The 72,089-nt window shown below is 43.4% G+C and overlaps 7 non-coding genes across 7 annotated transcripts; 4 read left to right on the top strand and 3 right to left on the bottom strand.

Annotated features, from left to right (window-relative positions):
* Positions 1–13,579: 13,579 nt before the first annotated feature.
* trnal-cag (transfer RNA leucine (anticodon CAG)) lies at positions 13,580–13,662 on the top strand. Its single transcript has one exon. It is a non-coding gene; the product is annotated as a tRNA-Leu (tRNA).
* A 527-nt stretch (positions 13,663–14,189) lies between these two features.
* On the top strand, positions 14,190–14,262 carry trnak-cuu (transfer RNA lysine (anticodon CUU)). The gene has a single exon. It is a non-coding gene; the product is annotated as a tRNA-Lys (tRNA).
* Positions 14,263–31,525: 17,263 nt separating this feature from the next.
* Positions 31,526–31,597, bottom strand: trnaq-uug (transfer RNA glutamine (anticodon UUG)). The gene has a single exon. It is a non-coding gene; the product is annotated as a tRNA-Gln (tRNA).
* Positions 31,598–36,157: 4,560 nt separating this feature from the next.
* Positions 36,158–36,240, top strand: trnal-caa (transfer RNA leucine (anticodon CAA)). Its single transcript has one exon. It is a non-coding gene; the product is annotated as a tRNA-Leu (tRNA).
* Positions 36,241–46,363: 10,123 nt separating this feature from the next.
* On the top strand, positions 46,364–46,435 carry trnam-cau (transfer RNA methionine (anticodon CAU)). The gene has a single exon. It is a non-coding gene; the product is annotated as a tRNA-Met (tRNA).
* Positions 46,436–52,202: 5,767 nt separating this feature from the next.
* On the bottom strand, positions 52,203–52,274 carry trnaq-uug (transfer RNA glutamine (anticodon UUG)). Its single transcript has one exon. It is a non-coding gene; the product is annotated as a tRNA-Gln (tRNA).
* A 6,443-nt stretch (positions 52,275–58,717) lies between these two features.
* On the bottom strand, positions 58,718–58,800 carry trnal-cag (transfer RNA leucine (anticodon CAG)). Its single transcript has one exon. It is a non-coding gene; the product is annotated as a tRNA-Leu (tRNA).
* Positions 58,801–72,089: the final 13,289 nt, after the last annotated feature.

Here is a 72,089-nt window from a genome sequence, read left to right as displayed (position 1 = left end):
TTTAGGTTGTTCGAAACTCTTACTACATGACTGTCAGCATCACTGAGTTTCTTAGCAACTATCACTACATTACTGTTAGCATCATCTTGAGTTCAATAGCAATTCTTCCGACATCACTGTCGCAATATTTTGAGGTTCGAAGCAACTTTTCCTACATTACTGTCGCATTATATTGAGGTTCGTTTTGGGTTTATGAGCAATTCTCACGACATCACTGTAGCATTGAATTTCTGTTCATTAGCAACTCTTACTAAATGACTGTCAGCATCACTTTGAGGTTGTTTGAAACTCTGACTACATTACTGTAAGCATCACTGAGTTTCTTAGCAACTATCACTACATTATTGTTAGCATCATCTTTAGTTCATTAGCAATTCTTCCGACATCACTGTCGCAATATTTTGAGGTTCGTAGCAACACTTACTACATGACTGTCAGCATCACTTTGAGGTTATTCGAAAGTTTCACTCCATTACTGTTAGCATCATTTTGAGTTCATTAGCAATTCTTACTACATCACTGTCGCATCATTTTGAGATCATTAGCAATTCTTTTGACATCACTGTCACATCATTTTGAGGTTCGTAGCAACTCTTACTACATTATTGTTGCATTATTTTAAAGTTCCTAGCAACTCTTACTACATGACTGTCATCATCACTTTGAGTTTATTAGCAACTATCGCTACATTAATGTTAGCATCATCTTGAGTTCAATAGCAATTCTTCCGACATCACTGTTGAAATATTTTGAGGTTCGAAGCAACTTTTACTATATTACTGTCGCATGATATTGAGGTTCGTAGCAACTCTTACCACATGACTGTGAGCATCACTTTGAGGTTATTCGAAACACTTACTACATTACTGTAAGCATCACTGACTTGATTAGCAACTATCACTCCATTACTGTTTGCATCATTTTGATTTCATTAGCAATTCTTCCGACATCACTGTCGCAATATTTTTAGGTTCGTAGCAACTTTTACTACATTACTATCGCATTATTTTGAGGTTCGTAGCAACTCTTACTACATTACTGTCAGCATCACTTTGAGGTTATTCGAAACTTTCACTCCATTACTGTTAGCATCATTTTGAGTTCATTAGCAATTCTTACTACATCACTGTCGCATCATTTTGAGATCATTAGCAATTCTTCTGACATCACTGTCACATTATTTTGAGGTTCATAGCAACTCCTACTACATTACTGTCAGCATCACTTTGAGTTTTTTAGCAACTATCACTACATTACTGTTAGCATCATTTTGAGTTTATTAGCAATTCTTACTACATCACTGTCGCATCATTTTGAGATCAATAGCAATTCTTCTGACATCACTGTCACATTATTTTGAGGTTCGTAGCAACTCTTACTACATTACTGTCAGCATCACTTTGAGTTTTTTAGCAACTATCACTACATTACTCTTAGCATCATTTTGATTTCATTAGCAATTCTTCCGACATCACTGTCGCAATATTTTTAGGTTCGTAGCAACTTTTACTACATTACTGTCGCATTATTTTGAGGTTCGTAGCAACTCTTACTACATAACTGTTAGCATCATTTTGAGTTCATTAGCACTTCTTACTACATCTCTGTCGCATCATCTTGAGTTCATTAGCAATTCTTCCGACATCACTTTCGCAATATTTTGAGGTTCGTAGCAACTTTTACTACATTACTGTCGCATTATTTTGAGGTTCGTAGCAACACTTACTACATGACTGTCAGCATCACTTTGAGTTTATTAGCAACTATCACTACATTACTGTTAGCATCATTTTGAGGTTATTCGAAAGTTTCACTCCATTACTGTTAGCATCATCTTGAGTTCATGACCAATTCTTCCGACATCACTGTCGCAATATTTTGAGGTTCGCAGGAACTCTTACGACATTATTGTTGCATTATTTTAAGGTAAGTAGCAACTCTTACTACATGACTGTCAGCATCACTTTGAGTTCATTAGCAACTATCACTACATTACTGTTAGCATCATTTTGAGTTCATTCGCAATTCCTCCGACATCACTGTCGCAATATTTTGAGGTTCGTAGCAACTTTTACTGCATTACTTTCGCATTATTTTGAGGTTTGTAGCAACACTTACTACATGACTGTCAGCATCACTTTGAGGTTATTTGAAAGTTTCACTCCATTACTCCTAGCATCATTTGAGTTCATTAGCAATTCTTACTACATCACTGTCGCATCATTTTGAGATCATTAGCAATTCTTCCGACATCACTGCCGCAATATTTTGAGGTTCGTAGCAACTCTTACTACATTATTGTTGCATTATTTTAAGGTTCGTAGCAACTCTTACTACATTACTGTCAGCATCACTTTGAGTTTATTAGCACCTATCACTACATTACTGTTCGCATCATTTTGAGTTGTTGAGCAATTCTCACGACATCACTGTTGCATTAAATTGAGTTCATTAGCAACTCTTACTAAATGACTGTCAGCATCACTTTTAGGTTGTTCGAAACTCTTACTACATGACTGTCAGCATCACTGAGTTTCTTAGCAACTATCACTACATTACTGTTAGCATCATCTTGAGTTCAATAGCAATTCTTCCGACATCACTGTCGCAATATTTTGAGGTTCGAAGCAACTTTTCCTACATTACTGTCGCATTATATTGAGGTTCGTAGCAACTCTTACCACATGACTGTGAGCATCACTTTGAGGTTATTCGAAACACTTACTACATTACTGTAAGCATCACTGACTTGATTAGCAACTATCACTACATTTCTGTTAGCATCATTTTGATTTCATTAGCAATTCTTCCGACATCACTGTCGCAATATTTTTAGGTTCGTAGCAACTTTTACTACATTACTGTCGCATTATTTTGAGGTTCGTAGCAACTCTTACTACATTACTGTCAGCATCACTTTGAGGTTATTCGAAACTTTCACTCCATTACTGTTAGCATCATTTTGAGTTCATTAGCAATTCTTACTACATCACTGTCGCATCATTTTGAGATCATTAGCAATTCTTCTGACATCACTGTCACATTATTTTGAGGTTCATAGCAACTCTTACTACATTACTGTCAGCATCACTTTGAGTTTTTTTGCAACTATCACTACATTACTGTTAGCATCATTTTGAGTTTATTAGCAATTCTTACTACATCACTGTCGCATCATTTTGAGATCAATAGCAATTCTTCTGACATCACTGTCACATTATTTTGAGGTTCGTAGCAACTCTTACTACATTACTGTCAGCATCACTTTGAGTTTTTTAGCAACAATTTCTACATTACTCTTAGCATCATTTTGGGTTTATGAGCAATTCTCACGACATCACTGTAGCATTGAATTTCTGTTCATTAGCAACTCTTACTAAATGACTGTCAGCATCACTTTGAGGTTGTTTGAAACTCTGACTACATTACTGTAAGCATCACTGAGTTTCTTAGCAACTATCACTACATTATTGTTAGCATCATCTTTAGTTCATTAGCAATTCTTCCGACATCACTGTCGCAATATTTTGAGGTTCGTAGCAACACTTACTACATGACTGTCAGCATCACTTTGAGGTTATTCGAAAGTTTCACTCCATTACTGTTAGCATCATTTGAAGTTCATTATCAATTCTTCCGACATCACTGTTGAAATATTTTGAGGTTCGTAGCAAATTTTACGACATGACTGTCGCATTATTTTGAGGTTCGTAGCAACTCTTAGTATATGACTGTCAGCATCACTTTGAGGTTATTCGAAACGTTCACTCCATTACTGTTAGCATCATTTTGAGATCATTACCAATACTTCTGACATCACTGTCGCATCATTTTTACATCTTTAGCAATTCTTCTGACATCACTGTCGCATTATTTTGAGGTTCGTAGCAACTCTTACGACATGACTTTCAGCATCACTTTGAGGTTGTTCGAAACACTTACTACAACACTGTAAGCATCACTGAGTTGATTAGCAACTATCACTACATTACATTTAGCATCATTTTGAGTTCATTAGCAATTCTTCCGACATCACTGTCGCAATATTTTGAGGTTCGTAGCAACTTTTACTACATTACTGTCGCATTATTTTGAGGTTCGTAGCAACACTTACTACATGACTGTCAGCATCACTTTGAGGTTATTTTGAAAGTTTCACTCCATTACTCCTAGCATCATTTTGAATTCATAAGCAATTCTTACTACATCACTGTCGCATCATTTTGAGATCATTAGCAATTCTTTTGACATCACTGTCACATCATTTTGAGGTTCGTAGCAACTCTTACTACATTATTGTTGCATTATTTTAAAGTTCCTAGCAACTCTTACTACATGACTGTCATCATCACTTTGAGTTTATTAGCAACTATCGCTACATTAATGTTAGCATCATCTTGAGTTCAATAGCAATTCTTCCGACATCACTGTTGAAATATTTTGAGGTTCGAAGCAACTTTTACTATATTACTGTCGCATGATATTGAGGTTCGTAGCAACTCTTACCACATGACTGTGAGCATCACTTTGAGGTTATTCGAAACACTTACTACATTACTGTAAGCATCACTGACTTGATTAGCAACTATCACTCCATTACTGTTTGCATCATTTTGATTTCATTAGCAATTCTTCCGACATCACTGTCGCAATATTTTTAGGTTCGTAGCAACTTTTACTACATTACTATCGCATTATTTTGAGGTTCGTAGCAACTCTTACTACATTACTGTCAGCATCACTTTGAGGTTATTCGAAACTTTCACTCCATTACTGTTAGCATCATTTTGAGTTCATTAGCAATTCTTACTACATCACTGTCGCATCATTTTGAGATCATTAGCAATTCTTCTGACATCACTGTCACATTATTTTGAGGTTCATAGCAACTCCTACTACATTACTGTCAGCATCACTTTGAGTTTTTTAGCAACTATCACTACATTACTGTTAGCATCATTTTGAGTTTATTAGCAATTCTTACTACATCACTGTCGCATCATTTTGAGATCAATAGCAATTCTTCTGACATCACTGTCACATTATTTTGAGGTTCGTAGCAACTCTTACTACATTACTGTCAGCATCACTTTGAGTTTTTTAGCAACTATCACTACATTACTCTTAGCATCATTTTGATTTCATTAGCAATTCTTCCGACATCACTGTCGCAATATTTTTAGGTTCGTAGCAACTTTTACTACATTACTGTCGCATTATTTTGAGGTTCGTAGCAACTCTTACTACATAACTGTTAGCATCATTTTGAGTTCATTAGCACTTCTTACTACATCTCTGTCGCATCATCTTGAGTTCATTAGCAATTCTTCCGACATCACTTTCGCAATATTTTGAGGTTCGTAGCAACTTTTACTACATTACTGTCGCATTATTTTGAGGTTCGTAGCAACACTTACTACATGACTGTCAGCATCACTTTGAGTTTATTAGCAACTATCACTACATTACTGTTAGCATCATTTTGAGGTTATTCGAAAGTTTCACTCCATTACTGTTAGCATCATCTTGAGTTCATGACCAATTCTTCCGACATCACTGTCGCAATATTTTGAGGTTCGCAGGAACTCTTACGACATTATTGTTGCATTATTTTAAGGTAAGTAGCAACTCTTACTACATGACTGTCAGCATCACTTTGAGTTCATTAGCAACTATCACTACATTACTGTTAGCATCATTTTGAGTTCATTCGCAATTCCTCCGACATCACTGTCGCAATATTTTGAGGTTCGTAGCAACTTTTACTGCATTACTTTCGCATTATTTTGAGGTTTGTAGCAACACTTACTACATGACTGTCAGCATCACTTTGAGGTTATTCGAAAGTTGCACTCCATTATTGTTAGCATCATTTTTAGTTCATGAGCAATTCTTACTACATCACTGTCGCATCGTTTTGAGATCATTAGCAATTCTTCTGACATCACTGTCACATTATTTTGAGGTTTGTAGCAACTCTTACTACATTACTGTCAGCATCACTTTGAGTTTTTTAGCAACTATCACTACATTACTGTTAGCATCATTTTGAGGTTATTCGAAAGTTTCACTCCATTACTGTTAGCATCATTTGAAGTTCATTATCAATTCTTCCGACATCACTGTTGAAATATTTTGAGGTTCGTAGCAAATTTTACGACATGACTGTCGCATTATTTTGAGGTTCGTAGCAACTCTTAGTATATGACTGTCAGCATCACTTTGAGGTTATTCGAAACGTTCACTCCATTACTGTTAGCATCATTTTGAGATCATTACCAATACTTCTGACATCACTGTCGCATCATTTTTACATCTTTAGCAATTCTTCTGACATCACTGTCGCATTATTTTGAGGTTCGTAGCAACTCTTACGACATGACTTTCAGCATCACTTTGAGGTTGTTCGAAACACTTACTACAACACTGTAAGCATCACTGAGTTGATTAGCAACTATCACTACATTACATTTAGCATCATTTTGAGTTCATTAGCAATTCTTCCGACATCACTGTCGCAATATTTTGAGGTTCGTAGCAACTTTTACTACATTACTGTCGCATTATTTTGAGGTTCGTAGCAACACTTACTACATGACTGTCAGCATCACTTTGAGGTTATTTTGAAAGTTTCACTCCATTACTCCTAGCATCATTTTGAATTCATAAGCAATTCTTACTACATCACTGTCGCATCATTTTGAGATCATTAGCAATTCTTTTGACATCACTGTCACATCATTTTGAGGTTCGTAGCAACTCTTACTACATTATTGTTGCATTATTTTAAAGTTCCTAGCAACTCTTACTACATGACTGTCATCATCACTTTGAGTTTATTAGCAACTATCGCTACATTAATGTTAGCATCATCTTGAGTTCAATAGCAATTCTTCCGACATCACTGTTGAAATATTTTGAGGTTCGAAGCAACTTTTACTATATTACTGTCGCATGATATTGAGGTTCGTAGCAACTCTTACCACATGACTGTGAGCATCACTTTGAGGTTATTCGAAACACTTACTACATTACTGTAAGCATCACTGACTTGATTAGCAACTATCACTCCATTACTGTTTGCATCATTTTGATTTCATTAGCAATTCTTCCGACATCACTGTCGCAATATTTTTAGGTTCGTAGCAACTTTTACTACATTACTATCGCATTATTTTGAGGTTCGTAGCAACTCTTACTACATTACTGTCAGCATCACTTTGAGGTTATTCGAAACTTTCACTCCATTACTGTTAGCATCATTTTGAGTTCATTAGCAATTCTTACTACATCACTGTCGCATCATTTTGAGATCATTAGCAATTCTTCTGACATCACTGTCACATTATTTTGAGGTTCATAGCAACTCCTACTACATTACTGTCAGCATCACTTTGAGTTTTTTAGCAACTATCACTACATTACTGTTAGCATCATTTTGAGTTTATTAGCAATTCTTACTACATCACTGTCGCATCATTTTGAGATCAATAGCAATTCTTCTGACATCACTGTCACATTATTTTGAGGTTCGTAGCAACTCTTACTACATTACTGTCAGCATCACTTTGAGTTTTTTAGCAACTATCACTACATTACTCTTAGCATCATTTTGATTTCATTAGCAATTCTTCCGACATCACTGTCGCAATATTTTTAGGTTCGTAGCAACTTTTACTACATTACTGTCGCATTATTTTGAGGTTCGTAGCAACTCTTACTACATAACTGTTAGCATCATTTTGAGTTCATTAGCACTTCTTACTACATCTCTGTCGCATCATCTTGAGTTCATTAGCAATTCTTCCGACATCACTTTCGCAATATTTTGAGGTTCGTAGCAACTTTTACTACATTACTGTCGCATTATTTTGAGGTTCGTAGCAACACTTACTACATGACTGTCAGCATCACTTTGAGTTTATTAGCAACTATCACTACATTACTGTTAGCATCATTTTGAGGTTATTCGAAAGTTTCACTCCATTACTGTTAGCATCATCTTGAGTTCATGACCAATTCTTCCGACATCACTGTCGCAATATTTTGAGGTTCGCAGGAACTCTTACGACATTATTGTTGCATTATTTTAAGGTAAGTAGCAACTCTTACTACATGACTGTCAGCATCACTTTGAGTTCATTAGCAACTATCACTACATTACTGTTAGCATCATTTTGAGTTCATTCGCAATTCCTCCGACATCACTGTCGCAATATTTTGAGGTTCGTAGCAACTTTTACTGCATTACTTTCGCATTATTTTGAGGTTTGTAGCAACACTTACTACATGACTGTCAGCATCACTTTGAGGTTATTCGAAAGTTGCACTCCATTATTGTTAGCATCATTTTTAGTTCATGAGCAATTCTTACTACATCACTGTCGCATCGTTTTGAGATCATTAGCAATTCTTCTGACATCACTGTCACATTATTTTGAGGTTTGTAGCAACTCTTACTACATTACTGTCAGCATCACTTTGAGTTTTTTAGCAACTATCACTACATTACTGTTAGCATCATTTTGAGTTGTTGAGCAATTCTCACGACATCACTGTAGCATTAAATTGAGTTCATTAGCAACTCTTACTAAATGACTGTCAGCATCACTTCTAGGTTGTTCGAAACTCTTTCTACATTACTGTAAGCATCACTGAGTTTCTTAGCAACTATCACGACATTACTGTTAGCATCATCTTGAGTTCATTAGCAATTCTTTCGACATCACTGTCGCAATATTTTGAGGTTCGTAGCATCTTTTACTCCATTACTGTCGCATTATTTTGAGATTTGTAGCAACTCTTAGTACATGACTGTAAGCATCACTTTGAGGTTATTCGAAACGTTCACTCCATTACTGTTAGCATCATTTTGAGTTCATTAGCAATTCTTCCGACATCACTGTCGCATCATTTTGAGTTCATTAGCAACTATCACTACATTACTGTTAGCATCATTTTCAGTTCATTAGCAATTCTTCCGACATCACTGTTGCATCATTTTGAGATCATTAGCAATTCTTCTGACATCACTGTCGCATTATTTTGACGTTCGGAGCAACTCTGACTACATTACTGTTGCATTATTTAAATGTTTGTAGCAACTCTTACTACATGACTGTCAGCATCACTTTGAGTTTATTAGCAACTATCACTACATTACTGCTAGCATCATTTTGAGTTTATTAGCAATTCTTACGACATCACTGTAGCATTAAATTGAGGTTCGTAGCAACTCTTGCTACATGACTGTCAGCATCACTTTGAGGTTGTTCGAAACTCTGACTACATTACTGTAAGCATCACTGAGTTTATTAGCAACTATTACTACATTACTGTTGCATTATTTAAATGTTTGTAGCAACTCTTACTACATGACTGTCAGCATCACTTTGAGTTTATTAGCAACTATCACTACATTACTGCTAGCATCATTTTGAGTTTATTAGCAATTCTTACGACATCACTGTAGCATTAAATTGAGGTTCGTAGCAACTCTTACTACATGACTGTCAGCATCACTTTGAGGTTATTCGAAACTTTCACTACATTACTGTTAGCATCATTTTGAGTTCATTAGCAAGTCTTCCGACATCACTGTAGTATTATTTTGTGGTAAGTAGCAACTCTTACTACACGACTGTTAGCATCACTTTGAGGTTGTTCGAAACACTTAATACATTACTGTCAGCATCACTTTGAGATCATTAGCAACTATCACTACATTACTGTTAGTATCATTTTGAGTTCATTAGCAATTCTTACGACATCACTCTCGCATCATTTTGAGATCTTTAGCGATTCTTCCGACATCACTGTAGCATTATTTTGAGGGTCGTAGCAACTCTTACTACATGACTTTCAGCATCATTTAAAATTGTTCGAAACACTTACTACATTACTGTAAGCCTCACTGAGTTTATTAGCAACTATCACTACATTACTTTTAGCATTATTTTGTGTTCATTAGTAATTCTTACGACATCACTGTCACATCATTTTGAGATCATTAGCAATTCTTCCGACATCACTTTCGCATTATTTGGAGGTTCGTAGCAACTCTTACTACATTACTGTTGCATTGTTTTGAGGTTAGTAGCAACTCTTAGTACATGACTGTCAGCATCACTTTGAGGTTGTTCTAAACTTTCACTTCATTACTGAAAGCATCACTGAGTTTATAGCAACTATCACTCCATCACTGTCGCATCATTTTGAGATCATTGGCAATGTTTCCAACATCACTGTCGCATTATTTTGAGGTTCGAAGCAACTCTTACTACATCACTTTCAGCATTACTTTGAGGTTATTCGAAACTTTCACTCCATTACTGTTAGCATCATTTTGAGTTCATTAGCAATTCTTCCGACATCACTGTAGCATTATTTTGTGGTTTGTAGCAACTCTTACTACATTACTGTTAGCATCACTGAGTTTATTAGCAACTATCACTACATTACTGTTAGCATAATTTTGAGTTCATTAGCAATTCTTACGACATCATTGTCGCATCATTTTGAGATCATTAGTAATTTTTACAACATCATTGTAGCATTATTTTGAGGTTATTAGCAACTCTTCCTCCATTACTGTTAGCATCATTTTGAGTTCATTAGCAATTCTTCCGACATCACTGTAGCATTATTTTGAGGTTTTGAGGTACCTTTGTTTGTAACCGATCTGCTGACCAGCGAGACGCCACCACGCACGGCTGTCGGCTCCGTAAAGGAGGGAGAGGAAGTGGAAAGGACGGAGAAGGGTCGGACCAGGTCTATTTCTAGGTGACCACTCACTATCGTCTGCCACACTGTCCCTCATGGTGGGGAGTGTAGCGCCATCCTGCCACAGTACATTTGTTTCATTCTTTTGCTCTTGCACTTTCATTAAAATGGGCTTGACTTGAGAACGTTTTGTTTCAAAATATAGAAGAATTCCCAGATGTATAGGTAGCATGAGTATGAAGTTGCACTTGCACCCGGTGGGAAAATGTCCTCTGCATTTGACTCTAACTATGTAGGAGCAGTGTTAGCAGTGTCACCCTGGGGGCTTGGTCAAGATCAATGACAGGAGTAGCAGACAGGTAATATCCATAGCATGCTTGTTGTTTGAGAGGAGTAAGGGTACACTGTTGGTCTCTCACCTGATGCGCTGTCATCAGCACAAATGATCTGTTCCTAAACATCAAAATCTACCATCCCCCTGATTGTTTTTTACAACTGGAGTACTGGTTAACACTTTAGAAAGCCTTCATTCAGAGCTGTGAAGAACCTTGAACCTGATATCCCAGACATCAAAGTGGGCCACTAACTGGCCAGATGAAGCTATGCTAGGCTGCTGTATCCTGAAGAGCGAAAGTAGCAGCTTCTGAGAGGGATGCTAACCTGGATGTGTTCATCTCCTACTTTAATATCAGCCCCCAACTTGGAGCTCTGACAGCCTCCAGCTTGTTGTTCCTGTTTCTGCTTCAGTCAACAGGGAACTCCAACCTGCAGTAGAATCTTCAACAACAATGGAATAGAAAAGTGAGGAAGAAAAACTAGAATAAACTTACAAAGCTGAGAAATGTTCATGAAGAAGAAAGGCACACGTTATGATTGAGGCCAGAAACTAAAACTCCACACCAAATGTACTTTGACTTGTAGGATAATGAACTTGAATGTGTTGAAACAGCAGATCAGTGAATCCACTACCACACAACAAGATGATGACCCCCTACCACAAGATGGCGTCACAGATCCTGACGCTCTGAGCAGGAAACACAGAGCAAAACATTACAACAAAGCTCCTGTTGTTCCCTCCAGGAAAAACTGTGGCTCTGATGAGAAGAAGGATCCCAGCCTCTTCTGAGGATCCATGGCCGCACCATTGGGTAGCAGGACGATGGGGTCGGCACCAGGAGGAACCCTGGTGTCTCCGATGCAGGGAAGATGGAGCAGTGAAGAGACCACATTGTGGCGTCCTAAAGAGGACATTTGGTGGAGCCTGAGACAGCAAACATCACGCCCCCTTCATCAGAAGAACCACAGCACCAGAAGAAAGAATCCTGGCAGTGACGACAGGGAGGATCAGGGTGACCTCCTCACCTCCACCTTTGAACCTTCAAATGAACTTTAAAAAGCTTTAGAGTGGAGAAAGATTTTAAACATTTTATTGTTTTTTCCTTTCATTCTCATTTGTGTGATTGTCTGATTTATTAGAAATAAACACTGTCTGCTGGGTTTACATTGACTGTGATTCTCTTTTTGCATGCAAGTTGAAAGTTCTGCCAATAAAAACCACAAGTATTTGAAGACCAAAGGAAGAACCCCCAAAGTCAGGACCCTGAGATCAAAGTGAGCGCTCTGATCTCAGAGGTCTGGGATATTTCCCATCCCATGGCCCTTCAAATAAGAGCCCTGTGTCTCTGTCTCAAAGTTTTCAACCGTATTTGTTTGTTAAATTAAAACCAGACGACCACTGTGGTCCTTTTTACACGGTAAGTAAAGCACAGATGCCCTGGTGGACCTGTTGGCACCCTGGACTTTGAATCCAGTGACCTGAGTCCAAGTCTCCGTTCCAGCAGGTTTCCTGCAGCCTTCAGCAGAGCTGCCATGTTTCTCTGTAGAGAACTAAGTGATGCTCTCAGCAGGTTGAGGGCACCACCACCAAGTGAGGTATGAACCTCTGACTTCCTTCTTGTCAAACAGGAAACTCCTAATACCTCATTTGAGTAAAGTACCTCATATTCCTGACATCCAAGTAGTAGTGAAGTGGAGGAAGAAGGGAGGAGATCTCCAACAGGATCCTTCTTTCCTCTGTCCTCCTTGATCTCATGGATCACCACAGTCAAGGGGAGACCCAAGCTCCCGGATGGATCTGGCACTCAGGAACTGCTGAGTTTTCCAGTGGACTTTGTTCCATCCATGGTTCAGGAACAGGACTCCTCCTGGTTAACCTGGTATCTTTCCACCCAACTGTGGGTTCTTGGAGAATTTTTCATGTCATGTCAAGAAATCAGGCTGGTGGGTTTTTCAATGAGAGAAATTCTGGTAACTTAATTAAGTGGCATGTTTGTTGAAGCAGTAATTAACTGATAAATTAAGGAAGGCCTGGCCAGTCTTTGCTCCCAGGTCATACGATGGAGTTAGAAAGTCCTGAATAAATCTGGAGTTCCATGATTTCCTTGTGGTTCACGATCCTTTTGCCAATGTAGTCTGGAACAAGAGCAAGATGAACCTCTGAATAGCAACAGGTTGATTGCAGGTGATGTCAAGTGGTATTTAGAGGAACCTCCTCCTTGTGTTTGGTTACATGGTGGAAGGGTGAGAACTCTGGATCCAGTGATCCCAGTTCAAGTCTCAGAAGGACCTTCCTGTCTGGAATGTGTCCCATGTAACAAACTGATCAAGAGATGCAATGTGGTTCTAATGTTCTGGTTCATTTCTTGTCCTTTAGAAAAATGAAAATCATTTCTTACTGCCATGAACTCAGACTGTGTGTTTAATGTTAACAATAAATAAACCAACTCAGGAGCCAGTAGCGCCTGTGGAAAAAATTCTACTTTGTCAGTGAATTAATTCAGTCTGCATCTAAGTTTCTGTCAGGATGGCCGAGCGGTCTAAGGCGCTGCGTTCAGGTCGCAGTCTCTCCTGGAGGCGTGGGTTCAAATCCCACTTCTGACAAAGGACATTTTCTCCACATTCCTATGCATCCACAATGGTACATTCCAAACCCAGTTGAAGCTGCTCTCCACTGATGGGAGTGAGTGGTTGAACTGGCAGCAGAGGAGGCAAAGGAGCTTCCCTGTGACGTCCCAACATCGCCTGGTTTCCTCCAACATGGAGCAGCCACCAAAACTGAACTTCAAATGTTGGATCAAAGTCTACTGATCCACCTGTCTCATGTTGATGAGGTCATCCAGCCTGATGATCTCTAGGTTCTCCTTTGAGTGGTTCCCTCTGGGAGAGTTCTCTCTCTGTAACTTGTGTGTGTGTTTGCTCGTATCCTGTTTCTCCTTGACAGCACTTTAGTGTTTTTACCACTGGTGTCTCATCTGTGGTTCACCTTTTATTTTACTTCTTTGTCAAAGATGAAGGTGTTTGTGGTCATTCATCAATCATGTGATGGCTCATGTGACTGTGAGTCTGATGAAGAGCTTGTAGCGTCTCTCACTCTGATCACTTCAGGCTATTGAAGCTACTCAGGTGTAGCCTGACTAGCTCAGTCGGTAGAGCATGAGACTCTTAATCTCAGGGTCGTGGGTTCAAGCCCCACGTTGGGCGTTCATCTTGAACATCCCTGCTTGTCCTCTCACTTTCTGCAGCTGTGATTGGGAATTGTAAGAAAAATCACTGAATAAACAACACAAACACAGACTGTGTCTGAAGTTCCACACCTGCACCCGATTCAGAATGAAAAACCAGTGTGGACTCAATTGTATCCACTGTCAATTCTGATTCTGGAGAAATTTCTTTGTGTGTTTTGATGGACGCGAGCCAAGCAGAAATTTCCCACAATGCAATAGGGCGGCGTTTGGTCAGTGTTGAGCAGGCGTCAGTCTGACAATGATGTCATATTATTGTGTCATCACCTGACCAGACCCAAAAGTAGGCTCAGGTATCAGTTTCTTCTCAATGCTAATGTCTGCTAGCTTAGTCTGCTACTTTGATGGCTCTGCCTGCTCAAAGGTCCAGACCCAAAAGTAGGCTCAGGTATCAGTTTCTTCTCAATGCTAATGTCTGCTAGCTTAGTCTGCTACTTTGATGGCTCTGCCTGCTCAAAGGTCCAGACCCCTGGATGTGGTGGTTCCTACCTGAACGTAGATTCTGTCAGCTCATGTTGTTAAATCAACTCACCTGGAACACCAGTAGATTTCAATGGACTGACAATGAGTCTGATTGAATGGGTGTCTCGTCCAACGAGAAACAATCAGTCTCAGGTTGAAGCTCATCAATGAGGTCTTGTGGATCAGTGGCTTGCATGAATGAATGAGTTGGAAGACTTCTTGGAAATTAAAGAGGATTTAATACAATTAAGAAAACCCTTAAGACAGAGAGATAATTCCAGCAGAGTAATTAAGGCCCATATTGAGTAGCAGGTATGAATTAGCCTGGATTTATCTGAGCTTCAAGTAGACGGCTAAGAGGCAGGTGGAAAGGTGTGTAGGATGAACGATGGTGACCTCCAACCAAATGAAGAGGACTGAGTGGAGGCTGACCAGCTCTACGGAGTCAGGCGGAGTTTGGCAGCGAGACAGGAGTCCAGGCCTGAATCGGTGAAAACCAACGTAACCGGCTTACGTTCTCAGCTGGATTCTCCCATCGATGTACGACGCCTCTCCAACGAACTGGTGGGAGGACGGCCTCCAAAGCCTCCACCTCGTCGACCGTGGCTCCCGCTGAGATTCGCTCGATGAAGAAGGGAAGCGCGTTGATTGGCTACCCTCTGGTCTCAGGCTGCTGGCTGCCTGGACTAAGCTGCTCTTCTCCGACACAAAGGTGGCTTCTCTCTCTTCAAGGCTCACAGGAGGTCAAGAGTGTAGCGACCGTGAGCCGAGATCGATGATGAATTACAAAAACAGAAAATCAAAAAAATAAATTTGTGGAATAGAAAAGAAAAGGGGGGGGGAGCCGGACCAGCTGCTCTAGGAGCTCACACACAAAGGGCAGAAACAAGAAGCACTGAAGAGAGCGCCAGCAGTGGATGGTGCCACCACTGTTACAGTAAACTGGTCCACCTCAGAGCAGTGACCTTTGACCTGTGAGGGGTTGTTGGCCAATCAGCACACTTTGCTGTCTTTAGTCCTTCTCAGATATCAACAAATGAAGCTGGTTGAACAGACAGCAATCATCATCACTCAGAGACATCACCTGGAGAGGAAGACTGTTCCGAGTTCTGACAATGACAGTGAAGAGGCAAGGAGAGCTGGACAACCACAGACAGTGAAACATTCGGAACATCATGTTGATACACGCGTGTGTGTGTGTGTGTGTGTGTGTGTGTGTGTGTGTGTGTCAGAATCGGAATCAGAATCTTTTATTTTCGTTGTGGGGGGGGGGTACAGTGACAATAGTTAGATCGAGCGCTCTTCCAGAGCCACCGTGCACCACAGAATGCAGATACAAAGAAAAGATAAAAGCAAGATAAAAGACACTGTTAGAACAGAAAGATCCATCAACCCACCAACCAGAGGTGTGTCTGGTACAGATGTGGAATTATTGGCTCACACAATGTTGAGGACACTGGAAGAAGACAAACAAAAAAGGCTGGTGTGATCCAGACCTTCATCAAAAATGGTCCTGGAGAACTGTTCAATGTGTCAGGACTTCTGTCCATTGTCTTCTGCTTATCCTGTTCAGGGTCATGAGGGGGTGGAGCCTATCCCAGCAGCTTTTGGGCGACAGGCCGTGTTCACCCTGGACAGGTCACCAGTCCATCACAGGGCCAACACATCCACAGACAAACATTCCAAGCCAGACTCAGGAGGATCTCTCCACCCTACAGACTGTAAAGGAACCATCAAAGATGGCAGTTGGAGTTCTGTGGATCTGTGCTGGATTCCTCGTCCTCACGGACCAGAAGTCTGTCTGAAATACTGCACTGATTGATGATCTTTTCATGAATCTGGAAAAGCTTCTAAAATGAAAGGAAAACAATCCTATCTTCTTCATGCCTCAAGCCAAATCAAACCAAGAGTTCTTTTATCATATTTTTTTAACCGGACGTCTGCTTTGACTGGTTGGTTGTTGAAAGAGAGCAGGACAGGACAAACAGCAGAAGACAAATATAGAGAAGGAAAGACAAAAGACAGAGAGAAAGGAGGGAGAGAATGACAAAAAGATGGGAACAAGATGAGGGTGAAAGACAAGCAGAGAGAAAGACAGAGGGACAGGGGGATGGAAGACAGACACACAACCAACAACAGCAGCAATAATAGTTTAGTTTAGTTTATTTATATTTGTACAGCACTTTTCATCCAGAGACTGCAACACAAAGTGCTTCACAGAACTAAGAGAAAACGTTTAATAAAATATAAAACAATACATTAAATACATGTTAAGAACCCGGCCTTCCCAACCCACATGACCACATACATGCACACACCACCACCCCCCCCTCCCCACACACACACACGCATACACACAACCACACACTGACTGTCAGTAGGAACATGGCAGGGCACTGAAAATCCTAGTGAGGAAAGACCACCTATGGGAGCCATCCTCACCAGGAGGTGCCACAGCCCACAACCACAGGGAGCGCCGCCACCGAGACCCCCCGACCAGGACAGACCAGGTACACTCCACATATAATGCAGAGCCCCCCAGCTCTCCGGGCCTGGACGATCCCAAGGACGATGCCCCTGTGCCCCTGACCAGACACACCTCCCAGTGTGGAGGGCCCCCACCAGGACACACTGGAGCTAAAAACTAAAAGACTAAAAACTAAAAGACTAAAAGAAGGTAGAATAGGAAAGAACAGAAATTACAATGATATTAAAATATCAGAATGACATAAAATATAAATAAAATCTAAAAGTTTTAAGAGCTAATAAAAAAGTAGAATAACATAATTAAAAGACTAAAGTAACAATAAGATATTGTGATAAAATGAAAGGACAAGAGAGACTAAGTCAGTTAAAAGCTAAGCTAAAAAGGGGAGTCTTGAGCCTCCTTTTAAAAACATCAACAGTCTCGCGGTCCTCATGTTCTCTGGCAGGCTGTTCCAGAACTTTGGGCCATAATGGCTGGATGCAGCCTCCCCGTGGGTTTTAGTTCTGACTCTTGGAACGACAAAAAGGCCGGTGCCAGAGGACCTCAGGGTCCGCGAAGGTTGATATGATAAAAGCAGTTCAGATAAAGAAGGTGGGCCAAGACCATTAAGACACTTAAAAACTACTAAAAGAACCTAAAAATTGATCCTGAAGCACACGGGGAGCCGATGCAGCGACTTTAAAACCGGTGTAATGAGCTCCCGCCCTCTGGTCCTCGTCAGCACACGTGCTGCAGAATTCTGGAGTCATTGTAGATTGTAGATGGTTGTTTTGGGGAGACCAGAGAGCAGCAGGGCACTACAAGAATCTGAAGGACTGGAAATAAAAGCATGCATCAGCACCTCCGTGTTGGCCTGAGAGGAACGGGCGACTCTGGCTCTGTTCTTAAGATGATCAAAACCTCTCTTAGTTATGTTCTTGACGTGTGGAATGAAATTCAGCTCAGAGTCCAAAATGACACCCAGGTTCTTTACAGATTGTGAAGGTGATGTGATCCTTTGATGAGTTTAGGATCAGTCAGAGATCAAAGACTGAAGCAGGAGATCAATGAACAGAATTCAGACATCAAAGACAGAATTCAGACATCAAACACATCCCTGATGGAGGCTACACCCCCCCCCAGACAGTTTCCATTTAAGTCGTAAGTTTTATTTGTAAAGCGCCAAATCACAACAAATGTTATCTCATGACACTTCACAAGTAGAGCAGGTCCAGCGCCTCACTCCTTCAATGAGTTTCTTCTCCGCTTCGAGGACCCTGACACCCCCCCCCCCCCAGCACCAGACTCACACCACCACCTGACGACACGCCCCTCAGTGTGACCACAGCAGACATGAAGAAGACCTTTCAGGGAATCAACCCTCGCAAAGCTGCAGGCCCAGACTACTGCAACTCTCTCTTGTCAGGATGTCCTAAATACTCTCTAAACAGTCTCCAGCTGGTCCAGAACGCTGCAGCGAGGGTTTTGACTGGAGTTAAGAGGAGAGAACACATCTCTCCACTTTAGCTTCTCTCCACTGGCTTCCTGTAGGATCTAGAATCCACTTCAAAGTCCTTCTGCTAACTTATAAGGCTCTCAATGATAAAGCTCCATCCTATTTGAAAGAGCTCATTAGTCCCTACTGTCCCACCAGAGCACTCCGCTCCCAGAATGCAGGTCTTTTAGTGATTCCCAGTATCAATAAAAACAGACTGGGAGGTAGAGCCTTTAGTTACCGGGCTCCTCTACTGTGGAACCAGCATCTCTCCATGGGTCAGAGAGGCAGACACTTTAACTACGTTTAAGTCCAGGCTTAAGACTTTCCTCTATGACAGAGCCTTCAGTTAGGACTGGTTCAGGTAGCTCTGAACCATTGATAGCTATGCTGCTACAGGCTTAGACTGCTGGGGGACACATCAGGTTACATGGAGCCCTCCTCTCCTCTCCTCTCCCCTCCCCTCCTCTCCTCTCCTCTCCTCTCCCCCTCTCTCCTCCTCTCCTCCCTGCACATTTTTGGAACTGTCACTACCACTACTTGTTGCACTTTGTAGTTTGGCCTTGGTGTCTCGCAGTCTCTCTGTGTTTCCACAGATCCACCAGAGCCCCAACCGCCGCCTGCATCGCCCCCCCCCCCTCTTATTCCCTACTGTCACACTGGCCATCGCTCCCCTTCCATGAACCAGTCTGCCATCCAGTCCCCCATCAAGCTGGCTTGCTCTCCCTGCCTCCCCTTCCATGAACCAGTCTACCATCCAGTCTACCATCCAGTCCCCCATCAAGCTGGCTTACTCTCCCTGCCTCCCCTTCCAGAAGCTTCCTTCTTCAACTGTCATTAACATTTCCATGTTTCTCACATTTTGTATTGTAAACTGTTTTCTTGTCTGTAACAACATCTCCTGCACGTCTGTCCGTCCTGGGTGAGGGATCCTCCTCTGTTGCTCACCCTGAGGTTTCTCAGATTTTTCCCTGTTAAAAGGGTTTTCTATGGAGTTTTTCCTCAGTCGATGTGAGGGTCTAAGGGCAGAGGATGTTGTTATGATGCCATGTGAAGCCCTTTGAGACAAACTGTTGGTGAAAACGGGCTCTACAAAGAAAATTGCCTTGCCTTGCCTTGCCAGACAACATCCCAGGGTGAGGACTGAAGGACTGTGCACAACAGCTGTCCGAGGTGCTGGTGGACATCTTCAACACCTCACTGGCGCTGCCATCTGTCCCCACCTGCCTAAAGACTGCCACTATTGTCCCTGTCCCCAAGTGCTCCAGAGTGACAGGCCTAAATGACTACCGACCCATTGCACTCACCCCAGTAGTCATGAAGTACTTTGAGAGGCTGGTCAAGGCCCACATAGAGACCTCCATCGACGTCTCTGTGGACCCCCACCAGTATGCCTACAGGCAACACCGCTCCACTGATGACGCCATTTCACCAGTGGTCCACACAGCCCTCACCCATCTGGAGAGCAGGAACTCCTATGTCCACCTTCTCTTCCTGGACTTCTCCTCTGCCTTCAACGCCATCATCCCACATGGGGGACCTGTTCAGTGGACCTGAGGACTGGTGACCTGTTCAGAGTGAACCCTGCTCTCACCAAATGTCACCCCCCCCCCCCCCCATAACCTTTAACAAATCAGTGGTACAGAAAATGGATGGAGTGACTGATTCACTGCAGAGGCACAGCGATGTTATTAATGGAGGAGTCTTTTCATTAAAGACTGAAGCTCCATACAAGACAGAGTCTGTAGACAAGAACATCACAACCTGGGAAGCTTTCACTTCTTTGGACAGACAGCTTTGATTTCAGCTTCTACCTCTGTAAAATTGAAAGTAAAGTAAATGAAGCACCTGTGAAGGTAAAACTGATGATGTCATGACTTGTTCAGTCCTCCAACGTTAAAGTCCAACAAGTTTTGATTGTCTCTGATTCTCTGTGGCAAAATCCAACAAGAGGAAACAGAAAATCTTGAGGTTGTCTCACTTTTTTTAAAGAAAATCTGCATAGGACAGTGATAGGAGGCTTGTTTCCTTGATGAAAGAGACTGGTGCTCTCGTCTTCTTCAACATTGACTTGTTCTACCAGGACAAGAGAATCTGAGCTTGGATGTCATTTAGCAGTCAAAGGCTTGTTAAACTGGTCAACATCAGCTGGTGTTCACTCTGATGATGTAGCGATGGTCTGGATTCTTCCTTCTGGAGCACCAAGCTGCTGGGAAGAAGCCTGATGATGTCAGAGTTGTGTTCAGTGGCTCCTGCTGGGTCCATTTCTGACAAATGGGCTCCAAAGAGTTCAGCTGTTTAAAAGGCTCAGAGAAAGCAGCACATCATGGTGGTCAGGAGACGAGGTGGCCGAGTGGTTAAGGTGATGGACTGCTGATCCATTGAGCTCTGCAGGCGTGGGTTCCAATCCCATCCTCGTCGTAGGAGACTTTGGTTTCTGCTCCTAGATTACGGAATGACTGTGAGGCTTTTAACTGACACAGATACCAGTTGAGTCAACTTCCCTTTCACATCCTGACCAAAACAACTCTGACACCCAGAGCTCGCATGTGTCAATCACCTCTGGAGAAGGTCCCGCCCCCTTAGAGCCACAAATTCTCCCATCAGTGAAGAAAACTGAAGACACCTCTTGGATGAGAGCTGAAGTGTCTTCTAGAAACCTGAAATAGTCCACTTGGAACGTTTAAATAATTCTACAATCCTACAGTTTCACTGAGCTTTTGTCCAAAGCCACGTTCATGTATCACATGTATATAATATATATCTGACACTCTTTCATCTACTCATTGACCAAAAATACAGTCTAATACCAGTAAATTTGTGCAGAAGAAAACGTTGTTTGTGCTGCTTCTTTATTTATTTATTTAGTTTAGTTAGTATTTTTTAATGTATTTTCTTTCAAGTCACATTTTGTCCATGAACTTCATAATCAGAGTCACCATCTCATCACATGACTAAAGTCTGGGTTCTGTATTGGTGGTAAAATATCCTTCCATGCCCCTCACTAGTTTGCACACAGAAAAGCATATTTTACTGGTTTCAGATCTCTTAGCTTGTTCTCTCTCTTAAACCAGCTGTGGCAGCTTTCATTGTGTGATCGTTGTCATCGTCTTCCACTTATTCCTTACTAGTAAGGGTCGCGGGGGGGCTGGAGCCTATCCCAGCATCTACGGGCGAGAGGTGGGGTTCAACCTGGACAGGTCGCCAGTCCATCGCAGGGCCAACACACAGAGACGAACAACCATTCACACTCACATTCATACCTACGGTCAATTTAGAGTATCAATCAGCCTCGTCCCCAAATTGCATGTCTTCGGACGGTGGGAGGAAGCTGGAGTACCAGAGAGAACCCACACAGGAACAGGGAGAACATGGAGACTCACACAGAAAGGTACTGCGCCCGAGCCGGGACCAGATTGATGGAAATCAAGTGTCTAAGTTCTGTTAGCAGCCATGAAGTTGATCTGGTTGGCACTGGTATTTGTTCTTGCTGCAGCTCAGGAGTGATTCAGGAGAAGAGTTTCAGAACAGCCAAGGTTGGGGACTGGAATTTTAGAATTTCCCCTGGAACCAGACAACCTTGGGAGGTAAAACCTCCAATCATAGCCACTCAGATGCAGCAGCAGAAGAAGCTGTCATCCACCCTGACAGTCAGAGCATCAAGTCAAGAAAACATCACCATCTTGTAGTTCCAAACCTCCACCTGTCAGATTCAGCTACTTCTTATTGTGGGACTTTAAACTTGAACACAATGGAATTTGGACAAGGAGTTTTCCTTCCAGTCCAAACATCATCGTCCAGCCTCCAACCAGAGGTCCATCAGTTATCATGGAGCCACAGGTGGAGTCTGGATTCTTTTCTTGAATGAGACGGCAATGAGAGTCCTGCCAAGTGACATCACTGACATGAATGGATGGCTTCAGTCACGTGACTGGATGACTTCAGTCACGTGACTGGATGACTTCAGTCACGTGACTGGATGACTTCAGTCACGTGACTGGATGACTTCAGTCACGTGACTGGATGACTTCAGTCACGTGACTGGATGACTTCAGTCACGTGACTGGATGACTTCAGTCACGTGACTGGATGACAGTGTAGATGCCAATGTAGAGGTTGGGGAAATAGTCTCTGAGAATCCAGCTTGAACCCACAGCCTCCTTGTTTTCCAAAAACCCAAACAGCGACCATCTGTCTCCCTCCAATCCTGTTCTTGGGTAAACAACAAAAACAGAGTAAAAGTCTCTGGCAACATATTTGTTTCCTGTAGGGTTTCTTCATGTATGTGTGGTGTACCTGCTTTCCCAGAGGACTGCCATCTTTGTTCTGTGGGCTGACATGTTTTAGTGTCAGCACAGGTCATAGCGCTGAGACTGAACTCTCATTCTCCTCCAAGTATTATTTCCACCTCACACTCCTGCATATATTCAAGTGAACAGGGAACACAAATTTATGCTCAACTTCTTCTGTGTATTCATCCACAGTCACTAAACAACAACCAAACCAAACAAAAGAGGGTTTGCTAGAATGGCGATCAGCTGTAGTTCACCATCTTATCCAGGTCACATGACTCAGGAGTAGCGTGGCCGTCTGGCAACCAAAGGGTGGCTGGTTTGATCCTCACTTTCTCCAGTGACCATGTCAAAGTGTCCTTGAGTAAGACACTGAACCCCTAAATACTTCTGATGAGTAGGTTGGCTCCTTGCATGGCAGCCTTCAGCATCAGTGTGTGAGTGTGTGTGAATGAGAGGACATTGTTCAGCTCCTTGAGTGCTGCTGAGGTAGAAAGGCTCTGTACAAACTGAGTCCTTTTACCATTTCTTTCCTGCCTCTAGCGGCGCTGTCGTCACTTCCTGTGACCGTGGGAGGAAAGGGGTCCCCCTTCAGAATAAGTTTGATATCATTATGTTACTTCCTGTTCAACATGCCTTTAGCAGACCAACTCACAGAACAGCGCAGTGAGGTAGTGTAGCCGAGCGGTCTAAGGTGCTGGATTAAGGTTCCAGTCTCTGAAGAGGCGTGGGTTCAAATCCCACCACTGCCATCATGTCTCAGGTCACTGGAGAGGTGTGGCAGGTCTCTCACAGTCTCTCCTCTCTCTTCCACTTCAAACCTGTGACCAAAAGAAGAACCCTCCTCTGAGTCCACAGACCTGAGCATCGCTGCTCTTACTACCAGGTTACCTCCTGTGTATCAGTGTGAAGTCATGGGGAGGTAGTCAGTTGTTCATTTTGTTTTATGACAGAGGCTTCATTGTGAATTAAATAATTTTAATTCTTTACTTGAAGTTTCACGCTGTTTCGATTGAAAAAGGCGAGTTCCTGGAGAAGATCTTCTAGGGGTCCAGGTTAAAGCGGTGCCCAAGCTGGCACCAGGCGCTGACCGAGGTCCTGCATGGGAGATACTGTCAGTTCTGTTCTGCCCTGCTCTCAACCACAGGCTGGTGTTGAGGCCTGCAGCAACCAGGACCCCAGTCACCAAGAGTATAAAGGCTGGTCATTGTAGCAGTGGGAGGAGTCAAAATGAAGACAGACCAATGTGAGCAGGACGTTCCTGGAGAAGTCAGAAGAACTTGACCATGTTTCCTACAGTACCCAGGAGGCCTGGTAGTTGTTGAAGGAAGCTCCAAAAGCAAAGAGCAGACAGCAGGACATCAAAAGAAAAGATCCAGACACTAAAACTACAAGTAGAAACAAGAAGAAATACTAAAAGCTTTGGAAAGATACTACAAGGTTGGATATACATTATTATATACACTACTATTCTCATTGACTCCTAAAGAGGGACAGGAAACATTAGAATGTGGATCAGATCAGCTGATTTCAGTGTTGAGTCCATCCCTCCATCCACTTTCTGTTCTTATCCTTTAAGGGTCACGGAGGGGGGGGGGGGCGATCCCAGGTGACATTGTTCAAGAGGCAGGGTTCACCCTGGACAGGTCACCAGTCCATCAGGAGAAATGAGGTGGTCGGTATCATGCAACCTAAACTAAAACATTAGTCAGGTCAAATTCAGATTAAAGCAAGAGTCTCCAGATCAAAGTCAGAATTCCTGATGATGTCATCAGGGCTTTGACAGTAGCTAGAATTCTTTCTTTGATCTCAGGAGGACATGAAAGAAACCCAATTGAGGAAAGTAGAAGAGAGCACATTCAGCTTCATTAGAAACACTTGAACTGTTGAACAGTAGAATTTGTTTGAAACAGTTTACAACACTGAGTGACAGGATTGAAGAGGGGAGAGTTTTGTATTTTCAGTTTAATTCTAACTTAAAACTGTGGATGAACATTTTTAGTAGTTCATATTCTAACATAAAGAGGAAGTGATGTCATTCCCTTTTTAAAAAAACAAACAAACATGTGAAGCTCCTCCCCCCAGCTCCAGATGGACAGACAGACATGAGAGTGGCCAGGAAGCAAAGAAGTGTTGTGCTCCTCTCCAGTGCTCTGGTGTTGTTGTGTTCTTCTCAGCTCCATCATGAAGACTTGCTGGCACTGGGCGCTGGTGGAAGTTTGCAGCTCTCACTGGAAAGTCCTGAGGCTCCTCCCACTCTGAAGCAGGCAGTTGCTCCCAGCCAGCCCTCACTTTCACTCTCTGGTGTAGGAGTGAAGAACAAAATCAGAATCAAGAACCATCACTCTTTCATTGGGGCTCCTTTCTCCTTGTTCTGATCCAGAAATTCAACAGCTTCTATCATTGATTGACAGGAAATGTTGATGACACACTGGGATTTTTGTTCTCCTGCTGTCACTGTCAAGTGCAGCTTAACATGAGAGGTAGCAGGATCATTCATGTGTTCATGTTTCCAGCAGACAAGGAGGAAACCTGGGAGGACTTCAGTGACTCTGATCAGTGGTTCTCACTTCATCTTCTCAGTATAAAGTTTAAAGCGAGCTGGCCAGGAGTTGAACCTAAAATCTTCTGATCCGTAGTCAGACGCGTTATCCTTTGCGCCACCAGCCCTGTGAAGAAGCTGCTATGTTCATGTGTACTTGCTGTTACAGAAAATCCCAACAAGGTGGTGGCATTTTCAGGGGACACAATGGTGCAGTGGTCAGCACTGTGGCCTCCCAGCAAGAAGGTTCAGCTCTCCTCCTATTTGGTTGCTAGGAACCTGAATCAGGCCTCAGTGGAGCGGTGCTGCTGAGGCTGAGTGAGGCTGAGTGAGGGACTGAGCAGGAGCCAGCAGGTCCAAGCAGGTTCAGGCAAACTCCCCTCAGTCCACCAACATCAAAGCAGAGGAACAGAGTTCATCTAACAAAATGATTCATATCATCTCCTCTTGGAATGTTCTGGAACTACAAGTACACTTAAAATGGCTGACTTATGACCACAGAAGGAACTTTGAAGTAGATTTGATTCATTTAAGTCAGTGACAGTCTTTTTTTTTAAAGAACTTAGTTCAGGTAACTTGATTGTTTTACTAAGATGAGCTTTAATGTTATACCATTGAAACAAGACCTTCATATATTTATGATGACATCACCAATAGGAGCCTTCCCAGTCTGTCAGGTGGTAGAATTCAGTCACCACCAATGACATCAGAGTCAGAGTTAGAGATCAAAGACAGACATTAAAGTCTCACATTAAAGTCTCTCTTATTAAAAAAATTAAAGTGTTATATCTTTGAAAATATACTGCAATACATTAAATATTATATTTCCATGAATGGTAACCTCGTTCTTATATTCTTTAATATACTGCAATAGTAATGGACCCTCAATGACACTGTAGTGATGAATCTATCAAGGAGTACAAATGATTATAATCAGAGAATTTTGAAGTCAAGTTTGAGATCAGTTTGATCCTCTCTGTCTCCTCCCTCTCTCTCTCTGTCTCCCCCCTCTCTCCCTCTCTCTCTCTGTCTACCCCCCTCTCTCTCTGTCTCCCCCCTCTCCCTCTCTCTCTCTGTCTCCCCCCTCTCTCCCTCTCTCTCTCTGTCTCCCCCCCTCTCCCCCCCCCTCTCTGCCCCCCCCCTCTCTCTCTCAGGAGCTTTTAAATGAATATTTTAATAAAACAGAACAGGAGACTGAAGAGTGATCACTCAAACCCGGTTCCTGTCTCAAAGAGCTTCTCGGTGCAGCTCCCATCAGCTCCTAAAAACAGGAAACCAGCAGATTCACTGTTGAACGGTGGCATTAAAATGTCTCAAAAGCTGTCCTGTCCACCATTTGTTGGTGCAAAGACATTTAAAAACACCAGTTGAACATTTTCCAAAGCTGCTCTCACCGTCTTTCAAACACCTGGAATGATTTCCTTCCAAACCAAAAGAAACTGGTAAAAAAAACAACAACAAAAACCTCCTGGAGAATCAAACTCCACCCTCTGCTCCAACTGGACTTGGGACTTCAAATGACCCCCATTAAAAGTCTGCCTGCATCCCCATTCACTGACTGTTGTGTTGTGGGTCTCCTGGACAAACATGGCAGGGATCCTCTTGATCTCCAGGAGTTTAAAAGAGCAGCTCTTTTAAAATGGGTTCTGGCTCCGTTCAGGTTTAGAGAGCTGAGACTAAAATCACACATGAATGAAAGAGGGAACCCAAGAAAACAAGTCAGCGTGAAAGAGGAGCAGATTTTAAAACTCCTCATCATTTCCACCTCCAGGAGTGAAGCCTCCTGGGACCCAAGAGGCTCCAGCTGGCAGAGCTCTCACTGGTTTCTCCACCACCTCGCTAACCTGAGCTGGAGCATCTGAGAACCAAACCCCATTCATTCCAGAGCCGACTCCACAAACTCTGAGCCCCCACTTTACCCACAGCCAGCAGGTCTCCTCAACACTGCATGACACACGACGACTAAATTTAACACTGAAATGTCTCATCCAGAGATCTGTCACATGTGTCTGCTGTGGAGGGTCAATCTGTCCGTCCACATTCAGATCATTAACACAGCGACTCCTAAGCACCAGTAGAGCCTGTTCATCGTCCCTGGGTGGGCTCGAACCACCAGCCTCTCGGTTAACAGCCGAGCACGCTGACCGATTGCGCCACAGAAACTCTGAGTCTCCTGCTTTTCATGAAGAGTTTTCAGGCTAAATTCAGTGTGTGAGGTCCACACTGCACATTTGAGGGACCATGAAGGACAGAGGAGAGTCTGACTGTCATGGTGAAAGCCTTCAGCACTAGAACTGAAACAGCCCCACCATCTTAACCCCCCCAGACCAAACAGGCTTCATCAGAAACATACCCACCTCCTAGAACATCCAGAGATCATCAGTCTGATTAATAGAACATGGCAAACAAACAAGAACATGTTATTGTTTGATCAGAAGCTGAAACAATGTTTCTATGTTTGTCTGTTCTGGTCTGAATGAAAGAGGAGGTTTTCTTGGTCATGTGACGTGGATGAGCGTTCAACTAGAACTTCCTGATTCAACAGGATTTGAGTTTGTTGGGATTTTGTCAAAGACACCAACCAAACCTCTGAGTGGTGCAGATGTCTGCTGCCTCCTCAGAGCAGACTGGAGCTCAGCCTCACTCACCTGTGGGAGCCCCAGCAGAGCCACCGTGGGATGGAGTTTCATTTTAGGATCCAAGGTCCTGGATTGAATTGGTGTTTTGTGTGTTTTTAGGCCTCCTGGCACCGATGAATGAATGAACCATTGTTCCAGAGGGAGCTGGTGTCAGGTCAGTCTCTGTTTCTACAAGACCTCCTGCTGCAGAGCCAAACTGGGAAACATTTGAAACTCAAAATCCTGTTCTTGTCACAATCCTGCTCTCCTAAATCAAGGCCTGTTCAACAAATGGTAGAGCAGAGGAAGCGTGCTGGGCCCATAACCCAGAGGTTTATGGATCAAAACCATCCTCTGCTAAATGAAAAGAACAAAAAATAGCCTGATTATTAAATATAATGAGGTTTTTTTCTGATACAAAGGGGTGGAATTGAAAGTGAACTGATGGAAGCAAAAGTTGACTTCATAAGATTTTTTTGTGATTCAACATAGCAGATAAATTTTCATTTCTATACTGATTATCTGCAATGGTTCGTGGACTCTGGTCTGACCCCAGGAACCTCCGCTGGATCTCCGGCATCCTCCTCTACGTCCAAGTTATCAGAAACGACGAGGTAATCCAAACTGGACTTCCCTCCGTCATCGTCCTACAGGAGACACCGGGACTCCTTATCACCCACTGTAACCCGTACACCCAGAGAATCTACGTTCACTTAGACCCTTGGGCGTGTACCGTAAGCACAACCACCTCCCTCCACGGCTAACCGAAGGAAGACTGAGCCGTACACAGACCCAAGACGCAATCGAATTTACTAGGCACACCACTATTTACAAGCTCGAGCAGTTGCAAAAGTTTCTGGTTACAGAGAGACCTGGGTGGCCAGAAACGACCAAAACGATTTCTGGGTGGGCTGCTCACTGCCTCATCAGCTATCAGATCGCTGTTTTCTGTCGGGTTATCCGCAGCCAATACCGTTAGCATTCGCTCATTACAGAAACACATGGATGAACTTGATGGAGAGATGCCAGAGATTCAACAGAGGCTTCCCCAGCAACAACAACAACTTCAGGGAATTGGCAAAACCCTGCAGGGTACTATAGTCACCGTGAATTTGCACTCGATACTCCTAAATAACATGTTGCGTGCCTTATCGACGTTATTGCAGGTCGTCAAGGAGGACATCACCTCTGTGCGAATAGTCAGAGACTTAATGCAGGATCTTCTCAGAGAAGTTAGCTCCTCGGTTAATAGCCTGAGCGGTGGCATGATCCCCTCGTATCTGGTCTCCTCAGAACTGGTAGAAGAGATTCTCCAGTCCGCTACGACGACTGTGGTGCAATCCTCCCAACTCCACCTGGCGTATAGTCTTGGCAGCGCAATCCCTATTTTTGTAGATCCCCAGAATCTAGAAATAGGATTCATGCTCAGTGTACCCATCACAGAGCAACAAAACATTTATAGGCTGAAAACGGTCCTAAATGTTGGATTTTGGAGAGGCAACACTCGTGTACAACTTAAGACACCACCCACACTCGCAAACCATGATGACGACCCAACGCTCTGTCTCATTCCAAACCTGGACATGTGCACCCCAACAAAAGACATCCATTTTATATGCCCCGAATAATGAATATTAAATATAATTAGTAACTTATTTAATTATCAATAATTATATCCATAATTATCGATTATCATTAATTTTGACCAATGCGCTCATCAGCGCACAACATTGGTAAACTGGACAGTTTGTCTGGTGAAGCTCTCTCAGACACTCCTTTCTTCATCCTCCCTTCAGGCTCAGCAGCATCAGAGTCAATGTGTCTGACTAGAATGATCTCTTGTTTTTAAGATGGCGCTGTTCTTTTCTTCCTCAGTCTGATGAAGAGCTTGTGAACAGCAAACGTCTCTCCCTCTGATGACTTCATGCTGTAGAACATGGACGCCCTGGCCTGACGACCTCAGTCAGTAGAGCAGGAGACTCTTAATCTCAGGGTGGTGGGTTGAAGCCCCATGTTGGGCATTAATCTTAATCTCTTAGCGTGTTCTCTCTCTTAAAGCAGCTGTGGCAGCTTTCATCATGTGATTTATTTTAAAATATAAATATGGAACAGAACCATTGTAATCAGATGTCAGGACATTTGAAGGAATGTCAATCTCCTGTTGAAATGTTGCAGTGTGCAGCTGAGGCTCTCTGGCAGTGGCACCAGGAGCCCCAATGGCAGAACCTGGACCCTCCTGGAGGAGAACCACAGGTGAGGGCCTTCTTGGCTCCAGATTGATGGAAATCAAGTGTCTGAGGCTGTTAGCAGCCATGAAGTTGATCTGGTTGGCACTGGTATTTGTTCTTGCTGCAGCTCAGGAGTGATTCAGGAGAAGAGTTTCAGAACAGCCAAGGTTGGGGACTGGAATTTTAAAGTTTCACCTGGAACCAAACAACCTTGGAGGGTAAAACCTCCAATCATAGCCACTCAGATGCAGCAGCAGAAGAAGCTGTCATCTACCCTGACAGTCAGAGCATCAAGTCAAGGAAACATCACCATCTTGTAGTTCCAAACCTTCACCTGTCAGATTCAGCTACTTCTTATTGTGGGACTTTAAATTTGAACACAAACAGTGTCTAGACGCACGATGGCCCAAAAACGGCCCGCATCCCAATTGCAGATCAGCACCACACCAGACCCAGGATTGGTCCAGTTCTGATTTTACTTCAGTATTTGGCACCTTCGGATGTTCGGACCGAATCCGGTTAGTTCCACACATTTTCATTTCACCTTGGATTTTAGAGCTTTCGTTAAAACCTGTATTTCATTTGTGGGCCACAACTGTCATGTGTGCACCACAGGCGGATCAGGAAGCTTTCAAACGGATCTGGCCCAAAGACTCCTGCTATCTGGGCAGTGTAGATGCCAATGTAGTGATTGGGGAAATAGTCTCTGAGAATCCAACTTGACGGTCCTGCTAAGTGTTGTGATGCTCAAATGTTCTGTGAAATAGTTGGACCCTCAGCAGAGATGCTAGATTAGGAGTTGATGGGAGTTGTTGCAGATACCAGGGTCCAAAGTCCAGCTTGGACCAAGTTTGTGCAGTTCTTTGTCAAGCTAGCAGCAATTCTTTTCTTTTCACATCGCTGTCTCCTGATGACTCAGGACCAGTTGATGTCCATTTATCTGTCATGGTGACAGAGAACTTTCTCCAGCTCAAACAGGACAAAACTGAGGTCTTAATTGAAGGTGGTGGCAGCGTTGTTAGGGCCTGAGCCTCCTCCCAACCAGCCACAGCCAAGGAGCAGGAGTTGGCCATAGAAAAAAGCAATTCCTCTTTCAGAGTCCGTCAGAGACCTGCTGGAGGCTCCACCGAGATTTGAACTCGGATCACTGGATTCAAAGTCCAGAGTGCTAACCATTACACCATGGAACCAGTCCAAAAAAAAAAGACATGAGTGAGAAAAATTATGGCGCTTATCATGTAGGCGGGAGTACAGTGGTTGTCTGGTTTTAATTTTCACAAACACCCATCCATGCATTTATCCATTGTCTTCCGCTCATTCCTGTTAATGGTTGCAGTGGGGCTGGAGCCCAGCCCAGTGTCAACTGGCGAGAGGTACACCCCGGAAAGGTCACCAGTTCATCTCAGGGCCAACACCTTGAGACAAACAACCATTCACACTCACATTCATACCTACGGTCAATTTAGAGCATCCAATTAGCCTAGTCCCCAATTGCATGTCTTTGGATGGTGGGAAGAGGCCAGAGTACCTGGGGAGAACCCACACAGGCACGGGGAGAACATGCAAACTCCACACAGAAAGATCCTGTGCCAGAGCCTGGGCTCAAACCTGGAACCTTCTTGCTGTGAGAAAATTGTTTTTAGTTTATTTGACAGCTGATTGAAGACGTGGGTCAAAACTGACCGTTACCATAGAGATGGGAACAGAAAGCTGACACAAGAGGAAGGTTCCAGCTCTGAAAAAGGAGTTTGATCAAAATCTTGAACTGCCAGTAGAAATATCCTTTTGTATGTTGACCTTTGTTGACAGAAGTCACTTTAGCTTGGCAGTGACAAGAATGGCTGCTAGCTTGACAAAGAACAGCACAAACCAGGTTCAAGCTGGACTTTGGACCCTGGTATCTGCAACGACTCCATCAACTCCTGATCTAGCAGCTCTGCTGGGTCCAACTATTTTACAGAACATTTGACAGACCTGTGGAGCACTGAGGACACACATGAGTTGATCACATGATCCACTGAAGCGCCATTTTACCTGCCACTGAGGTCACCAACATGAGCTGGAGTTGGGAATCTTGAACTGAACCTGGTATCACAGCGACACCTGCTGCTGCAAAATGGAACAGCAACATTGAACCAAGTACAGGATTGGAGGGAGACTGATGGTCGCTGTTTGGGTTTTTGAAGAACAAGGAGGGCATGGGTTCAAGCTGGATTCTCAGAGACTATTTCCCCAACCTCTACATTGGAATCTACACTGTCATCCAGTCATGTGACTGAAGTCATCCAGTCACGTTACTGAAGTCATCAGTCATGTGACTGAAGTCATCAGTCATGTCAGTGATGTCACTCTGCAGGACTGTCATTGCCGTCTCATTCTAGAAAAGAATCCAGACTCCACATTTCTGGGGCAGTTTTGGTCTTTAAACACTTGACAGTTCCAGGAGATTTAGTCTGGCTCAAGATCTTCAGATCAACCCAGGACAGAAGGCTATGACTCCATTGGATTGTATAGTTGGAGCATTCAGAGATCTGGTGGATCTCAGTAGGAGCTGTATTTATCCACTGAATGATCCTGGTCAATGTGATCCTGCTCCTCCATCTCTAAGGCTGACAGAGCAGGAGGACCTGACTGAGAAGAAAGCTGCCCTTGAGCAGCTTCAGTCTCTGTGTGACAACACACAGGCAGAAAACCAGAATTTGAGGGAACAAGTTTCTACTCTTGAACGTGAGAATAAAAGAGCAATCCAGGAGCTCCAGAACCTCACTGCTGTGGTGGCCAACCTCCAAACAGTCCAGGACAAGAACCAGACTCAGATAGAAGATCTGAACGCAACAGTCCACAGTCTTCAGTGTGAGGGGAGGAAGGTTGATGGGGAGAACAATGAGCTCAGAAAAGAGCTGACCCACGTTCAGTCTCTGAGGGAGAGAGAACAGGTGGAGATGAAATGTCTTGAGGAAGACCTGACTGAGAAGAAAAGTGCTCTTGATCAGCTTCAGTCTCTGTGTGACAAGAGATGGACAGAAAACCAGAATTTGTGGGGACAGGTTTCTAGTCTTGGACAAGAGAAGATTATTGCATATCAGCTGGTAGAGAACATGTCTGCCATGGTGGGCAACCTTGAATCTGTGAGGGAGGAGAACCAGACTCAGATCAGAGACCTGAACACACAAGTCCACAATCTTCAGCTTGAGGTGAAGATGGTTTACAAGGAGAAATGTGACCTCAAGTGTGAGCTCAACTCCATCCAGGCAGAGAAGAACAAAATGAGAGAAGAACTCACTGAGAAGAAGACGACTCTTGAACAGCTGAGTGAGTGGGTGAGAGTGAGGAGAGAGAGGCAGAAAATGGATGTTTGAGGAGACGAGTTTCTACTGCATCTCAGGAGACAGAGACCTTCACTGCTGAGTTGGCCCACCTTGAATCAAGGAAGGACCAGGACCCCACAAAGACTGGCAGTCTGAACGGTGAAGTTCAGAGTCTTCTATGTGCAGTGAGAACACAAAAGAAGAAAAGGAGCAGTGCTCAGGGGGAAATCCTGGGAAATCTTCATGATTTAAAAAGCTGTTTGAAAGAGGAAAATCAAGGCCTTCAAGCGAAGGTCCAGCAAACTTCTGAAGAGCAAGCAGACTCTCCCCTACGTCCAGCCAGAGAAGAGCAAACAGACTCTCCCCTACATCCAGCCAGAGAAGAGCAAGCAGACTCTCCCCTACGTCCAGCCAGAGAAGAGCAAGCAGACTCTCCCCTACGTCCAGCCAGAGAAGAGCAAACAGACTCTCCCCTACGTCCAGCCAGAGAAGAGCAAGCAGACTCTCCCCTACGTCCAGCCAGAGAAGAGCAAACAGACTCTCCCCTACGTCCAGCCAGAGAAGAGCAAGCAGACTCTCCCCTACGTCCAGCCAGAGAAGAGCAAACAGACTCTCCCCTACGTCCAGCAAGAGAAGAGCAAACAGACTCTCCCCTATGTCCAGCCAGAGAAGAGCAAACAGACTCTCCCCTATGTCCAGCCAGAGAAGAGCAAGCAGACTCTCCCCTACGTCCTGCCAGAGAAGAGCAAGCAGACTCTCCCCTACGTCCAGCCAGAGAAGAGCAAGCAGACTCTCCCCTACGTCCTGCCAGAGAAGAGCAAGCAGACGCTCTCATATGTTCTTCTGCAGAGGAGCGATGGGATTCTGCTGCATGTCCTGTGACTGAAGAGCAGAATGATGGGGGCACCCTGGAGACTGGACCTGCTGCGGGTCAGACCAGAGGTCTACTGAGCCGTGTGACATCTGGTGTAGAAGATGCTCTGTTTATGTTCATAGTTTTTTCTTTGTGTGCTTTTCCTCAACTTTGTTTTCTTTGTTTGTTATATATGATGATACCTTGATCACCACAGCAGTTGATCCCAGCTTGATTAGCTGAGTGCTTTGCAGTCTAAAGCACTTTAGTGATACCTGTGGGGTCCCTTATCCTCCCTGACCACAGGGATTCAGCCTCACTGAAGGAGAGGGAACCTTCCAGGTTGCAACTCCTAGAATACCTAGAATTCTGTCTTTGATCTCAGGAGGACATGAAAGAAACCCAATAGAGGAAAGTATAAGAGAGCACATTCAGCTTCATTCACTGTTACACTGTTTATACTGTTTACATTGTCTGCACTTTATTCACTCACTCCAGTCACCTTACTCTTCATTTTACATTGTGTACATACTGTATGTAGTATATTTATTGTATTTTATCTTTAATCTTATTTTTATTCTCTTATTTATTCCCACTGTCATGTCCCTCTTTTTTTCTATTGTTTTTTAATGTCATGCTGCTCAGTTGTACCGTACTTTAATTGCCCCTCGGGGATAAATAAAGACATCTGAATCTGAATCTGAATCTGAATTAGAAACACTTGAACTGTTCAACAGTAGAATTTGTTTGAAACAGTTTACAACACTGAGATTTTTGTATTTTCAATTCAATTCTAACTTAAAACTGGGCATGAACATTTTTAGTCGTTCATATTCTAACATACAGAGGAAGTCATGACATTCCCTTTTTTTTAACCTGTCCTGTTCAGGAAATGGAAATGGAAATTTAGCTGCTATGTTGAATCAGAAGAACCTTTTGAAGTCTACTTTTGCTTCAGTCAGAAAGTGGACTGTTGTTAACTCTCACAATGGTTGGTGATTGTGGAGGAAGACAAAATGCTTATGAACCTCTTTTTAACAGACACACATTTCTAAAGACACTGGTTTATTTTATTTTTCTTCTTTTAGCAGAGGATGGTTTCGATCCATCAACCTCTGGGTTCTGGGCCCAGCACGCTTCCTCTGCACCACTCTGCTCTACCATTGATGGAACAGGCCTTGTTTTAGGACAGCATTCTCTGTCTTTGTCTCTGCCCTGCTTTCCTGCTCTCTTTCCCCACAACCAGTCAAAGCAGAAGGCCGTCCCCACTGATCCTGGATCTGCTCGACGTTCCTGCCTGTTAAAAGGAAGGTTTTCATCACCACTGTTGCAGGATGTGCCGCTGATGGAGAATTGTTGGGTGGAGGTTTATTGAAGGAGTTTGGTGCTGGACCTGCTCTACTAGTAAAGAGTCAGGAGAGAACTTTTGTTGTGACTTGACACACACACACACACACACACACACACACACACACAGACATTCATTTCTTCCTGCCATGAACACAGACTGTGTGTTTAATGTTAACAAAAATTCTACTTTGTCAGTGAATGAATTCATTTGATATTGAAGTCTGCAACTTTCAGTGTCTGTCAGGATGGCTGAGCGGTCTAAGGCGCTGCGTTCAAGTCGCAGTCTCTCCTGTAGGCATGGGTTCAAATCCCACTTCTGACAAAGGACATTTTCTCCACATTCCTATGCATCCACAGTGGTACATTCCAAACCCAGTTGAAGCTGCTCTCCACTGATGGGAGTGAGTGGTTGAACTGGCAGCAGAGGAGGCAAAGGAGCTTCCCTGTGACGGTCCAACATCGCCTGGTTTCCTCCAACATGGAGCAGCCACCAAACTCTAACTTCAATGTTGGATCAAAGTCTACTGAAGGAATGTGTTTGGTTCAAAAACCCATTTGTGTTCACCCTTCAATTCACATTTTGTCCATTAACTTCATCATCAGAGTCTCCCTCTCATGACATGACTAAAGTCTGGGTTCTGTGTTGGTGGTAAACATCCTTCCACTCACCCAGGCTCCTCACTGGTCTGCACACAGAAATGCATATTTTACTGGTTTAACCAGTTCCTCAAGTAGTTTAGGAAAAAAGACACTTTGTTAGTTCCTGTAAAGGTCCCACTTTGGGTCGTAACACTTTTTTCCTGACTGCTTGACGTCTCAGTCAGAACAGCTGAGATGAGAACTGAATGTCTGGATTTCTTCCTGACATCATCAGGGTCTGAGGAGTTCATTAATAAAATGATTCAGTAAGATGGGAGTTAGAACTTGGAGACCAAAGGAAGAACCTCCAAATTCAGGACCCTGAGATCAAAGTGAACACTCTGATCTCAGAGGTCTGGGATATTTCACATCCTGATGGCCCTCCAAAATAAGAGCACTGTCTCACTGTCTAAAAATTATCATTTGTTTGTGAAAAAATCAGGGTAGGTTTTTCAGACTTTGTCAGACCTTTCCCCAAATCATCATTTGTTTGTGGAAATTAGATCCAGAAAACCACTGTAGTCCCTCGTACATGCTTAGTGCCATAGTTTGTCTCACTTGTTTCATCTTTGATGGTTCCATGGTGGAATGGTGAGCACTCTAGACTCTGAATCCAGTGATCCTCAGTGGAGCCTCCAGCAGGTCTCTGACAGGTGTTGATAGAGGAGTTGAGGCTGCTGACTACAGTGGAAGACACCATCAACAATGATGTTTAGCTCTCAGCTCCTTCAGTCACATGACTGGGTCATCCTGTCATGTCAGTGATGTCACTTGGCAGGACTGCCATTGCATTCTTAATTCTATAACATCTGAGATTAAAATCTATGGAATTACAACCAACAAGCAGCCAAACACCTGATCAGATGCTCCTTCATCAGGCTGAGGAGAATCAATCTAAACTGGGATGAAGAAAATTAACTGAGAGGAGAAACCTCCTGATTGGATGACATGGACCCACCTGATCCATGTCAGCCTTGTTGGAGCAGAAAGAGGTGGATCAGAGGAATCAGTGGATCAAGACTCAGGTGGCAGATGAAGAATCTCTGTATTCACAATGGAGTCAGAGAAATCTTCCAACGCGAGAGAACGTGACAGACCATTTTATACTGAAGACAGGCTGTGTGTGTGTGTGTGTGTGTGTGTGTGTGTGTGTGTGTGTGTGTGTGTGTGTGTGTGTGTGTGTGTGTGTCCCCACTGACTGGAAACTGAATAATAACCAGACTAACTTTTATCATTGACCAAGTCTGGTTGACTCACTAAATTCATAACTCAAGTGATTATTTAATTAATAAACAGAACATGTGTCTAAAGTCATGATCAAATTAATGTAAAATCTGAGCAACGAGGGTTTGAAAATGTTCCAATGAGCCAAACCAATGTTGACAGTTAAAAGAAGCCAATGTGGGGGGATTCTTTCTGTCTCAGCAGTGAAGACCAATCCACAGCTCACGTGAAGCATCAGGTCCTCTGTGAGAGGTGGGAATCCAACCAGGGACCTTTAGATCCACACCAATCTTCCCTGACCTCATAGAAACTGGAACCTTTCAACAAATAAATTCAAATTCAACTCAGCAGCAACTCTAGAACAGTTGCTAACTTGCTAATTCCTGTTAGCTCCAGATCAGACAATGCAGGCTCACCTTCACGCCTGGTTGTACGACCGTCACCAGTTGAAGCTTCTCTGGTTCAACAAACTCTGGGGACTCAAGACACAAGTCAGCACCGGTGCAGGTCCAGATCCAGATGTTAGCTGAGGGGGACAATGGCTTAAGGGAGCTCCAGGGAGCTGGTTTGAACTGGTCCCTCATCTCTGTGAGTAGAAGCCATCTGAGGTGGAGGGTGGAGATCTGCTTTGACCTCCTGATCTCCCAGTAAAGCCAGTATAGATGTTGAGCTTGGAGGAGTTGATGGCCTCCGTCATCTTCTTGTTGGAGGTGTTTGCTAAACTCAGCACCACCACAGATCAGAGGAAAGTCCACTTGTCAGCTGGAAACTGGAGTTTCTAGTGACCTGCAGGATCTTAGTTGTGGTGGCAGCAGGCCTGTTCCAAGAGCTTTGCTCACATTCCTGATCAGGCTCCATAATGGTTCTGGACCACTGAGTGATAGAAGCTGATCCTGGGGGTGGACTGTCTTTAGGGGGCTGAGGTGTCTGGTGGTCTTGGTGGACCCTCTGTATATCAAGCTGAGACCACAGAGTCCTGTGTTCTTGAGTCATTGTCTATAGTCTCTGTTGTTGGAGAGCTCAGTGTGGTCCCTGATGGTCTAGTGGCTAGGATTCGGCGCTCTCACCGCCACGGCCCGGGTTTAATTCCCGGTCAGGGAATGAGTTATTTAGAGGTTGAGGGAGAGGTGATCAGGTGGTCCACATGATGGTGGAGGTGATGAACTGTGAGTCCATCATGGCTCCACTCTCACCCCCATTGTAGTGTTCTTGGTTCACTCTGCCATGGCCCCATGTTGAAGGGTGACTGTCTCATTCAGGTTCAACCCTTAGTTAGACTCTATTAAGTCACTGACTCCTGCAAGGACAAACTGTAATCCTCCTTAGTAGCTTTGGCTCCTTGCAGCACAGAAAGTCCATTCACTGATGTAGGAACTGGAAAACTTAGAGCTCTGGTCCTCGGTTCCTTGCACCAAAGAAAGGAGGGAAATGCAATCAATGTTGAATTCATTTACATTTCTTATATTTGATCAAAGCTAGAACTTAAGAAGCTGCCATCGACCTTGATGACCAACTCCTTCACTGTGTAGTTCAAAGTCCCTGGTTTGATTTGTGTCAGGACTTCAGAAGCTCCAATCCTCTCGAAATTCTAGTGAGGGTGGAAGAGATTATAAATGAGAGAAGCAGGGCCCTCGCTCAGAACTGAACCAGCTCAGTTGGGAGAGCGTTAGACTGAAGATCTAAAGGTCCCTGGTCCGATCCCAGGTTTCAGCAGAGGAGCAGCATTGACTTTACTTTCCAGTGGAGGAACTGCAGACATGAAGGAAACTAACATCTTGTCCTGTGCATTCTTGTGACATTCAGGACATTTTTGGAGCCTCTTGTTGGATTTTGCCACAGAGAATCAGAGCCAATCAAAAGCATGGAGGACTTTAACATGGAGGACTGAACAAGTCAAGAAAGCATCAGTTTGACCTTCACAGGTGTTTCTGTTCCTGTCTCAATGCTGTAGAAAGAGCCTGAGGAGCTCAGACGGTAGAGCATCAGACTTTTAATGTGAGGGTCCAGGGTTCAAGTCCCTGTTCAGGTGCTGTGGAGGTTCCAGTGTTTGACAACATGGTACTGGATGAAGCTTAGTGTTGAACAAACTGTCAACATCAAAAGTAGAAGTGTTCTTGTCTTGCCACTGTGAGACTGTTGCTAGGAAAGTGACCAATAATAATTTCATGTGGCATGCAATTAACAAAAGACCTACATTGATGGTTGAGGGGGTGGAGCCTATCCCAGCATCTACAGGCCAGAGGCGGGGTTCACCCTGGACAGGTCGCCAAAACCATTCACACTCACATCTACAGTCAATTTAGAGTGTCCAATCAGCCTCATCCCAAATTACATGTCTTTGGACGGTGGGAAGAAGCCGGAGTACCCAGAGAGAACCCACGCATGCACGGGGAGAACATGCAGATTCTGCACCCGAGCCTGGACTCAAATCCAGAACCTTCTTGCTGTGAGGCCACAGTGCTCACCACTGCACCATCATGCTGCCGTGGTCTCATATACTTTTCTAAATTGTGTTTCTTTCATGTCCTCCTGAGATCAAAGACAGAATTCTAGCTACTGTCAAAGCCCTGATGACATCATCAGGAATTCTGACTTTGATCTGGAGACTCTTGCTTTAATCTGAATTTGATCTGACTAATGTTTAAGTTTAGGTTGCATGATACCGTCCACCTCATTTCTCCTGATGGACTGGTGACCTGTCCAGGGTGAACCCTGCCTCTTGAACAACGTCACCTGGGATCGCCCCCCCCCCCTCCATGACCCTTAAAGGATAAGAACAGAAAGTGGATGGAGGGATGGACTCAACACTGAAATCAGCTGATCTGATCCACATTCTAATGTTTCCTGTCCCTCTTTAGGAGTCAGTGAGAATAGTAGTGTATATAATAATGTATATCCAACCTTGTAGTATCTTTCCAAAGCTTTTAGTATTTCTTCTTGTTTCTACTTGTAGTTTTAGTGTCTGGATCTTTTCTTTTGATGTCCTGCTGTCTGCTCTTTGCTTTTGGTGCTTCCTTCAACAACTACCAGGCCTCCTGGGTACTGTAGGAAACATGGTCAAGTTCTTCTGACTTCTCCAGGAACGTCCTGCTCACATTGGTCTGTCTTCATTTTGACTCCTCCCACTGCCACAATGACCAGCCTTTATACTCTTGGTGACTGGGGCCCTGGTTGCTGCAGGCCTCAACACCAGCCTGTGGTTGAGAGCACGGCAGAACAGAACTGACAGTATCTCCCATGCAGGACCTGGGTCAGCACCTGGTGCCAGCTGGGGCAACGTCCTGGAGTTAATTCAGCCTGGAGAACCAGGTGCTGGTTCCTTCTTTTACCAGGCAGGAACGGGCAGCAGATCCAAGATCAGTAGGTGAAGATGTCTGCTTTGACTGGTAGGAGGAAAGAGAGCAGGAGAGCTGGTCAGAGACAAAGACAGATCATGAAGAAGGAGTGCTGTATTCTGCTAGCACATGCTAGTGACAGTCAGAGATCAGGAGTCTCAGCAGGGAAAGATTCATCTCTTATTTCAGAGGACGATTGGACGTTCACTGGAAGACTGTGAATGTTTGAGGGTCAGAGGTGAAAAGAGGACAAGTGCACCTGTTGTGTGTGATGGGGCGCCAGCATGGAGGAAGTTGTCAAACATTTTGAGCGAAAAAGCGTGAATCTTCAAGTAAAGAATTAAAATGATTTAGTTAACAATGAGGTCTCTGTCATAAAACAAAAGGAACAACTGACTCCCTCACCATTTCCACCCTCTTCAACAGATTCACATTTCAAAACAACCAGGTTTATTTTGTTCCCTTCTTTTAGCAGAGGATGGTTTTGATCCATCCACCTCTGGGTTCTGAGCCCAGCACGCTTCCTCTGTAAATCCATATTTTGGGTTCTGGCTTGTTCTGCTTTTCATTTTGTGTTTGTATTAAAGTTCTATTGCTGAAAAAAATACTTTTTTGCCTTTTTAAAAACACACACACACACACACACACACACACACACACACACACACACACACACACACACACACACACACACACACACACACTTGGATATATATGCCTTTAACTGCTTCAATTACTGCAGGAACCAACCAGAACCATCCAGAACCTGAACCTCTATATCTGATTCTGGGTCTGTTTGTTTCCATAGGCGAGCACACGGCACAGGTCGGCCTGGTTTCAGAATGTTTCTTGGAATCCTTATTATCAATAAAGTATCAAATATTTTGCATAATAAATGCATGCATGGCCTCATATTTTGCCATTTTAACGTGCTTTAAGTTGACGGTGCCCACCTGTCGTGTCAATGTTTCTATGTTTGTCTGTTCTGGTCTGAATGAAAGAGGAGGTTTTCTTGGTCATGTGACGTGGATGAGAGTTCAACTAGAACTTCCTGATTCAACAGGATTTGAGTTTGTTGGGATTTTGTCAAAGACACCAACCAAACCTCTGAGTGGTGCAGATGTCTGCTGCCTCCTCAGAGCAGACTGGAGCTCAGCCTCACTCACCTGTGGGAGCCCCAGCAGAGCCACCGTGTGATGGAGCTTCAGTTTAGGCTCCAAGGTCCTGGATTGAATTGGTGTTTTGTGTTTTTAGGCCTCCTGGCACCGATGAATGAATGAACCATTGTTCCAGAGGGAGCTGGTGTCAGGTCAGTCCCTGTTTCTACAAGACCTCCTGCTGCAGAGCCACATTGGGAAACACCCATCCATCCATTTTCTTCCACTTATCCTGTTTAGGATTGTGTGTGTGTGTGTGTGTGTGTGTGTGTCAAGTCAAGTCTCAACAAAGTTCTCTCATGACTCTTTACTAGTAGAGCAGGTCCAGCACCAAACTGCTTCAATGAACCTACACCCAACAATTCTCCACCAGCAGCACATCCTGCAACAGTGGTGATGAAAACCTTCCTTTTAACAGGCAGGAACGTCGAGCAGATCCAGGATCAGTGGGGACGGACGTCTGCTTTGACTGGTTGGGGGGAAAGAGAACAGAAGAGCAGGGCAGAGACAAAGACAGAGAATGCTGTCCTAAAACAAGGACTGTTCAGTCAATGGTAGAGCAGAGTGGAGCAGAGGAAGCGTGCTGGGCCCAGAACCCAGAGGTCGATGGATCGAAACCATCCTCTGCTAAAAGAAGAAAAATAAAATGAACCTGCATCTTTAGAAATGTGTGTCTGTTAAAAAGAGGTTCATAAGGATTTTGTCTTCCTCCACAATCACCAACCATTGTGAGAGTTAACAACAGTCTACTTTCTGACTGAAGCAAAAGTAGACTTCAAAAGGTTTTTCTGATTCAACATAGCAGCTAAATTTCCATTTCCATTTCCTGAACAGGACAGGTTAAAAAAAGGGAATGTCATGACCAAACTGGGAAACATCCATCCATCCATTTTCTTCCACTTATCCTGTTTAGGGTTGTGTGTGTGGGAGGGGTGGGAGGGGTGAGGGGGGTGGGGTGGGGGGTGGGCTGGAGCCTATCAATGTGAAACATTTGAAATTCAGATCCCTTCTTCTTTTCCTGCTCCAGCAGAGTGGCTCAGCAGAAGAGAGCTGGGCCCAGAACCCAGAGGTCAATGGATTGAAACCATGCTCTGCTAAAAGAACAAATAAAATGAACCACAACCAGGCTCTACAATCAGTACCCCCCCCCCCCCCCCCCCCAATCTGGGAGCGAAGGTTTGCACCTACAGCTCTTAAGGAGCTTCCTTGGGCCACTCTCCCCTTTTGGCTCCACCCCCTTTAAGGAAACCACCAGGAAGAGGTGAGGACTGACCGTGACGACTGAAACTCCCACATTTACATGAGACAAACTAGATCAACACTAAATACCAGGCCTTGCACACTGATTACCACTGACTGACACTGGGGTCTTCATTTTCCACAGGCAGGATGGCCGGTCCCCCTGTGCTTCCCAGGTCCCTCCCTGGAACACATGGCATAGCAAATGTTAATGGTGAGGTTTATTGAATCAGCAAACACTACTGGTTGCTCTGGAGTGGAAACATGTGTGTGTGCCTCTAATTTACATAAACTGTTAATACCAAGACAAATGCTACCTTCAATTAATCATTTATGTCATGGAACCCTTGGTCTCCATTACATTGGTCAACCAGAGAAGCTTCAACTGGTGACGCTCATTCAACCATGCATGAAGGTCAACCTCCATTATCTGCTGTGCTCCTGAACAGGGGAATTAGCTCAAATGGTAGAGCGCTCGCTTAGCATGTGAGAGGTAGAGGGATCGATGCCCTCATTCTCCAGAATACTTTAGCTTGTTCTGTTGATCAGAGGAGCTGCTGGGTGATGAATGCTGATGTTTGTCCACTGGTGTGACAAAGTGTCCCCTGTTACTGAGATGTGGATGAACACCTGCTCAGGTCAAAGCTGCAATCAAACCAGGGACTCTGAACCACACACAGTGAAGGAGTTTGTTATCAAGATTTATGGCAGCTTTGAAACTTCCCACCATCTCCTGAATGTGGAGCAACTTGTCCTGCCAAAACTGTCCCCTCTTCCATTGTTAATAACACCTGTCCTGACTGGCAATCACGCTGGGCTGCAGCGGTGAAAGCACTGAATGCAGCCGGGATACACAATGACTCAAGCAACACAGGAATCTGTTGACTCAGCTGGAGAAGCAGAGGGTCCACCAAGACCAGCAGACACCTTCATTCTTGATTCTTGATTCAAGGGCAGCCCCTTGAGATGCACCATCTCATTTTGGAGGGGGTCCTGACAAATAATGACCAACAATACAACAATAATAAAAGTAGATTCTATTTTCAACACAAGGACACACACATCATACACCCAGGTACAGGCCAACAATGTTCCCCAAAGCCCCCCCCCCCCCCCCCCCCATCCAGTATTATACAAAGTATGATCAGAGATCCCACTGCAAAGTAGGAGTGGGCCTGTGTTCACATACTCATACATTTAAACACCCATCTAAATAAATACTGCTTCCATGCACCATTAAAGTACACAATGCATATTCATACACAAATATCCACATATTTACAGTACAGAGAACAAACAAGAACAAGTAGAGAGTGAATCCTGGAGAGAAAAGGGGAAGTGCATCAGAAACAAGAGCAGATGTTTGAAAATGCTTGATGATTTGAAGATGAGAAAGGAAGAGAGAGACCCAAGTGAGGAGGAAAGGTTGTTCCAATCTGATGGAGCTTTAAATACAACCGGTCAAAGCAGGAGGCCGTCCCCACTGATCCTGGATCTGCTCGACCTTCCTGCCTGTTAAAAGGAAGGTTTTCATCACCACTGTTGCAGGATGTCCTGCTGGTGGAGAACTGTTGGGTGGAGGTTCATTGAAGCAGTTTGGTGCTGGACCTGCTCTACTAGTAAAGAGTCATGAGAGAACTTTTGTTGTGATTTGGTTCTAACAAATAAAATGACTTGACTTGATTTGGTGCCTCAGGAGGAGAAAATTTGGGCACAAAAGTTGGAGTGTTTGTGGAGGTTGTGGATCAAAGTTCTATTTATATACAACACATAAAATCAAACAATGTGAAGCAGGCTAATGAACAATAAATCAAATATAAAAATGCTTTATTTTAAGATCTAGAATATCTTGTGAATATCTGGAGCTTCATTCCAGCAGCAGACCTCCTCAGGTGATGACTTCATATTTGACATGTTTACCATTCAATGAGACTCATTGTCAGTCCATTGAAATCTACTGGTGTTCCTGGTGAGTTGATTTAACAACATGAGCTGACAGAATCTACGTTCAGGTAGGAACCACCACATCCAGGGGTCTGGACCTTTGAGCAGGCAGAGCCATCAAAGTAGCAGACTAAGCTAGCAGACATTAGCATTGAGAAGAAACTGATACCTGAGCCTACTTTTGGGTCTGGTCAGGTGATGACACAATAATATGACATCATTGTCAGACTGACGCCTGCTCAACACTGACCAAACACTGCCCTATTGCATCGTGGGAAATTTCTGCTTGGCTTGTGTCCATCAATACACACAAAGAAATTTATCTCATGCTGCCGTGACCCGGATTCGAACCGGGTTGCTGCGGTCACAACACAGAGTACTAACCACTCTAGGATCAGAGCCTCCTCAACAGCAGCGTGAGCTTCTATGTCTTTGTCTCATTGAGTGTTGCGGCGAACAGCTGTTGAACAGCTGATGCGCGACTGCGGCGGCCCCTGATGCAGGAGACGGGCCAGGCCCCGTTCAGAAGGTGGTGGATATTATTCTTGGTGTTTTTAGGGCATGTTCCCACCCATCTTCACGTGGGTGACAAAAATGGATTTTTTGTAAAGATTTCGGCGCGAGTTCGGCCTGTCAAATCCTGATCGGGGCCAGTTTGGTTGTGTTGTCTGCAGCGCCTGGCGCGCTCAGCGGGAGCGAGTCCGATCATTATAAAGGTGGGTCAAACAATTTAGGTTGAGACGAAGGACGGCACGAGCAGAGCAGACGCAGGTCTTCATTCCACCCGCAGAGCTGTAGAGCATGGATCATGTCAAGGACTAAATGAGGGGAAAGAGAGCAGGAGAGCAGGGCAGAGACAAACACAGAGAATGCTCTTCTACAACAAGGACTGTTCAGTCGATGGTAGAGCAGAGTGGCGCAGAGGAAGCGTGCTGGGCCCATAACCCAGAGGTCGATGGATCGAAACCATCCTCTGCTAGAAGAAGAAAAATAAAATGAACCAGTGTCTTTAGAAATGTGTGTCTGTTAAAAAGAGGTTCATCAGGATTTTTTCTTCCTCCACAATCACCAACCATTGTGAGAGTTAACAACAGTCCACTTCTCACACACACAAACACACAGAGTCCTACTGACTAACCCATGTTTTTCTTCACTTAAACCACCACTGGAGTATTGAAAGAGATTGCATGAGACACCATCAACTTAAATTAAAAACCCCTGACTGCCTTTAATTCCCTCCTGGCTGCAGGAAATTAGACAGACCAGCCCATAGCGGGGCTGCACGGTGGTGCAGTGGTCAGCACTGTGTCCTCATAGCAAGAAGGTCCCGGGTTCGAGTCCCGGCTCGGGCGTGGGATCTTTCTGTGTGGAGTCTCCATGTTCTCCCCGGGCCTGCGTGGGTTCTCTCCAGGTACTCCGGCTTCCTCCCACTGTCCAAAGACATGGACATTAGGGGACTAGGCTGATTGATACTCTAAATTGACTGTAGGTGTGACTGTGAGTGTGAATGTTTGTTCGTCTCTATGTGTTGGCCCTGTGATGGACTGGCGACCTGTCCAGGGTGAACCCCGCCTCTCGCCCGTAGATGCTGGGATAGGCTCCAGCCCCCCCGCGACCCTTACTAGTAAGGAATAAGCAGAAGATGATGATGGATGGCCCACAGAGTGGAGGTGAGACCACAACCATGCTCTACAATCAATATTTACATCAAACCAGCACCATCTCAACAACTGAATCTGACTAAATATATACATGATTCCAGACTACTACACCAACTCAATCATACATCCACATGCATAATCATTCAATGAACCTCGCCTGTGATTGTACCCCCTCCCCCATCTGGGAGCAAAGGTTTGCACCTACAGCTCTTAAGGAGCTTCCTTGGGCCACTCTCCCCTTTTGGCTCCACCCCCTTTAAGGAAACCACCAGGAAGAGGTGAGGACTGACGTGACGACTGAAACTGCCACATTTACATGAGACAAACTAGATCAACACTAAATACCAGGCCTTGCACACTGATTACCACTGACTGACACTGGGGTCTTCATTTTCCACAGGCAGGATGGCCGGCCCCCCTGTGCTTCCCAGGTCCCTCCCCAGAACACATGGCATAGAAAATGTTTCACTTGTTTGCTGATTCAATAAACCTCACCATTAACATGTGTGTGTGCCTCTAATTTACATAAACTTAGTCTGCTACTTTGATGGCTCTGCCTGCTCAAAGGTCCAGACCCAAAAGTAGACTCAGGTATCAGTTTCTTCTCAATGCTCATGTCTGCTAGCTTAGTCTGCTACTTTGATGGCTCTGCCTGCTCAAAGGTCCAGACCCCTGGATGTGGTGGTTCCTACCTGAACGTAGATTCTGTCAGCTCATGTTGTTAAATCAACTCACCAGGAACACCAGTAGATTTCAATGGACTGACAATGAGTCTCATTGAATGGTAAACATGTCAAATATGAAGTCATCACCTGAGGAGGTCTGCTGCTGGAATGAAGCTCCAGATATTCACAAGATATTCTAGATCTTCAAATAAAGCATTTTTATATTTGATTTATTGTTCATTAGCCTGCTTCACATTGTTTGATTTTCTGTGTTGTATATCAATAGAACTTTGATCCACAACCTCCACAAACACTCTTGTCCAACTTTTGTGCCCAAATTTTCTCCTCATGAGGCACCAAATCAAGTCAAGTCATTTTTATTTGTTAGAACCAAATCACAACAAAAGTTCTCTCATGACTCTTTACTAGTACAGCAGGTCCAGCACCAAACTGCTTCAATGAATCTACACCCAACAATTCTCCACCAGCAGCACATCCTGCAACAGTGGTGATGAAAACCTTCCTTTTAACAGGCAGGAAGGTCGAGCAGATCCAGGATCAGTGGGGACGGCCTCCTGCTTTGACCGGTTGTATTTAAAGCTCCATCAGATTGGAACAACCTTTCCTCCTCACTTGGGTCTCTCTCTTCCTTTCTCATCTTCAAATCATCAAGCATTTTCAAACATCTGCTCTTGTTTCTGATGCACCTCCCCTTTTCTCTCCAGGATTCACTCTCTACTTGTTCTTGTTTGTTCTCTGTACTGTAAATATGTGGATATTTGTGTATGAATATGCATTGTGTACTTTAATGGTGCATGGAAGCAGTATTTATTTAGATGGGTGTTTAAATGTATGAGTATGTGAACACAGGCCCACTCTTATTCTGTAGTGGGATCTCTGATCATACTTTGTATAATACTGGATGGGGGGGGGGGGGCTTTGGGGAACATTGTTGGCCTGTACCTGGGTGTATGATGTGTGTGTCCTTGTGTTGAAAATAGAATCTACTTTTATTATTGTTGTATTGTTGGTCATTATTTGTCAGGACCCCCTCCAAAATGAGATGGTGCATCTCAAGGGGCTGCCCTTGAATCAAGAATCAAGAATGAAGGTGTCTGCTGGTCTTGGTGGACCCTCTGCTTCTCCAGCTGAGTCAACAGATTCCTGTGTTGAGTCATTGTGTATCCTGGCTGCATTCAGCGCTTTCACTGCTGCAGCCTGAGCGGCTGTCAGGACAGGTGTTATTAAGGATGGAAGAGGGGACAGTTTTGGCAGGACAAGTTGCTCCACATTCAGGAGATGGTGGGAAGTTTAAAGCCTGGTGACAAACTCCTTCACTACCTGTGTGGTTCAAAGTCCCTGGTTTGATTGCAGCTTTGACCTGAGCAGGTGTTCATCCTCATCTCAGTAACAGGGGACACTTTATCACAGCAGTGGACAAACATCAGCATTCATCGCCCAGCAGCTCCTCTGATAAACAGAACAAGTTAAAGTATTCTGGAGAACGAGGGTATGGATCCCTCTCCCTCTCACATGCTAAGCTAGCACTCTACCATTGGAGCTAAGTCCCTGCTAATGAGCACAGCAGATAATGCAGGTTGACCTTCATGCATGGTTGGATGAGCGTCACCAGTTGGAGCTTCTCTGGTTCAACAAACCCTTGGGACCAAGACAGGAATTGGAACCTGTGCAGGTCCAGACCCATACTGAAGTTGGTGGAGACAATTGTTTAAACCAGGGACTGAATGAAAAGACTTGCCCAGACTCCAGCTCACTCTTCTGAACCGACCCCTCATCTCTGTGTGGAGTAAACATCAGAGGTGGGGGGTGCAGGTTCTGCTTTGACCTCTGACCTCCTGAGGTAAAGCAGTGGAGATGTTGAGCTTGAAGGAGTTGACGGCCTCCTTCATCTTCTCATTGGTTTGCTAAACTCAGCATCATGAAGTGTTGCTGAAATTCAACATGTCAGCTGAGGCCAGAGATTCCTGCGTTCCCTGAGTCCTTGAGTGTCGTCTCTGTTGTTTGAAAGCACAAAGCTGTTCCTGATGGTCCAGTGTGTCCGATTCTGGGCTCTCACAGCTGTAACTGGGGTTTGAGCTCCGTTAAGGGACTGGTTTTGTGGAGAGAACCAAGCAGAAGAATTGACAGTTTCAGCAGGAAAGGTGACCATTGCTCCACAACCTCAGTCCCAGGATTCAGTCCTGCTTCACCCAGCATGGCCCTATGATCAACAGAAATGAACTGCCAGTGGAGGTCCTCAGTAATCCAGGTCATGGTTTCTCTAGATTGCTGTGTTGTAGTCAGAACACTTGCAAATATCAGCCTCTTTCCTCCATGATCTCTCATTCTTTCTGTTCTCTCCATTTCTCCTCTTCGTTTCTACTCCTTGCTGACTGTTGTTCCTCATTTGTGGCAGAGTTCAGTCAGTGGACCGGACATTTTGCCACTGCACTGTCCATCATCAGGGCATTTAACATCCAGGACTGGCTCCCAGATCATCGCCATGACCTCATCCCCTGCACCAGTGGACAGTTCATCAAGGATGGCAAACATGTGGGTCTCAATTCTCCTCCATCTTTGTAGGTTGGTTACATTTCCTCCTGGTCTTTAATCCATCTTTAGTTGACATTTTTCTGTTGAGCCCAGTTTGTTGACTGCCAGGCTGTCTTACTTTTCAATGGCACAGCAGCAGACAGCAAGAGGGTTGCTATGGTGCAGTTGGTAAAATCCCTATCTATGGTCTGCAGAAATATGCTGGGAGTTCTTTTTTATTACGAACCAGAATTCAAGGACTGACCAAGGAAACCAAAGCACAGAATTTAGAGATCAAAGAAAGAAATCAAAGAACGAACCTGAAGATCAGGAAATGGCACAGATCAATTAGATCCATGGACTCATCAGTGAAGGTTTTCTTTGGTTCACGGTCACTTGTTGTCGTACTGGTGTGATGATGTCAGACCCTTCACATTCAGTTCAAACAGACTCCAAAGTGTAGCTGTGATGCGGAGGGCAGCAGCCTTGTGCTTGGTTCCGTCATGGTTCTCTGCATTGTTAGCAAACTCACCAAAGACCTCCCTGAAAGCAGGATCATTTTCCCAGAGTGCTTTTTTAACCAAGTACCAATTTGTCCCTCTTTAAAAACAACAAACAAAGATGAGGTCAGACTGAGATGGACGAGATGATATGGATGTGATTTATGGCTTTCAAACACCAAATATTCAATTTTTCTTCAGGGCTTTTGAGAGGTTCTGGGTAATGAATGAAAATTTAAGTTGGACAAAAACGACATGCGGGGTCACTGTGTGTGTTTCACAAGTTTCACCTGGAACCAGACAACCTTGGAGGGTAAAAGCTCCAATCATAGCCACTCAGATGCAGCAGCAGAAGAAGCTGTCATCCACCCTGACAGTCAGAGCATCAAGTCAAGGAAACATCACCATCTTGTAGTTCCAAACCTCCACCTGTCAGATTCAGCTACTTCTGATTGTGGGACTTTAAATTTGAACACAATGGAATTTGGACAAGGAGTTTTCCTTCCAGTCCAAACATCATCGTCCAGCCTCCAACCAGAGGTCCATCAGTTATCATGGAGCCACAGGTGGAGTCTGGGTTCTTTTCTAGAATGAGACGGCAATGACAGTCCTGCAGAGTGACATCACTGACATGAATTGATGACTTCAGTCACATGACTGGATGACTTCAGTCATGACTGGATGACTTCAGTCACGTGACTGGATGACTTCAGTCACATGACTGGATGACAGTGTAGATTCCAATGTAGAGGTTGGGGAAATAGTCTCTGAGAATCCAGCTTGAACCAACGCCCCCCTTGTTTTTCAAAAACCCAAACAGCGACCATCAGTCTCCCTCCAATCTTGTACTGGGTTCAATGTTGCTGTTCCATTTTGCAGCAGTAGGTGTCGCTGTGATACCAGGTTCAATTCAAGATTCCCAACTCCAGTTCATGCTGGTGACCTCAGTGGCAGGTAAAATGGTGCTTCAGTGGATCATGTGATCAACTCATGTGTGTCCTCACTGCTCCACAGGTCTGTCAAATGTTCTGTAAAATAGTTGGACCCAGCAGAGCTGCTAGATTAGGAGTTGATGGAGTCGTTGCAGATACCAGGGTCCAAAGTCCAGCTTGAACCTGGTTTGTGCAGTTCTTTGTCAAGCTAGCAGCCATTCTCTTCTTTTCACATGGCCGTGTCTCCTGATGACTCAGGACCAGTTGATGTCCATTTACCTGTCATGGTGACAGAGAACTTTCTCCAGCTCAACCAGGACAAAACTGAGGTCTTAATTAAAGCTGGAGGCAGCATTGTTAGGACCTGAGCCTCCTCCCGTCCACCGCAGCCAAGGAGCAGGAGTTGGCCACGGACAAACACAACTCCACTTTCAAAGCCTGTCAGAGACGTGCTGGAGGCTCCACCGAGATTTGAACTCGGATTGCTGGATTCAAAGTCCAGAGTGCTAACCGTTACACCATGGAACCTGTCCAAAGAAGATGTGATTGAGACGAAATATGGCACTAATCATGTAGGAGGGACTACAGTGGTCATCTGGTTTTAATTTTCACAAACAAATACGGTTGAAAACTTTGAGACAGTGACACAGAGCTCTTATTTGAAGGACCATGGGATGGGAAATATCCCAGACCTCTGAGATCAGAGCGCTCACTTTGATCTCAGGGTCCTGACTTTGGGGGTCCTTCCTTTGGTCTTCAAATACTTGTGGTTTTTATTGGCAGAACTTTCAACTTGCATGCAAAAAGAGAATCACAGTCAATTTTAACCCAGCAGACAGTGTTTATTTCTAATAAATCAGACAATCGCACAAATGAGAATGAAAGGAAAAAACAATCAAATGTTTTAAAAACCTTCTCCACTCTAAAGCTTTTTAAAGTTCATTTGAAGGTTCAAAGGTGGTGGTGAGGAGGTCACCCTGATCCTCCCTGTCGTCACTGCCAGGATTCTTTCTTCTGGTGCTGTGGTTCTTCTGATGAAGGGGGCGTGATGTTTGCCGTCTCAGGCTCCACCAAATGTCCTCTTTAGGACGCCACAATGTGGCCTCTTCACTGCTCCATCTTCCCTGCATCGGAGACACCAGGGTTCCTCCTGGTGCCGACCCCATCGTCCTTCTACCCAATGGTGCGGCCATGGATCCTCAGAAGACGCTGGGATCCTTCTTCTCATCAGAGCCACAGTTTTTCCTGGAGGGAACAACAGGAGCTTTGTTGTAATGTTTTGCTCGGTGTTTCCTGCTCAGAGCGTCAGGATCTGTGACGCCATCTTGTGGTAGGGGGTCATCATCTTATTGTGTGGTAGTGGATTCATTGATCTGCTGTTTCAACACATTCAAGTTCATTATCCATCCATCCATCGTCGTCTTCCGCTTATTCCTTACTGGTAAGGGTCGCAGGGGGGGTGGAGCCTATCCCAGCGTCTACGGGAGAGAGGTGGGGTACACCCTGGACAGGTCGCAAGTCCATCGCAGGGCCAATATACAGAGACGAACAACCATTCACACCTACGGTCAATTTAGAGTGTCCAATCAGCCTCGTCCCCAAATTGCATGTCTTTGGACGGTGGGAGGAAGCTGGAGTACCAGAGAGAACCCACGCAGGCATGGGGAGAACATGGAGACTCCACACAGAAAGATGGCCCTGGCAGACACAATCCTAATGTAACCAATTATTTTAAAATGACAGTAACAAGTAATAAATAACACATTACAGCTGTTCAGTAACTTGCCCAACACTGGTTTGTGAGTGGGTGTTGTCCTGTATTGGCAGCAAAAACTCCTTGAAAGTTTTGTCTTCAAAGAAAAGTGTCCTTTTCATGTTGAGCTGTGGACATCAGCTGAGTGCTTCTGTTGACGCTGCCTTGTTGGCAGGAAAAGCCTGAGCCAGAATGAAGAGGGAGTTCAAGGCAGTAGGTTTCACTGCAGAGTTTAGGCCTCCATCCAGCAAGGAACCAGAATGATGATGTCAGCACTCCTCCAGCACTGCTATGCAGCTTAGAGAGGTCGGAGAACCACATGACTTCTCTCACTTGTTATTGATGTTTATCCCTATCAAGAGATAATTGATGTCATGTATATATTTGGATATTGATGTGTCATTCATGTTACATAAAACATGATAATAATAATGTTCCTTTTGGGAATTAATTTTTTGGAGTGCAAGTAGAAAATGTAGGAGCCACACATTCAACTGAGCTGCAAAGTTCTGAAGTAGGCAGCATTTATTGTTCCCACAGGTTGATAACTGACTTGAGGTGGTGACACGGAGACGTGGACACAACAAACGATGAGCTGATTCAGAGACACGAGGCAGAAAAAGGAGGATGAACAAGTTACTGGTGGAGTAAAACATTCAGGAACATCCAGGCCCAAAGACAAGAGAAGGCAAAGCTCCAGGAGTCTTTGATCTCTGAATTCTGTGCATTGATCTCCTGCTTCAGTCTTTGATCTCTGAATTCTGTGCATTGATCTCCTGCTTCAGTCTTTGATCTCTGAATTCTGTGCATTGATCTCCTGCTTCAGTCTTTGATCTCTGAATTCTGTACATTGATCTCCTGCTTCAGTCTTTGATCTCTGAATTCTGTACATTGATCTCCTGCTTCAGTCTTTGATCTCTGACTGATTCTAAACTCATCAAAGGATCACATCAGCATCTGGGTCCAGACTCCAGATGGTGATTTTACCAAGTGCACTGCAGCAGTCCTTGTTGCTGTCTGCTGTTGGGTCACAGCAAAGTAAGGAAACAGCCTGACGGTCCTCAGGAGGAAATTCAACAGCCTCTAAAGATGGAGGTGAATCTAGATCTGCTCATGTTTGCTGTCCTTGATGAACTTGGGCGGTACTCTGGTGCAGGGATGAGGTCATGGAGCTGATCTGGTGCAGGGATGAGGTCATGGAGCTGATCTGGGAGCAGTCCTGATGTCAAATGGACAAAATGTGTCAACATCAAATAAAATTGTAAACCTATTTGAAGCCTTATTTTGTGTTTGATGGACATTTTTTCAATCTCTAATGACCGTTTTAACTGAACCTGCTGGATCCTGTGGTGCCTGATGAGGAGACAACTTGAGTACAAAGTTGAAGAGGAGGGTTTTTGGAGGGGAGATGATTTTACTTATTTTTGCAGTGTTGTAAATCAAAATAATTGCAATTAAATGATAGAATTTTCTCCAAATTTCCTGACTAAGATGGATTCCAAACCAAATCAGCTGTCACAAGGGAAAGTCTGCATGTACACACACACACACACACACACACACACACACACACAGACTCACACACACACACACACACACACACACGCACACACACACACACACACACACGCACACACACAGGTTTGCACAGCTATCCTAGTTCGGACATTAATTTCCATTTCATGTACAGTTTCACCTTAATCCTAATCCTCACCAAAGGATGTCTAATCCCTAATCTGAACCTAAACTCTACTCAGACCTAAACTCTAAAAGACAAATTACTTTGTCTTTGGTCCCTGTGAGGATGAGGAGTCCTGATCACGTTCTATAGAGAAATGGTCTCCAATAGAAAAACAGATAAGACAAGAAATGCATGTAACACACACACACACACACACACCAACTGACATTCCCAGGGACTAAACCAAACCAATTCCTACTTAACCCTAAGCTCCACCTCAGTTCTAGATGAGACTGGTAGAACATGGAACCTTCCCATCAGCTTCACCACCACTGGAGTATCTGGTCAACACCAGAATGGTGGAGACAAGACAACATGCGACCAATCCTCTCTCTCTCCCTCATCATCAGCTGCTGCAGCCCTTGAAAGAAAACCTTTGACACATGGACCTACAGTAGGAGCAGGTGTTGTCTCCTCTGGAACAGCAGTTTAACGTTGTTGGCAGGACTGGAACCTGAGCAGGGAGACCCCAATGGATTTCTAGTCTATCGCCTTCACCACTCGGCCACAACAACTACACTCCCACACATGAGCAGAGGATTGATATTCAACAATTTATATTTATTGAAGCATAGTAGGTTTTTTATCTTCTCACAAACACAAACTATTTGTGTGTGTGTGTGTGTGTCAGTGGTTTTGATGGAGTAGTGAAGAGGATAGGATAGTGAGGATTTCTCCATTTTTGTCGTCACTCTGCAACTAATTTTCAGTTGAACTCACAAGAATGAACAAACTTTGACATGTTTCTTTCTTTTGTGTGTCAACAACTTTGGTCTTGACAGCTCCTGACAAACACACCACACACACTCTACAGTTCTAATCTGTTGAGAACATGAAACGTGCGGCCCCAGTGACCCTGCAGGACATTTTTGTCCATTTTAAATTTTGATTCATGACCCAGAACCTCTCAAAACCCCAGAAAAATAAAGGTTTGGGTGCATTAAAGACATAAATAATAACAACATCATGTTTAAAGGTTTTCTTCTATCAAATTATTTCCAACAAGATGAGGGAATTCCTAAAATGTTTCAGTTGTTGAATTCTCAGCAGCCTAAAGGTCAACCTCCATCATCTGCTGTGCTCCTTAACAGAGGAATTAGCTCAAATGGTAGAGTGCTAGCTTAGCATGTGAGAGGTAGAGGGATCCATGCCCTCATTCTCCAGAATACTTTAACTTGTTCTGTTGATCAGAGGAGCTGCTGGGTGATGAATGCTGATGTTTGTCCACTGCTGTGATAAAGTGTCCCCTGTTACTGAGATGTGGATGAACACCTGCTCAGGTCAAAGCTGCAATGAAGTCAAGTCATCACCCTGTAAAGCACCAAATAACAAAAGTTACACTTTACAAGTAGAACAGGTCCAGTTCAACACTCCTTAAATTAATTTACACCCAACAATTCTTCATGAGCAAGCACATCCTAGCTTAGGCCCAACTTTTCTTGGCACTCTCCCAGATGCTTGGGAGCTGCTGGGGAAGCGCTAGTTAGGCCTAAGCTAGGAGCTAAGCTAAGTTGGTCTACACCAGCTAGTGAGGGCTGGCTAGCTCTCGCAGCTTTTGGTGCAGAGCTGCTGCAGGTCCAATTCAACCTCGCTAAGCCTCACCTCCAACACAACAAAAAACTACATTTAACACACTTATCAGTATCACTAAAGGAGGCAGAGGAGGAAGAAAACATGTGGCACTCTGAGCAGGAGAGAGGAGGACAAGAGGGAGAAGCCATCGTTAGCTTGGAGTGGAGAATTTACAAGGCAGAAAGACTGTTGCTACCAGAATGATGGTCTTTTAAACTTCAGCCAAATAAAGCAGTTAGGTATTAATTTTTGGTGGGTAATTAGTCAAGGAAATAAGGAATTAGCAGGGAGGATCACACTTTAGCGAGCACAATGAAGCAAGGCTCTACGTTCAGCAACACAGAAAAAGGACTTGAGGTCACACGCTTCCTGAAACCAAGGTCAAAAATCCAGGACGGACGAAGGGGAGGACGACAAAGACAAAGACACAAGAAACAGAGATAATAACCATCAACTCCATAACAACCATAACAAATATAACCATACAGAACATATATATCAAATATAACAAGAAAGGCATTAAAAGATATGTCACCTCTGGTCAAATACCCTGATTTGCATTTGTGTCTGTCAGCATTTTCATTTTCATGTTAAAGCCTCCAGAATGAGGGGATGAATGCTGCAAAATGGAACAGCAACATTGAACCAAGTACAGGATTGGTGGGAGACTGATGGTCGCTGTTTGGGTTTTTGAAGAACAAGGAGGGCGTGGCTTCAAGTTGGATTCTCAGAGACTATTTCCCCAACCTCTACATTGGAATCTGCACTGCCATCCAGTCACATGACTGAAGTCATCCAGTCACATGACTGAAGTCATCCAGTCATGTCAGTGATGTCACTTGGCAGGACTGTCATTGCCATCACATTATAGAAAAGAATCCAGACTCCACCTGTGGCTCCATGATAACTGATGGACCTCTGGTTGGAGGCTGGACGATGATGTTTGGACTGGAAGGAAAACTCCTTGTCCAAATTCCATTGTGTTCAAGTTTAAAGTCCCACAATAAGAAGTAGCTGAATCTGACAGGTGGAGGTTTGGAACTACAAGATGGTGATGTTTTCTTGACTTGATGCTCTGACTGTCAGGGTGGATGACAGCTTCTTCTGCTGCTGCATCTGAGTGGCTATGATTGGAGGTTTTACCTCCCAAGGTTGTCTGGTTCCAGGGGAAATTTTAGAATTCCAGTCCCCAACCTGGGCTGTTCTGAAACTCTTCTCCTGAATCACTCCTGAGCTGCAGCAAGAAAAAATACCAGTGCCCAACCAGATCAACTTAATGGCTGCTAACAGCCTCAGACACTTGATTTCCATCAATCTGGAGCCAAGAAGGCCCTCACCTGTGGTTCTCCTCCAGGAGGGTCCAGGTTCTGCCATTGTGGCTCCTGGTGCCACTGCCAGAGAGCCTCAGCTGCACACTGCAACATTTCAACAGGAGATTGACATTCCTTCAAATGTCCTGACATCTGATTCCAATGGTTCTGTTCCATCTTTATATTTGAAAATAAATCACACAATGAAAGCTGCCTCAGCTGCTTTAAGAGAGAACAAGCTAAGAGATCTGAAACCAGTAAAATATGCTTTTCTGTGTGCAAACTAGTGAGGGGCATGGAAGGATATTTTACCACCAATACAGAACCCAGACTTTAGTCATGTGATGAGATGGCGACTCTGATTATGAAGTTAATGGACAAAATGTGAATTGAAAGAAAACACATTTCTTCAGTAGACTTTGATCCAACATTGAAGTTAGAGTTTGGTGGCTGCTCCATGTTGGGACGTAGCAGGGTAGCTCCTCTGCATCCTCTGCTGCCAGTTCAACCACTCACTCCCATCAGTGGAGAGCAGCTTCAACTGGGTTTGGAATGTACCATTGTGGATGCATAGGAATGTGGAGAAAATGTCCTTTGTCAGAAGTGGGATTTGAACCCACGCCTCCAGGAGAGACTGCGACCTGAACGCAGCGCCTTAGACCGCTCGGCCATCCTGACAGACACTGAAAGTTGCAGACTTCAATATCAAATGAATTCATTCACTGACAAAGTAGAATTTTTTCCACAGGAGCTACTGGCTCCTTAGTTGTTACATTTATTGTTAACATTAAACACACAGTCTGAGTTCATGGCAGTAAGAAATGAACCAGAACATTTGAACCACGTAACATCTCTTGATCAGTTTGTTACATGGGACACATTCCAGACAGGAAGGTCCTTCTGAGACTTGAACTGGGATCACTGGACCCAGAGTCCAGAGGGCTCACCATTCCACCATGGAACCAAACACAAGGAGGACATTCCTCTAAATACCACTTGACATCACCTGCAATCAACCTGTTGCTATGTGGAGGTTCATCTTGCTCTTGTTCCAGACTACATTGGCAAAAGGATCATGAACCACAAGGAAATCATGGAACTCCAGATTGATTCAGGACTTTCTAACTCCATCGTATGACCTGGGAGCAAAGACTGGCCAGGCCTTCCTTAATTTATCAGTTAATTACTGCTTCAACAAACATGCCACTTAATTAAGTTACCAGAATTTCTCTCATTGAAAAACCCACCAGCCTGATTTCTTGACATGACATGAAAAATTCTCCAAGAACCCACAGTTGGGTGGAAAGATACCAGGTTAACCAGGAGGAGTCCTGTTCCTGAACCATGGATGGAACAAAGTCCACTGGAAAACTCAGCAGTTCCTGAGTGCCAGATCCATCCGGGAGCTTGGGTCTCCCCTTGACTGTGGTGATCCATGAGATCAAGGAGGACAGAGGGAAGAAGGATCCTGTTGGAGATCTCCTACCTTCTTCCTCCACTTCACTACTACTTGGATGTCAGGAATATGAGGTACTTTACTCAAATGACGTATTAGGAGTTTCCTGTTTGACAAGAAGGAAGTCAGAGGTTCATCCCTCACTTGTTGGTGGTGCCCTCAACCTGCTGAGAGCATCACTTAGTTCTCTACAGAGAAACATGGCAGCTCTGCTGAAGGCTGCAGGAAACCTGCTGGAACTGAGACTTGGACTCAGGTCACTCGATTCAAAGTCCAGGGTGCCAACAGGTCCACCAGGGCATCTGTGCTTTACTTACCGTGTAAAAAGGACCACAGTGGTCGTCTGGTTTTAATTTAACAAACAAATACGGTTGAAAACTTTGAGACAGAGACACAGGGCTCTTATTTGAAGGGCCATGGGATGGGAAATATCCCAGACCTCAGAGATCAGAGCTCTCACTTTGATCTCAGGGTCCTGACTTTGGGGGTTCTTCCTTTGGTCTTCAAATACTCGTGTTTTTTATTGGCAGAACTTTCAACTTGCATGCAAAGAGAATCACAGTCAATGGAAACCCAGCAGACAGTGTTTATTTCTAATAAATCAGACAATCGCACAAATGAGAATGAAAGGAAAAAACAATAAAAGGTTTTAAAATCCTTCTCCACTCTAAAGCTTTTTAAAGTTCATTTGAAGGTTCAAAGGTGGAGGTGAGGAGGTCACCCTGATCCTCCCTGTCGTCACTGCCAGGATTCTTTCTTCTGGTGCTGTGGTTCTTCTGATGAAGGGGGCGTGATGTTTGCTGTCTCAGGCTCCACCAAATGTCCTCTTTAGGACGCCACAATGTGGCCTCTTCACTGCTCCATCTTCCCTGCATCGGAGACACCAGGGTTCCTCCTGGTGCCGACCCCATCGTCCTTCTACCCAATGGTGCGGCCATGGATCCTCAGAGGAGGCTAGGATCCTTCTTCTCATCAGAGCCACAGTTTTTCCTGGAGGGAACAACAGGAGCTTTGTTGTAATGTTTTGCTCTGTGTTTCCTGCACAGACCGTCAGGATCTGTGACGCCATCTTGTGGTAGGGGGTCATCATCTTGTTGTGTGGTAGTGGATTCATTGATCTGCTGTTTCAACACATTCAAGTTCATTATCCTACGAGTCAAAGTACATTTGGTGTGGAGTTTTAGTTTCTGGCCTCAATCATAACGTGTGCCTTTCTTCTTCATGAACATTTCTCAGCTTTGTAAGTTTATTCTAGTTTTTCTTCCTCACTTTTCTATTCCATTGTTGTTGAAGATTCGACTGCAGGTTGGAGTTCCCTGTTGACTGAAGCAGAAACAGGAACAAAAAGCTGGAGGCTGTCAGAGCTCCAAGTTGGGGGCTGATATTAAAGTAGGAGATGAACACATCCAGGTTAGCATCCCTCTCAGAAGCTGCTACTTTAGCTCTTCAGAATACAGCAGCCTAGCATAGCTTCATCTGGCCAGTTAGTGGCCCACTTTGATGTCTGGGATATCAGGTTCAAGGTTCTTCACAGCTCTGAATGAAGGCTTTCTAAAGTGTTAACCAGTACTCCAGTTGTAAAAAACAATCAGGGGGGATGGTAGATTTTGATGTTTAGGAACAGATCATTTGTGCTGATGACAGCGCATCAGGTGAGAGACCAACAGTGTACCCTTACTCCTCTCAAACAACAAGCATGCTATGGATATTACCTGTCTGCTACTCCTGTCATTGATCTTGACCAAGCCCCCAGGCTGACACTGCTACCACTGCTCCTACATAGTGAGAGTCAAATGCAGAGGACATTTTCCCACCGGGTGCAAGTGCAACTTCATACTCATGATACCTATAAATCTGGGAATTCTTCTATATTTTGAAACAAAACATTCTCAAGTCAAGTCCATTTTAATTAAAGTGCAAGAGCAAAAGAATGAAACAAATGTACCGTGGCAGGATAGCGCTACACTCCCCACCATGAGGGGCAGTATGGCAGACGATAGTGAGTGGTCACCTAGAAATAGACCTGGTCCGACCCTTCTCCGTCCTTTCCACTTCCTCTCCCTCCTTTACGGAGCCGACAGCCGTGCGTGGTGGCGTCTCGCTGGTAAGCAGATCGGTTACAAACAAAGGTACCTCAAAACCTCAAAATAATGCTACAGTGATGTCGGAAGAATTGCTCATGATCTCAAAATGATGCTAACAGTAATGTAGTGATAGTTGCTAATAAACTCAAAGTGATGCTGACACGAATGTAGTAAGAGTTGCTACCAACCTCAAAATAATACGACAGTGATGTTTGAAGAATTGCTAATGATCTCAAAGTGATGCGACAGTGATGTAGTAAGAATTGCTAATGAACTCAAAATGATGCTAACAGTTATGGAGTGAACGTTTCGAATAACCTCAAAGTGATGCTGACAGTCATGTAGTAAGTCTTGCTACAAACCTCAAAATAATGCGACAGTGATGTCAGTAGAATTGCTAAAGATCTCAAAATGATGCGACAGTGATTTAGTAAGAATTGCTAATGAACTCTAGATGATGCTAACAGTAATGGAGTGAAACTTTCAAATAACCTCAAAGTGATGCTGACAGTCATGTAGTAAGTGTTGCTACGAACCTCAAAATAATGCGACAGTAATGTAGTAAAAGTTGCTACGAACCTCAAAATATTGCAACAGTGATGTCGGAAGAATTGCTAATGAACTCAAGATAATGCTCACAGTAATGTAGTGATAGTTGCTAAGAAACTCAGTGATGCTTACAGTAATGTGGTCAGAGTTTCGAACAACCTCAAAGTGATGGTGACAGTCATTTAGTAAGAGTTGCTAATGAACTCAATTTAATGCTTCAGATTCATTCAGATTCAGATTCAGATGACTTTATTTATCCCCGAGGGGCAATTAAAATACGGTACAACTGAGCAGCATGACATTAAAAAACAAAACAAAGAAAAAAAAAAACGGACATGACAGTGGGAATAAATTAGAGAATAAAAATAAGATTAAAGATAAAAATACAATAAATATACTACATACAGTATGTACACAATGTAGAATGAAGAGTAAGGTGACTGGAGTGAGTGAATAAAGTGCAGACAATGTAAACAGTATAAACAGTGTAACAGTGAAGACAGGATATTGAGTAGTCCGGGGAGAGTATGTAGGTGTGTGTGTGTCGGGTGTTGGTGTGGGGAAGGTGTTAGCAGCTGGAGTTAAAGAGAAGAATGGCTTTGGGGACAATGGTGGCTTTCCTCCTCTCAGTTCTGCAGGCCACACAGCGGAGGCGTCGCCCAGAGGGGAGCCATTCAAATGCAGAGTGGAGTATGTGTGAGGGGTCTTTGATGATCTTGGCTCCCTGTCTCAGGGCCTGTTGGCTGTAAACGTGTGAAAGAGTTCTGACAGGCAGGCCGATGATTTTGGAGCACACTGATGCAGTGCGCTGCAGTCTGTTCCGGTTCTGGAGGCTGAGGGAGTCGAACCAGCAGGTTATGGAGGATGTGATGATGCTTTCCACAAAGGCGTAGTAGAAAGTCATCATGATGGGTGCGCTGACTCCAAAGGAATTGAGTTTCCTGAGGAGGAACAGTCGTTGGTGACACCTCCTGAGAATCTCCTCTGTGTTGGCAGAAAAGTTCAGGAGGTTGTCAAAGATTGTGCCCAGGTATTTGTACTCTTCGACCACTTCCACTGGCTTCCCGTGGATGGTGGTGATGACAGCAGAAGCCAGATCCCTCTGCTTGCTGGAGAAGGTCACCACCATCTCTTTGGTCTTGCTGACGTTCAGTTCTAGTTTGGAGCTGTCACACCACTCTACAAACTCCTGAAGAGCGGGTCCATGATGTTGTGCTGGGCCTGACAGCAGTGACAGGAGAACTGTGTCATCAGCATATTTCACCAGGTGGCAGTTGGGCTGTGGGGATCGGCAGTCATCTGTGTAGAGGATGAAGAGCAGGGGGGAGAGCACACAGCCCTGGGGGGAGCCAGTTGAGGTGAAGATGAGGTCCGAAAGGGAGTTGTTGACCCGAACTTTCTGAGTCCTGTTGGTCAGAAAGTCCAGAATCCACAGTATAAGCTGGTCGTCCAGATGGAAGCAGGAGGAGAGTTTGGTGGCCAGGATGTGGGGCTGCAGTGTGTTAAATGCTGATGAGAAATCAGCGAACAGAAGTCTGGCGGAGGAGTTAGGAAGCTCCAGGTGCTTGTGGATGGAGTCCAAGATGAAGATTTTTGCATCCTCGACGCCTCTGCGTGCATGATAAGCAAACTGGAGTGGGTCCATCAGGGGGTCGGTTGCTCTGATGATGTGCTGTTTTATGATCTTCTCCATGGCCTTCATCACCAGGGAGGTGAGGGCCACGGGGCGGAGATCGTTCAGAGACTTAGGGTTGTATTTTTTTGGGGATGGGGATGACTGTGGAGTGTTTCCACAGCTGGGGAACTGTGTGACTGTCCATGGAGTGTTGAAATAGAGTCCGGAAAACAATGGCGAGTTGTCCCGCACAGTGCCTCAGGACTCTGCTTCTGATATTGTCAGGGCCGGGTGAGCTCCGTTCCCTGGTCCTCCTGAGGGCTCTCACCACGTCCTCCGTCGTGAAGGTATGAATGCTACAGTGATGTGGTGAGAAGTGCTCAACAACTCAAAATGATGCTAACAGTAATGTAGTGATAGTTGCTAATAAACTCAAAGTGATGCTGACAGTAATGTAGTAAGAGTTGCTACGAACCTTAAGATAATGCAACAATAATGTAGTAAGAGTTGCTACGAACCTCAAAATAATGTGACAGTGATGTCAGAAGAATTGCAAATGATCTCAAAATGATGCAAAAGTGATGTAGTAAGAATTGCTAATGAACTCAAAATGATGCTAACAGTAATGGAGTGAACGTTTCGAATAACCTCAAAGTGATGCTGACAGTCATGTAGTAAGTGTTGCTACAGACCTCAAAATAATGCGACAGTAATGTAGTAAAAGTTGCTACGAACCTCAAAATATTGCGACAGTGATGTCGGAAGAATTGCTAATGAACTCAAAATGGTGCTAACAGTAATGTAGTGATAGTTGCTAATAAACTCAGTGATGCTTACAGTAATGTAGTAAGAGTTTCGAACAACCTAAAAGTGATGCTGTCAGTCATGTAGTAAAAGTTGCTTCTAACCTCAAAATGATGCTAACAGTTATGTCGTGATAGTTGCTAATCAACTCAGTGATGCTGACAGTGATGTAGTAAGTGTTTCGAACAACCTCAAAGTGATGCTGACAGTCTTGTACTAAGAGTTGCTACGAACCTCAAAATATTGCACGGGAATGTAGTAAAAGTTGCTACGAACCTCCAAATATTGCGACAGTGATGTCGGAAGAATTGCTAATGAACTCAAGATGATGCTAACAGTAATGGAGTGAAACTTTCGAATAACCTCAAAGTGATGCTGACAGTCATGTAGTAAGTGTTGCTACGAACCTCAAAGTGATGTGACAGTAATGTAGTAAAACTTGCTACGAACCTCAAAATATTGTGACAGTGATGTCGGAAGAATTGCTCATGAACTCAAGATGATGCTAACAGTAATGTAGTGATAGTTGCTAAGAAACTCAGTGATGCTTACAGTAATGTAGTAAGAGTTTCGAACAACTTCAAAGTGATGCTTACAGTAATGTAGTAAGAGTTGCAAATGAACTCAATTTAATGCTACAGTGATGTCGTGACAATTGCTCAACAACTCAAAATGATGCTAACAGTAATGTAGTGATAGTTGCTAATAAACTCAAAATAATGCAACAATAATGTAGTAAGAGTTGCTACGAACCTCAAAATATTGCGACAGTGATGTCGGAAGAATTGCTAATGAACTCAAAATGATGCTAACAGTAATGTACTAAGAGTTGCTATGAACCTTAAAATAATGCAACAATAATGTAGTAAGAGTTGCTACGAACCTCAAAATATTGCGACAGTGATGTCGGAAGAATTGCTAATGAACTCAAAATGATGCTAACAGTAATGGAGTGATAGTTGCTAATCAACTCAGTGATGCTTACAGTAATGTAGTAAGTGTTTCGAATAACCTCAAAGTGATGCTGACAGTCATGTAGCAAGAGTTGCTACGAACCTCAAAATAATGCGACAGTGATGTCGGAAGAATTGCTAATGATCTCAAAATGATGCGACAGTGATGTCAGAAGAATTGGTAATGATCTCAAAAAGATGCTAAAAGTAATGGAGTGAACGTTTCGAATAACCTCAAAGTGATGCTGACAGTCATATAGTTAGAGTTGCTACGAACCTCAAAAAAATGCGACAGTAATGTCGTAAAAGTTGCTACGAACCTCAAAATATTGCGACAGTGATGTCGGAAGAATCGCTAATGAACTCAAGATGATGCGAACAGTAATGTCGTGAAAGTTGCTAAGAAACTCAGTGATGCTTACAGTAATGTAGTAAGAGTTTCGAACAACCTCAAAGTGATGCTGACAGTCATTTAGTAAGAGTTGCTCATGAACTCAATTCAATGCTACAGTGACGTTGTGAGAATTGCTCATTAACTCAAAATGATGCCAACAGTAATGTAGTGATAGTTGCTAATAAACTCAAAGTGAAGCTGACAGTAAAGTAGTAAGAGTTGCTACAGTCCTTAAAATAATGCAACAATAATGTAGTAAGAGTTGCTACGAACGTCAAAAAAATGTGACAGTGATGTCGGAAGAATTGCTAATGAACTCAAAATGATGCTCACAGTAATGGAGTGAACGTTTCGAATAACCTCAAAGTGATGCTGACAGTCATGTACTAAGATTTGCTACGAACCTCAACATACTGCGACAGTGATGTCAGAAGAATTGCTAATGAACTCAAAATGATGCTCACAGTAATGGAGTGAACGTTTCGAATAACCTCAAAGTGATGCTGACAGTCATGTACTAAGAGTTGCTACGAACCTCAAAATAATGCGACAGTGATGTCGGAAGAATTGCTAATGAACTTAAAATGATGCTAACAGTAATGTAGTGATAGTTGCTAAGAAACTCAGTGATGCTTACAGTAATGTAGTAAGAGTTTCGAACAACCTCAAAGTGATGTTGACAGTCATTTAGTAAGAGTTGCTAATGAACTCAATTCAATGCTACAGTGATGTCGTGAGAATTGCTCATGAACTCAAAATGATGCTAACAGTAATGTAGTGATAGTTGCTAATAAACTCAAAGTGAAGCTGACAGTAATGTAGTAAGAGTTGCTAGGAACCTTAAAATAATGCAACAACAATGTAGTAAGAGTTGCTACGAACCTCAAAATAATGTGACAGTAATGTAGTAAAAGTTGCTACGAACCTCAAAATATTGCGACAGTGATGGCGGAAGAATTGCTTATGAACTCAAAATGATGCTAAAAGTAATGTAGTGATAGTTGCTAATCAAGTCAGTAATGCTTACAGTAATGTAGTAAGTGTTTCGAAGAACCTCAAAGTGATGCTGACAGTCATGTAGGAAGAGTTGCTACGAACCTTAAAATACTGCGACAGTGATGTCAGAAGAATTGCTAAAGATCTCAAAATGATGCGACAGTGATGTCAGAAGAATTGGTAATGATCTCAAAAAGATGCTAAAAGTAATGGAGTGAACGTTTCCAATAACCTCAAAGTGATGCTTACAGTCATGTAGTAAGTGTTGCTACGAACCTCAAAAAAATGCGACAGTAATGTCGTAAAAGTTGCTACGAACCTCAAAATATTGCGACAGTGATGTCGGAAGAATCGCTAATGAACTCAAGATGATGCGAACAGTAATGTCGTGAAAGTTGCTAAGAAACTCAGTGATGCTTACAGTAATGTAGTAAGAGTTTCGAACAACCTCAAAGTGATGCTGACAGTCATTTAGTAAGAGTTGCTCATGAACTCAATTCAATGCTACAGTGACGTTGTGAGAATTGCTCATTAACTGAAAATGATGCCAACAGTAATGTAGTGATAGTTGCTAATAAACTCAAAGTGAAGCTGACAGTAAAGTAGTAAGAGTTGCTACAGTCCTTAAAATAATGCAACAATAATGTAGTAAGAGTTGCTACGAACGTCAAAAAAATGTGACAGTGATGTCGGAAGAATTGCTAATGAACTCAAAATGATGCTCACAGTAATGGAGTGAACGTTTCGAATAACCTCAAAGTGATGCTGACAGTCATGTACTAAGATTTGCTACGAACCTCAACATACTGCGACAGTGATGTCAGAAGAATTGCTAATGAACTCAAAATGATGCTCACAGTAATGGAGTGAACGTTTCGAATAACCTCAAAATAATGCGACAGTAATGTAGTAAAAGTTGCTACGAACCTCAAAATATTGCAACAGTGATGTCGGAAGAATTCCTAATGAACTCAAAATGATGCTAACAGTAATGTAGTGATAGTTGCTAATCAACTCAGTGATGCTTACAGTAATGTAGTAAGTGTTTCGAATAACCTCAAAGTGATGCTGACAGTCATGTACTAAGAGTTGCAACGAACCTCAAAATAATGCGACAGTAATGTAGAAAAATTTGCTACGAACCTCAAAATAATGCGACAGTGATGTCGGAAGAATTGCTAATGAACTCAAAATGATGCTCACAGTAATGTAGTGATAGTTGCTAATCAACTCAGTGAGGCTGAAAGTAATGTAGTAAGTGTTTCAAATAACCTCAAAGTGATGGTGACAGTCATGTTGTAAGAGTTGCTACGAACCTCAAAATAATGCGACAGTGATGTCAGAAGAATTGCTAAAGATCTCAAAATGATGCGACAGTGATTTAGTAAGAATTGCTAATGAACTCAAAATGATGCTAACAGTAATGGAGTGAACGTTTCGAATAACCTCAAAGTGATGCTGACAGTCATGTACTAAGAGTTGCTACGAACCTCAAAATAATGCGACAGTGATGTCGGAAGAATTGCTAATGATCTCAAAATGATGCGACAGTGATGTAGTAAGAATTGCTAATGAACTCAAAATGATGGTAGGAGTAATGGAGTGAAAATTTCAAAATAACCTCAAAGTGATGCTGAAAGTCATGTAGTAAGTGTTGCTACGAACCTCAAAATAATGCGACAGTAATGTTGTAAGTTGCTACGAACCTCAAAATATTGCGACAGTGATGTCGGAAGAATTGCTAATGAACTCAAGATGATGCTAACAGTAATGTAGTGATAGTTGCTAATCAAGTCAGTGATGCTGACAGTAATGTAGTAAGAGTTTCGAACAACCTCAAAGTGATGCTGACAGTCATTTAGTAAGAGTTGCTAATGAACTCAATTTAATGCTGCAGTGATGTCGTGAGAATTGCTCATGAACTAAAAATGATGCTAACTGTAATGTAGTGATAGTTGCTAATAAACTCAAAGTGATGCTGACAGTAAAGTAGTAAGAGTTGCTACGAACCTTAAAATAATGCAACAATAATGTAGTAAGAGTTGCTACGAACCTCAAAATAATGTGACAGTGATGTCAGAAGAATTTCTAATGATCTCAAAATGATGCGACAGTGATGTAGTAAGAATTGCGAATGAACTAAAAATGATGCTAACAGTAATGTAGTGATAGTTGCTAATCAACTCAGTGATGCTTACAGTAATGTAGTAAGTGTTTCGAATAACCTCAAAGTGATGCTGACAGTCATGTACTAAGAGTTGCTACGAACCTCAAAATAATGCGACAGTAATGTAGTAAAAGTTGCTACGAACCTCAAAATAATGCGACAGTAATGTCGGAAGAATTGCTAATGAACTCAAAATGATGCTAACAGTAATGTAGTAATAGTTGCTAATCAACTCAGTGATGCTTACAGTAATGTAGTAAGTGTTTCGAATAACCTCAAAGGGATGCTGACAGTCATGTAGAAAGAGTTGCTACTAACCTCAAAATAATGCGACAGTGATGTCGGAAGAATTGCGAATGAACTCAAGATGATGCTCACAGTAATGTAGTGATAGTTGCTAATCAATTCAGTGATGCTTACAGTAATGTAGTAAGACTTTCGAACAACCTCAAAGTGATGCTGACAGTCATTTAGTAAGAGTTGCTAATGAACTCAATTTAATGCTACAGTGAAGTTGTGAGAATTGCTCAACAACTCAAAATGATGCTTACAGTAATGTAGTGATAGTTGCTAATAAACTCAAAGTGATGCTGACAGTAATGTAGTAAGAGTTGCTACGAACCTTAAAATAAGGCAACAATAATGTAGTAAGAGTTCCTGCGAACCTTTAAATATTGCGACAGTGATGTCGGAAGAATTGCTCATGAACTCAAGATGATGCTAACAGTAATGGAGTGAAACTTTCGAATAACCTCAAAGTGATGCTGACAGTCATGTAGTAAGTGTTGCTACGAACCTCAAAATAATGCGACAGTAATGTAGTAAAAGTTGCTTCGAACCTCAAAACATTTCGACAGTGATGTCGGAAGAATTGCTAATGAACACAAAATGATGCTAAAAGTAATGTAGTGATAGTTGCTAATCAACTAAGTGATGCTTGCAGTAATGTAGTAAGTGTTTCGAACAACCTCAAAGTGATGCTGACAGTCATGTAGCAAGAGTTGCTACGAACCTCAAAATAATGCGACAGTAATGTAGTAAATTTTGCTACGAACCTCAAAATATTGCGACAGTGATGTCGGAAGAAATGCTAATGAACTCAAAATGATGCGACAGTTATGTAGTGATAGTTGCTAATGAACTCAAAATGATGCTAACAGTAATGGAGTGAACGTTTGGAACAACCTCAAAGGGATGCTGACAGTCATGCAGTAAGAGTTGCTACGAACCTCAAAATAATGCGACAGTGATGTCGGAAGAATTGCTAATGAACTCAAAATGATGCTAACAGTAATGTAGTGATAGTTGCTAATCAACTCAGTGATGCTTACAGTAATGTACTAAGTGTTTCGAACAACCTCAAAGTGATGGTGTCAGTCATGTAGTAAGAGTTGCTACGAACCTTTAAATAATGCAACAGTAATGTAGTAAAAGTTGCTACGAACCTCAATATAATGCGACAGTGATGTCAGAAGAATTGCTCAAGATCTGAAAATGATGCGACAGTGATTTCGTAAGAATTGCTAAGGAACTAAAAATGATGCTAACAGTAATGGAGTGAATGTTTCGAATAACCTCAAAGTGATGCTGACAGTCATGTAGTAAGAGTTTCTATGAACCTCAATATAATGCGAAAGTGATGTCAGAAGAATTGCTAAAGATCTGAAAATGATGCGACAGTGATGTAGTAAGAATTGCTCATGAACTCAAAATGATGCTAACAGTAATGGAGTAATAGCTGCTAATCAACTCAGTGATGCTTACAGTAATGTAGTAAGTGTTTCGAATAACCTCAAAGGGATGCTGACAGTCATGTAGAAAGAGTTGCTACGAACCTCAAAATAATGCGACAGTGATGTCGGAAGAATTGCTAATGATCTCAAAATGATGCGACAATGATGTAGTAAGAATTGCTAATGAACTCAAAATGATGCTAACAGTAATGGAGTGAACGTTTCGAATAACCTCAAAGTGATGCTGACAGTCATGTAGTAAGTGTTGCAACAAACCTCAAAATAATGCGACAGTGATGTCGGAAGAATTGCTAATGAACTCAAAATGATGCTAACAGTAATGTAGTGATAGTTGCTAATAAACTCAAAATGATGCTAAAAGTAATGTTGTGATAGTTGCTAATCAACTCAGTGAGGCTTACAGTAATGTAGTGTTTCGAACAACCTCAAAGTGACGCTGACAGTCATGTAGTAAGAGTTGCTTCTAACCTCAAAATGATGCTAAAAGTAATGTAGTGATAGTTGCCAATGAACTCAAAGTGATGCTGAAAGTAATGTAGTAAGAGTTGCTTCGAACCTCAAAGTAATGCGACAGTGATGTCAAAAGAATTGTTAATGATCTCAAACTGATGCGTCAGTGATGTAGTAAGAATTGTGAATGAACTCAAAATGATGCTAACAGTAATGGAGTGAAACTTTCGAAATAACCTCAAAGTGATGCTGACAGTCATGTAGTAAGTGTTGCTACGAACCTCAAAATAATGCGACAGTAATGTAGTAAAATTTGCTACGAACCTCAAAATATTGCGACAGTGATGTCGGAAGAATTGCTAATGAACTCAAGATGATGCTAACAGTAATGGAGTGATAGTTGCTAAGAAACTCAGTGATGCTTACAGTAATATAGTAAGAGTTTCGAACAACCTCAAAGTGATGCTGACGGTCATTTAGTAAGAGTTGCTAATGAACTCAATTCAATGCTACAGTGATGTCGTGAGAATTGCTCATGAACTCAAAATGATGCTAACAGTAATGTAGTGATAGTTGCTAATAAACTCAGTGATGCTTACAGTAATGTAGTAAGAGTTTCTAACAACCTCAAAGTGATGCTGATAGTCATTCAGTAAGAGTTGCTAATGAACTCCATTTAATGCTACAGTGATGTCGTGAGAATTGCTCATGAACTCAAAATGATGCTAACAGTAATGTAGTGATA

The sequence above is a fragment of the Aulostomus chinensis genome, chromosome 1 (assembly GCF_037954235.1).
Source record: "Aulostomus chinensis isolate RoL2024-O1b breed Wild chromosome 1, RoL_Achi_v1.0, whole genome shotgun sequence".
In the NCBI taxonomy this organism is placed as follows: Eukaryota; Metazoa; Chordata; class Actinopteri; order Syngnathiformes; family Aulostomidae; genus Aulostomus; species Aulostomus chinensis.
Note: the sequence above shows the minus strand (reverse complement) of the source record. Positions and strands in the feature narration are given on the sequence as shown.